This window comes from Nycticebus coucang, chromosome X (genome assembly GCF_027406575.1).
Source record: "Nycticebus coucang isolate mNycCou1 chromosome X, mNycCou1.pri, whole genome shotgun sequence".
Taxonomy (NCBI): Eukaryota; Metazoa; Chordata; class Mammalia; order Primates; family Lorisidae; genus Nycticebus; species Nycticebus coucang.
This window is the reverse complement of record NC_069804.1, coordinates 112,844,696-112,916,784: the sequence shown is the minus strand read 5'-3', so window position 1 is coordinate 112,916,784 and position 72,089 is coordinate 112,844,696. Positions and strand designations below refer to the sequence as shown.

The window sequence follows — 72,089 nt, the reverse complement described above, 5'->3', positions numbered from 1 at the left end:
TAATTACTCTGGCTAAGACTGCCAGTACTATTATGATTAGAAGTGGTAAAAGCAGACATACTTATACTGTTTCTGATCTCAGAGAAAAATCTTTCAGCTTTCCCATTGAGCATAATATTATCTGTGGGCTTGCCACATACGGTCTTTACTATGTCAAGGTACATTCCTTCTGTGGCTAATTTGTTGAAAGTTTTTTTTTAATCATGAAAGTATGTTTTTTTTTTTTGTTTGTTTGTTTCTGCTTTTGTTTTTGTTGTGTTTTTTTTTTTTTTTTGCAGTTTTTGGCCCGGGCCAGGTTTGAACCCACCACCTCCGGTATGTGGGGTCGGTGCCCTACTCCTTTGAGCCACAGGCGCCACCCTATCATAAAAGTATGTTAAATTTTGTCAAATTATTTTTCCGCATCTACTGAAATTATATAGTTTTGCCCTTCATTCTGTTAATGTGATGAGTCACACTTTTTGATTTACATATGTTAAACCATCTGTGCATCTCAAAGCTGAATCCCACTTGATCATGGTATATGGTCCTTTTAATATGCTGTTGAATATGATTTGTTAGTATTTTGCTTAGAATTTTTGCATTTATATTAATCAGAGATATTGCACAGGCAATAATTTTGAGAGATGTTATTAGTGAACAAGTAGGAGACAAAATTGAATGTAATATTTGATTTTATGTACATGAATACATAAATGTGTGCATACATGTATAATATACAAATGCCTTATAAGAAAACTATTGGGATAAAATATTGCAGATTAAAAAAAAGCAGATATTATAGGTTGAATTATAGATGTTTTCAAAAAATATATATGTTTAAGTCTTAGCCACAACTATCTCAGAAATCTATAATTGATTAATTGAGTTAATCAATTATAGAGTTAATCAAGTCCAAGATAAGCGGTGGCCTTATAGAAAGAGACTTAAACAATGATACACACACACACACACACACAGAGAAGAAAGGTAATATTAAGAGACTCAGAGAGAATTCTGTATGAAGTTGGAAGAGCGGAGTGATGTATTTATAATCCAATGGATCCAAAAGATTGCCTTCAGATCACAAAACTAGGAAGAAGCTAGGAAGGAGTCCCCTACAGGTTTGAGAGGAAGCATGGCCCTATGGATATCTTGACTTCAGACTTCTAGCCTCTGCAACTATGAGACAATAAATTTCTGTTTTTTAAGGCATCCAGTTTGTGGTACCATACTATGGCAGGCTTAGTAAAGTAAATCGCTAGGCCTTATCTTTATGTGAAATGATTTAGGGTAATAATATTTCATTTCATTTCTGTGTTATACATATGTATATTTGTACCTATAATAAAGATTGATGGTTTAATAATAATATAAAATAATAAATGGCAGAGAGATATAAATATTCTCAGTCCTACCAATAGGAAAGCAACTCAGCGTAAAAATGGGGAAGAACCCTAAAACACAGGATGGGAGAGACGAGGGGGGAAACTTCCATAGTATAACAGGACACGTTTCTTCAAAATTCTGAAGCACATATAATCATCAATATTTTATATTTATGGTTACTTAGCTTGGAAAAACATGGTATATAAGTTTGTTTTATGTCTATTCACCTTTAATAACATTAAGATTGAAGCTATTATCATATGAGAGACAATGGCATATCATGGTTAGATGTAGGGGCTTCAGAGCTACACAGTGTGTCTTACTCTCACTGCTTACTAACCATGTCCTCACTGTAGCTCAGTTCTTTTATTTTTAAAGTCAAACAACAATGGAACTTCCAGATATGTTGTGATGAAGATTAAATAAGTAAGTACAGGATGGACGCTTATAACACTTTGGGTACAGTGGAAGTCAGAAATAAATATTAGCGTCTTGTCAATATCTTCTTTTTTTATCATTGAGGATACACAGAAATAGGTTGCATTGATTGCTTTTGTTAGATAAGGACCCTATTGTAATTGTGTCCCACTCCCAAAAGATGTACCACACCTTTTGTCCCCCCACCCCCTCCCTCTTTCCTTTTCTCAGCTCTCCCCATCCACCACTCCCCACCATGGACCTTAATTTTCCTCATATCAGAATTGAGTACATAGGATTCTTGTTTCTCCATTCTCGTGATGCTTTACTAAGAATAATGTGTTCCACATCTATCCAGGCTAATATAAAAGACGTAAAGTCTCCATTTTTTTTAATGGCTGAATAGTATTTCATGGTATATATATACCACAGCTTGTTAATCCATTCCTGGGTTGGTGGGCATTTGGGCTGTTTCCACATTTTGGCGATTGTAAAGTGAGCTGCAATAAACAGTCTAGTGCAAGTGTCCCTGTGGTAAAAGGATTTTTTTTTTCTTCTGGGTAGATGCCCAGCAATGGGCTTGCAGGATCAAATGGGAGGTCTAGTTTGAGTTCTTTGAGGGTTCTCTATGCTGCCTTCCAAAAAGGTTGTATCAGTGTGCATTCCCATCAGCAGCGTAAAAGTGTTCCCTTCTCTCCACATCCATGCCAGTGTCTACATTTTTGAGACTTTGTGATGTGGGCTATTCTCAGTGGGGGTAGGTGACATCTCAGAGTGGTTTTGATTTGCATTTCTCTAATAATTAGGGATGATTAGCATTTTTTCATGTGTTTGTTAGCCATTCGTCTGTCTTCTTTAGAGAAGGTTCTATTCATCTCTCTTGCCCAGTGATCTATAATCCACATGCAAAAGACTGAAATTGGACCCGTACCTTTCTCCACTCACAAAAATTGATTCAAGATAGATACAATTAAAATCCTCATAAGAGTATAATGGATATAAAAATTCTTATTATCTAGTAATATAACTCAGTCCATTACTCATGTGTTTGGTGAAGCTGGTGTGAATAAACCTACTGTGCGGCCAGTCATATAAAAGTAGAGCACATACAGTTATGTACAGAACATAATACTTGATAAGAAATGACCATGTTACTGGTTTATGTATTTACTCTACTAGACTTTTTTTTTTTTTTTTGAGACAAAGTCTCACTATGTTACCCTTGGTAGCGTGCTGTGGCATCACAGCTCACAGCAACCTCAAACTCTTGGGCTTAAGCAATTCTCTTGCCTCAGCCTCCCGAGTGCAGGTGCCTGCCACAATACCTGGATATTTTTTGGATGCAGTTGTCATTGTTGTTTAGCAGACCCAGGCTGGTCTCGAACCTGCCAGCCTTGGTGTATGTGGCCGGCGCCTTAATCACTGAGCTACAGGCACTGAGCCTCTACTATACTTTTTATCATTATTCATTGTGCCCTTGACTGTGAAGAAGCTTTTTAATTTGATCAGGTGTCATTTATTTATGTTATCGTTGTAATTGCTTTTGGGGTCTTTTTCATAAATTATTTGCCTAGACAGATATCTACTATGTATAGGAGTTTTTCCAACATTTTCTTCAAGAATTCTTAGAGTTTCATGTCTTTAGTGGAACTAGAGACCATTCTTCTAAGTGAAGTATACCAAGCACGGAAAATCAAACACGACATCTACTCAATACTAAATTGGAACTAGTTGATCAACATGTAAGTGCACATATTGAAGTAAAATTCAACTGAAATTAGGTAGATGGGGAAGAGTGGATCAGTAAAATCACACCTAACAGGTACAATGCACACTTTCTAGATGAAGAGCACACTTACAACTTTGACTTAAAATGCATGGAAGCAAATTATGTAACCAAAATGTGTATATTCTTATAATGTTTTGAAATAAAAAATAAATAAATAATTAAAAGACATGCATGAACTTTAAATGCATATTATTAAATGAAAGAAAATCATATCAAAAGACTACATACTGTATGATTCCAATTATATGACATTTCGGAAAAGGCAAAACTATGAAGACAGTAAAAATATCAGCATTTTCTGATGGTTTAGTAGAAGGGAGAGCTGAATAGGTAGGATATAGGTGATTTTTAGGGCAAACTATCTGTGTAATAACATAATGGTAGGCATAACACATACTTGTTAAAAACCAAAGATGTATAACACAAAAAATGAACCCTTATGCAATGTATGGACTTTGGTTGATAATGAGGTATTAATGGTGGTTCATTGATTGTAATAAATATAACACACTTATCAGAGGTGTTGGTTGGTAGGGGAAGCTTTGTGTTGAGGGGAAGAGATATACGAAAACTCTGTGTACTTTCTGTACCTTTGCTGTGAACCTAAAACTACTCTAAAAATAAAGTCATTAATTATAGAAATTGGAAAATGATTAAACAGATTTTCTATAATAAAAAGACATGGGCTGTAGGGATTGTTTTTATTTTTTAAGGATTAAAAACTATTTTAATTACACACATATGGTCACAATTTTGCCTTGAAAAGATTGTTAAGAAGTATACATAAGGCCACTTATAAATGTATATCATATTACTGTTATAATGTCTTACGTCCAAAATTGTTTTTAAAATAAGAATTTCAGAACGATTGAATAAACTATTTGGATCTATAATTTTATTTAAAAGTAATTACTAAATAATTAAATAGCTCTTTTGACATCTACACACATACACTGCAAAAATTAATCTCAGTGAATTAGTTGAAAAGCAGAATGGAGAGGACAAAGACGACAAATCAGTGACTTTAAGCACAGACTACAGTAATTACCCAACCTGAAAAATGGAGCAAAAATAAACAGAACAAAACCTCAGGGGCTTGTGAGACTATGTAAAAAAAAAATCCAACATTTTCATCCTTGAACCAGAGGAGAAAAAAAGGCATGAATGAAAAATTATCCAATGAAATAATGGCAGAAACCTTCCAAATTTGGCAAATGACATAAACCCATAGATTCAAGAAGAGGAGCACATCAAAAGATATTGGGAAAAAGACAAACTATAATTAAATTTGAGGAAAAAATAAATAAAAAACAAAAAATCTTAAAAGCATAAAGAAACGCATTACCTGTAGAAAAAAATGATCTGAATCAAAATAAATTCCTCATCAAAAACAATGAAGTCTAGAAGGAAGTGTCACATATTTTTAAGTACTAAACTGTGAACCACGTATTTCAAATCCAGCTAAATTATCTTTGAGAAATGAAGAAAATATAAAAAATGTTTTTATGTGAAGGAAAATAAAAAGAATTTGTCACCAGAAGATCTACCCTAAAACAATGGTGAACTGGTATTCTTTTTTTTTTTTAATTTTTAATTTATTTTTATTTTTTTATTTTTGGCTGGGGCCAAATTTGAACCCACCACCTCTGGTATATGGGGCAAGTGCCCTACTCCTTGAGCCACAGGCACTGCCCTGAACTGGTATTCTTAAAGCAAAAAGGAACTGATAATAGAAGTCATCTTGGAACAACAGGAAGGAAGAATAAACAATGAAAGAAAAAAAAATGGGGGGAAATGGATTTTACTTCACCTCTTAATATTCATTATGTTTGAGAGATAAAGCAAAAAGTATAACATTATTTGATGTGCTTTTCAAGGGTATGTAGACAAAATAGTTAAGACAGTACAAGATACATGGTAAAAAGTAAAAGACCTTAAATGTATTACAAGGGAGAGGACACAGTGGCTCACGCCTGTAATCCCAGCACTCCCGGAGGCCAAAGCTGGTAGATCGCTTGAGCTCAGGAGTTCAGAGAACAGCCTGAGCAAGAACAAGACCCTGTCTCTAAAAAATAGTCGGACGTTGTGGTGGGTGTCAGTAGTCCCAGGTACTCGGGAGGCTGAGGCAAGAAGATTGATTTCTTGAGCCCAAGAGTTGGAGATTGCTGTGAGCTATGATGCCACAGCACTGTACCAAGGGCAACAGAGTTCGGCTCTGTCTAAAAAAACAAAAAAGTATTACAAGTCACTATAAAAAATAATGGAACATCCTGGATAGCATCAACTTCCCAGGGAAATTAGAGCATTAGAGCCCTGGAGTCATCAGGATACATTGGCACAGCCTTAAAAGTAATTCTAACATGCACTATTAATCAGGTTTCTCTGATTTTCTCAACCATCTTCTAACTTCCTATCTTGATCTGAATTATGGATTTAATTACATAATTTAAATAATTGTTAAGATCAAAGGAAATACAATTTAGATTACCACTTTGCTTTCATTGGTTTTGTAAACATTAATATCCTACACTCCATCCTCATTAGTATAGTGGTGAGTAAAAAAAAAAAATTATATATATATATATATATATATATATATATATATGTTCTATAATCCGGGTCTTTTCCAGAGAAAACACCTATTCTTCTGATTGAAACCCTATTTACCACCGTGGAAAACATTCAATTCACATAATCTTCATATCTAGGTCTCTTGGCAGGGACAGGATTTCATTTCCTCCATCATCATCATCATCATCATCATCATCATCATCAATACGAAGAATAGTTACTTACAAGTTAGCATCCATTAGGGAGTGTAAAATGATCAGTTTCTAAGCCCTGGTGCGCCATCATTTATAATACATAAAAGATTGTTGAGTATACACAGTGTTTCTCAACCTTCTTTCATTTTCATCCCCTTTATAGAGGCTCTTTAGTCATTTTTTCCCTAATTATGGCCCCATCCACAGAATTAATATTTATATTTGTTTATGTGCTGGGGTCTTTTGGAGAGCTACAAACCATTACACTCTAAGATCTCTTCACCCGTGAGGACCAATTTTCAGTGCTCAATGGATGATGCCTCCATTGAGAATGTTTGGTATACTGTGATAAAGTCAACGGTTTGAATCTCATTCCTATCATTTATTTCTTGCATGGTGCTGTAATCATTTCTTAGCCTCTATTTGGCCTTTGCTTGGTCATCTGTAAGTAAGGAACTTTGATATTTTCCTTACAGAACTTTGTGAGGGGTATAGATGATATGCAGTAGGACTACAGTAAATGTTTGTCCTGGCCTGTCTTTCTCCTCCCTCCCAGAGAAGTTAAGACTTTGACATAACCAAAATAGTATAACTGCCATAAAAACCATCAGAAAATGCTGCCTTGACAAGTAGAAAGTACTCTTAACATAACCGATGAAGCTTTGGAATTATTTCTGTGTTGTAAGATGAATTTGCTGAGAGACATGTGTAAGGGAAGATCGTAGATTCATTTTTTGTGTTCCTAGATCATTCAGTCACATGATTATAGTTTACTGCCACAGGTGGCTAACTACCTTGTATGACATGTGATTTTTACATGTTCACTCTCGGAGGGCTAGGTCATTTTCAAGAGTCTTAGGATACCTCTCTATGTATTTCTGTGCTTATAATACATAGAGAGGTCGTCTCATTTTTTTTGTCCTGATACTGTCTCTCTCTCTCTTTTTTTTTTTGTCCTAATACTCTTTTTTAAAGAAACTAAAATTCTTTGCTCCAAAAATGTGATTTGTTGCAGCAAACTGGGCAGAGTCCTGCCCACTACCTGGGTTCCAGCCTATTTCTTCTAACTAGTAAGTTTTCTCAGTTTGTATTCTGAAGAGTAAAGGTGTTTTTCTTTCCGCAAAAGCGGAGGGGAGGAGGGAAAATTCCGGTGTCAAGGAAAAGCGCCCCCCACCCTGCATCGCGGTTGCCATAGAAAGATGACGTCATGCTGGTGAGCTTAGCGACTTTTTAATAGAGACCAACGGTTGCCTTGCAAGAAGAGCAGTTTCACGTCTTCAGGTGTTTGGACTCAGCTGAGGGTATGGGTGACCTGGTGGGGACTGAACCTTCCTGGGGTGTGTAGAGACGAAGGCGAAGGGATCACAGATTCAAGACGCCTCATTTCCGCTTTGGGACTCGGTGCCCAGGCTATCTTGGGAGAAAGATGGTCCTTGTGGCCTCTCCTGGCCCACAGTGAGTGTGATATCTTGCTCCAGGGGTGTCCTGGAGCTAGATTGCATCTAATGGCAGGTTCATGGGAGGATAAGACAGGTGGTCAAGTGGTGACAGCGAGGTAGAGAGCATGTGTGTATGTGTGCCTGCAGTCCGTCCTATTTAGTTGCTAGCACATATTAAGAACCAAATCAGTGTTATTGTTTCTTTTTTCCCAGCTTTCGTTGGCTACCGTGGTTTCTATGGTAACTTAGTGACTACTGTAGGATATGGTGTAGACTGAGCATCTGTTTATGATTCTTGCCTGAATCACTTATTACTACGATAATTGTCAAGGGTTGATTTTCCAAGTCTTTTACTCTTTCTAGAATTATTAGTTATCTTTTGATTATAAGATAGCACTTTCCTTTCTTGTTTGTTTATTATTCATTCTTGTATTTATGTCAGTATGATTCACGGATTACTAATTTGCTCAAAGGGGTACCATATGTTACTTTCATTATGTATTCTGATGCTTAAATTGTCCCCAAATTGGCCAGTGGAACCCTCTTCAAGTTGCCCTTAGTGTTCATTTCACACGTCCCTAGAATTTCTGTTTATCTGTTTTTATTACAGGTATGTAATAGGTGTATATATTTATGGGATACATGTGATGCTTTGATACAGGCATAAATGTATAATAATCAAATCAGAATAATTGGAGTATTCATCACCCCAAGCACTTATTATTTCTTTGTATTACAAGCGTTCCGATTCAACTCTTTAAATTATTTTAAAACGTACAATAAATTATTGTTTACTATAGTAACCCTGTTGTGCTATCAAATACTTGAACATGGGCTTTGCTCTCTTACTGGAATAAGAGTGAAGAGATACTGAATACTGTCATGGAGATACTTTAGGTAAGTCACTACCCTTCCACAGCCTCATCTGTATGAAAGGATAACAATATCCAATCTTTCCAACCACTAAGAATACTTTGGGTATTAAGTGTGATCCCCTGTGGGAAAGCACCCCACGTTTTAGGTGGGAGGGAGGGACCAGTGCATACTTGACTAATTATATTAATAGAGGCATTTCAGATATCCCAGTACACTGCATGTAGGAATTAAAGTAATAGTACTCAAATGCAAGAATCTTAGGTCAGGATTTTTCTGAGAATGATCTGGAGCCCACTTCATCAAAATCATCAGCCACAGCTGGTTAAACCACAAATTCCTTGACTTACTCTAGGCCTACTGAATCAAAACCAGGAAGATGGGGATAGGAGGTGTCTACATTTTAAATAATTTCTGAAGCTGTTGTACTCATCCAAGTTTGAAAAGCACTGCTAAGGATTTGCAACAAGAATTTCTTAAAATTTTGAATCTTTTGATGTTTAATTCTGTTGTCAGTTTCTCCTGCTATGGAGCTTTTAATATCTGTATCTTCTCTGGTTTGTTAAATGAGTAAAAATTCCCTCAATTAAGTAATATTTATTCAGTGATTCATATGTGGGATACTGAAGAAACTGCATAGAAAACGAGATAATACAGGGTCTCTGGAGCTATCATTCCAGTTTGGGAAAGCTGGCAATAAACAGGTAAACAAATCAAGAGACCAGACAATTCCATATGGGGATTTGTGTTTTAAAGAAAATAAACATGAAAATAGAGTAGAAAATGAGCAGAAGAAAGAATTCCTGGATGGGTACATCAGTGAAGCTCTTTCTCAAGACGTGCCATTTGAGCTGAGTCCTGAATGTCAAGTAGAAGCCAGGGATGGACAGGCTATTGTGTCACTGTCCTTATGCTGTGAGTGAGCACCAGTTAATCCAGGACTACAGAAAAAACTGTAGTGACTACAGTCTGGCAGACAATGTGCAGACAGGTGAGAGATGAGATCCAAAGGGCAAATGGGAGCCACCACATGATTTGGGCCATGTAAGGAGTTTGGACATTATATTGAATGTGGAGGGTTAGGGTATGGGAGTGACATGATTTCACTCTTGTCAGAGGTGACACTGGCTGCTGTGTGGAGAATGGACTGGAGAGGGACAAGATAGCATGTAAGGATAATGATTAGGAGAATATTGCAAAAGTCCAAGGGAGGGATGTTGGGTGGATGAGGGCAGGGCTGCAGCCATGTGCAGAGAGAGGGATGGAGCTGGACAGGGTGTGTTTGGAGGTAGGGCTAGCGGGACCTACAGTGGCTGTGCGTGTGGGATGCGTGAGGATAAAGCAGAGTCAAGGATGACCCCTCGGCTCTTTGTCAGCCATGTGGAGAAATATTTTTCTGAGATAATTTGTTCCCAGGGCTTTTGAGATGGTTTCTGAATGGTTAGATCATTCAACATTGGTTATCGCGAAAGCAATTTTAAAAATACATCAATTGATGAATAGGATTCAGTTGTAAGATTATTAAATTGTACAATGACAGATTCAAAGTATAAAACTATCAAAACTGTAAAAATTTCAACTTTAAGTATTTGATAAAAACACCTGGCATTTATTAGCTGTTACTATGTGCCTAGGACTGTTTTAAGTGTTTTTATGCATTAATTCAAGTAATTCTCAAAACAGCTGGTGAAAAAGGAAAAAATGTTTTCATTTTAAAGAAAAAGAAACAAGGCAGAAAGAGGCTCTTTCACTCTCCTAAGATCACAGACAGTCAAATATCCCAGTGTTGCTGCAGTAGAATTTTTAAAATAATATGATTCCTGAATATTCAGTTATCGTGAATATTAACACAAAGCAATATTTTTAAACTTATTTTTCTTCTATGATAAGACAAATATAATCCTGATTTTATAAATGAAGCATTTGAGTGATTATAAGGTGATGTAAAAGTATTCAAAGTCACACAGTTTTTAAGAACTAAGGACTCTTCCCTAGCCTGTCTTCAGAGACCCCATATATAACCAGTACAATTATGAAGAAGAAAAGACTTTTAGTGCAACATGTCAGCCCATGGTTGATGTTAGGCAAGACCATACCTCTTTGTGTGAAAATTATGCTTCAGTAGGCATTTTGCCATGTGTGAAAAGATACTTATTTAAGAAAAAGATAGTAAGTATAAAAAGAAAAGGCCTTGTGTGGATATTTCACAGTATCTGTATCTGCTATGACATATGAGTATTTTCCAGTTTTTCATTTATTATGAATAATGATGGTATGAACAGTTTTATACATACCTTTTAGATGAACATTTATGTTTGCTTCTTGGGCATGTACCCAAGAATGTCATTTCTGAGACACAGTGTGTATTTCAGCTCAGTTGATACTGCCATGAAGTTTTCCAATGTGGTTGTGCCAGTCTGTATTCCCACCAGCAGTGTGTGAGAGTCCCACTTGCTCCATCCACATACTTGCCCGCACATGGAATTTTTTTTCTTTTGCATTTTGATGTTCTAGTAGCTGTGTAGTGATATGCCATTTGGTTTTAATTTTAATTTTCTGAAATGTTAAATTTTTCCTAATCTAAGGAATACCCTTCTTTTTCTAACCTTTAAACTTATTTCTTTAAGAAACTGGATGTTTTTTCCCTATGTAGTTTGCATTCTGGATTTTGCTGATTATATCCTTAATGTGTTCTTCTGTCCCTCCTATTTCTTTTTAATTGGTAGATTCAGAGGATTGATCAGATTCTCATTTTTGGCATATGTATCTCAGATATGGTGGTGTTTGTTCCTATAGTTTTATATCAGGAGTGTCCTGAGGTCTGCTTATCTCTCCAGTAATATTGAGATTGATTACTGAGTTCAAATGCTGTCAGCCTCATCCATACATTACGAAATTTGCCAACTGCTTTTCATCTTGTGGGCTTTTTTTTTTTTGCAGCCTCTAAAGATCATTGCTTGATTTGTATTTCATAGACAGTTGCAGAGAGTGATGTCCTAATTCTATAATTCCGTCTGCATTTATTAGCTGAAATTGTTTTACAAAGTAAATTTCATTTCATCAATTATTAGGTTAGGCTTCAGTGTGGTACACATCAGAAGGGTAGGAAGAACGTTTAGGCTGGGCACCTGTAGCTCAGTGGCTAGGGAGTCAGCCACACACACCAGAGCTGGTGGGTTCGGATCCAGTCCGGGTCTGCCAAACAAGGACAACTACAACCAAAGAGTAGCTGGGCATTGTGGCGGGTGCCCATAGGCCTAGCTACTTGGGAGGCTGAGGCAAGAGAATCGCTTAAATCCAAGAGTTTGAGGTTGCTGTGAGCTGTGACACCATAGCACTCTATCCAGGGCAACAGCTCGAGACTCTGTCTCTAAAGAAAAAACAAAAACAAAAAAATAATTCTTATTCAAGGTGAGCAATGAGTTGATTTTGATTACTTTTCACGGTGTCATCATGAGCTCACTGATAGTTATATATTTGGTATAGTTTAATCCATTTTAGTCATTGGTTTTTTGATATTCAAGTAGTTTCATCTTGGCTTCTGGGAACCCCTTCAGGTTGGCTTCTAAGTCTTTTTGACATGCTGTCTGGTATGATAGCTTGGTCCATACTTATCTGGTATAGTTCCAATTTCAGACCTGGAATCATTAATTTCTCTAAGGAAGACCGTTTTTCTCAGTGGTAAATACCAAGAGTTACTCATTGCTACTGGGTTTGTCATTGTTTCTTGTCCTTTTCAGTACATAGAGCCACTACTTTGAAGAGAATGTATATCATTGACTTCCATCCTGGGCTGCTCCTCCATCCTCGTACAGGTAATCATTTTTGTCAATTGCTGTTTTAAATTTCCAGATTTTGAACATATATGCAAATGCAACATATTATATATATAGTAACATATTATATATACTTCTCTCTTCATTCACAGGTAAAAAGTGGCACATTCTGCACAAATTCTATCCAATAAAAATTTCAGCAAAATGTTCCATATTTTAGGTGCTTGACAGCCATTTGTAGCCACTAGCCACAAACCATATTTCATAAAATATGGTTAGTATGACTGAATAACTAAATTGTTTTATTTACTTTAATTAAATTTTAATAGCCACTTATGTCTAGTGTACCTACTATTTTGGACATCCACAGCTAATACTTTTTTCTATCCCCAATTTTTCACTTAATAATGTATCCTAGAGTTCGTTCATAACAATAAAAAGAGGGAGTCCTCATTGCTTTTATAGTTACATAGTACTAGAGATGTAAAAGTACCTGAGATTACTGAACAAGCCCACTATTAGTGGACATTTGTCTTATTTCTAGTTTCATGTTACAGATTGTTCTGCCATGATTAGCCTTGTGCTTATGCCTTTTTGTATTTTTGCATTATTCTTTGGGATAAATTACTAAAAGGGAAATTGATGAGTTCAAAAGTAAATACCTATCTAATTTTGCTAGATAGCATCAAATCCTCTCTATAGGGTAGTATTATTTTACATGAACACTAGCAATATATGAGAATGCCTATTTTCTCACAGATTATGTAATTGGTGAGAAGAGATATCTAATTATACTTTTCTTTTTCCCTGAAGGATATATCATGGGTTAGGTTGAGCATTTTTCTTGTCTTTAAGGACCATTTTTTGGTACAATACTTGCTTTTACTTACTCCCCCCTTTTCTCTCCAGTTGTTGGGGTTTGCATTTGTTTTTTCATAAAATTTCTACATATTCATTATGTACTCCTATGTTTTTATTTAAGTTATAAATAGTTCCTCCAATTTTAAATTTTTATTTGCTTATGGGTTTGTTTTCTGCTAAATTTTTATTTATTTATTTTTATTTTTATTTTTTACTGTTAAATCATAGCTGTGTGCATTAGTGCAATCAAGGAGTACAATGTGCTGGTTTCATATACAATCTGAAATATTCTCATCAAACTGTTCAACATAGCCTTCATGGCATTTTCTTAGTTATTGTATGTAGACATTTGTATTCTGCCTTTAGTAAGTTTTGCCTGTACCCATTCTAAGATGCACCATAGGTGTGGCCCCACTCATTACCGTCCCTCCACCCTAACCTTCCCCCTCCCTTCCCCTTCCTTGTCCCTTTCCTCATAGTCTTGTGCTATAGTTGGGTTATAGCCTTCATGTGAAAGCTATAATTTAGCTTCATTCATAGTAGGGCTGAGTACATTGGATACTTTTTCTTCCATTCCTGAGATCCTTTGCTAAGAAGAATATGTTCCAGCTACATCCATGTAAACATGAAAGAGGTAAAGTCTCCATCTTTCTTTAAGGCTGCATAATATTCCATGGTGTACATGTACCACAATTTGCTCGTCCATTAATGGGTCGATGGGCATTTGGGCTTCTTCCATGACTTAGCAATTATGAATAGGTCTGCAATAAACATTCTGGTACAGATGTCTTTGTTATATTGTGATTTTTGGTCTTCTGGGTATAAACCTGCCAAAGGAATTATAGGATCGAATGGCAGGTTTATTTTTACGTCTCTAAGTACTCTACAAACATCCTTCCAGAAGGGACATATTAGTGTGCATTCCCACCAGCAGTGTAGAAGTGTGCCCTTATCTCCACATCCACACCAACGTCTCTGGTTTTGGGATTTTGTTATGTGGGCTACTCTTACTGGGGTTAGGTGATACCTCAAAGTAGTTTTGATTTGCATTTCTCTGATGATTAAGGATGATGAGTTTTTTTCATGTGTTTGTAGATCGTGCATCTGTCTTCTTTAGAGAAGTTTCTCTTCAAGTCCTTTGCCCACCCTGAGATGGGATCATGTGTTCTTTTCTTGCTAATACGTTTGAGTTCTCTGTGGATTCTGGTTATTAGACCTTTATCGGAGGTATAACCTGCAAATATTTTCTCCCATTCTGAGAGCTGTCTGCTTGCTTTACTTACTATGTTCTTGGCTGTGCAGAAGCTTTTTAGTTTGATCAGGTCCCAGTAGTGTATTTTTGATACTGCTTCAATTGCCTGGGGATTCCTCCTCATAAAATATTCACCTAGGCAGATTCCTTCAAGAGTTTTCCTTGCACTTTCTTCAAGTATTTTTATAGTTTTATGTCTTAAGTGTAAATCTTTTATCCAGTGAGAGTCTTAGTTAATGAAGACTAATGAGTCTTAGTTAATGAGTCTTAGATAAGAGTCTTATCTTAGTTAATGGTGAAAGGTGTGGGTCCAGTTTCAATCTTCTACAGGTTGCCAGCCAGTTCGCCCAGCACCATTTCTTAAATAGGGACTCTTTTCCCCACTGAATGTATTTAATCGGCTTGTCAAAGATCAAATAACGGTAAGTAGCTAGATTCATCTCTTGGTTCTCTTTTCTGTTCCAGACATCTAATTCTCTGTTTTTGTCCCAATACCATGCTGTTTTGATCACTATCAATTTACAGTACAGTCTCAGGTCTGGTAGCATGATTCCTCCTGCTGTGTTTTTATTGCTGAGTAATGTTTTGGCTATTCGAGGTTTTTTGTGATTCCATATAAAACAAAGTATTATTTTTTCAAGATCTTTAAAATATGACAATGGTGCTTTAATAGGGATTTCATTAAAATTATATATTGCTTTGGGTAGTATAGACATTTTAACAGTGTTGATTCTTCCCACCCATGAGCATGGTATGTTTCTCCATTTGTTAACATCTTCAACTATTTCTTTTCTTAAAGTTTCATAGTTCTCTTTGTAGAGATCTTTCACGTCCTTTGTTAGGTATACTCCCAAATATTTCATCTTCTTTGGCACTACTGTGAAAGGAATAGAGTCCTTGACTGTTTTTTTTGGCTTGGTTATTGTTGGTATATATAAAGGCTACAGATTTATGGGTGTTGATTTTGTAGCCCGAGACATTGCTGTATTCCTTGATCACTTCTAAAGGTTTTATAGAAGAATCCCTATGATTCTTGTGAACAAAGACACTGGCTGCCTTTATTCCAGACTGTCTTTATAAGAACGTTTTGACATAGAAAGGAGCCCTGGAGGAGAGTGTGTCTCTCCAGAGCAAAGGGCAGGCTTGTTTATTGTCCAGTAAAATAAAAATAATATCTCCCTCTGGGGCAAAGGTTAGGCAGGTTTATTGACTACATGTTATAAAATACTCGGACTCCCTACACTCAGTATTTCTCAGCTGTGATGCAAATTCACTATGTGTGCAGTACCCACTTGGCCCCTCTGTATCACCTCCGTGGGATCTTGGAGAGCAAGGGGAATTGATGCCAATATGCTGATGCTTATGCTGCTTGCTGTGCTGTGAGTAATAAAGTCTTTTGTTTCTGAAAAAAAAAATAATATAGAAGAATCCCTAGTGTTTTCCAGGTATACAATCATATCATCTGCGAAGAGTGAAAGTTTGATCTCTTCTGAGCCTATGTGGATACCCTTGATCGCCTTTCTTCCCTAATTGCAATGGCTAAAACTTCCATTACAATTTTAAAGAGCAATGGAGACAATGGGCAACCTTGTCTGGTTCCTGATGTGAGTGGAAATGATTTGAATTTAACTCCATTCAATACAATATTGGCTGTGGGTTTGCTATAGATGGCCTCTATTAGTTTAAGAAATGTCCCTTCTATACCAATTTTCTTAAGTGTTCTGATCATGAAGGGATGCTGGATATTATCAAAAGCTTTTTCTGCATCAATTGAAAGAATCATATGGTCCTTATTTTTTAGTTTGTTTATGTGCTGAATTACATTATAGATTTACGTATATTGAACCACCCTTGAGACCCTGGGATAAATCCCAGTTGGTCGTGGTGTATAATTTTTTTGATGTGTTGCTGGATTCTATTTGTTAGGTTCTTATTGAGTATTTTAGCATCAATATTCATTAGTGATATTGGTCTATAATTTTCTTTTCTTGTTGGGTCTTTCCCTGGTTTGGGGATCAAGGTGATGTTTGTTTGTAGAATGTGTTGGGTAATAGTCCTTCTTTTTCTATATTTTGGAATAGGTTTAGTAATATAGGTACTAGTTCTTCTTTAAAGGTTTGGTAGAATTCTGACATAAAGCCATCTGGTCCTGGGCTTTTCTTTTTTTTGAATTTTTTAATATTTTATTTTTTATTTTTTTTATTAAATCATAGTTGTGTACATTGATATGATCATGGGGCATCATTCACTAGCTTCACAGACTGTTTGACACACTTTCATCACACTGGTTAACATAGCCTTCCTGGCATTGTCTCAGTTACTGTGCCAAGACACTTACATTCCACATTTAGCAAGTTTCACATATACACTTATAAGTTGCACTGCTGGTGTAATCCCACCAATCTCCTTCCCTCTATCCACCTCTCCCCTCACTCCTCTCCCTTTCCCCCTTCCCCCTATTCTTAGGTTGTAACTGGGTTATAGCTCTCATGTGAAAGCCCTAAGTTAGTTTCACAGTAGGGCTGGGTACATTGGGTACTTTTTCTTCCATTCTTGAGATACTTTACTAAGAAGAATATGTTCCAGCTCCATCCATGTAAACATGAAAGAGGTAAAGTCTCCATCTTTTTTTAAGGCTGCATAATATTCCGTGGTGTACATATACCACAATTTATTAATCCATTCGTGGATTGATGGGTACTTGGGCTTTTCCCATGACTTAGCAATTATGAATAGGGCTTCAATAAATGTTCTGGTACAAATATCTTTGTTATGATGTGATTTTTGGTCTTCTGAGTATATGCCCAGTAGAGGGATTACAGGATTGAATGGCAGATCTATTTTTAGATCTCTAAGTGTTCTCCATATCTCTTTCCAGAAGGAATGTATTAATTTGCATTCCCACCAGCAGTGCAAAAGTGTTCCCTTTTCTCCACATCCGCGCCAACATCTCCGGTCTTGGGATTTTGTGATATAGGCTAGTCTCACTGGAGTTAGATGGTATCTCAAAGTAGTTTTGATTTGCATTTCTCTGATGATTAAAGATGATGAGTGTTTTTTCATATGTCTGAAGGCCGTGCGCCTGTCTTCTTCAGAGAAGTTTCTCTTCAAATCCCTTGCCCAGCCTGCGATGGGATCCCTTGTTCTATTCTTTCTAATGCGTTTGAGTTCTCTGTGGATTCTGGTTATTAAACCTTTGTGGTCCTGGGCTTTTCTTTTTAGGGAGATTTTGTGTAGTTGATGCTATTTCAGAACTTGATATAGGCCTGTTCAACAATTCCACTTCATTCTGGCTACGTCTTCGTAGGTGGCGTACTTCCAGGTATTGGTCGATTTCTTTCAGATTTTCATATTTCTGAGAGTAGAGTTTCTTGTAGTATGCATTAAGGATTTTTTGAATTTCTGAGGGGTCTGTTGTTATTTCATCATTACCATTTCTGATTGATGAGATTAGAGATTTTACTCTTTTTTTTCCTGGTTAGGTTGGCCAAAGGTTTATCTATTTTATTTATCTTTTCAGAAAACCAACTTTTGGATTTATTGATCTGTTGTATAATTCTTTTATTTTCAATTTCATTTAATTCTGCTCTGATTTTGGTTATTTCTTTTTTTCTGCTGGGTTTGAGGTTGGAATGTTCTTCTTTCTCCAGTTGCTTGAGATGTCCCATTAAGTTATTAACTTCCTCTCTTTCTGTTTTCTTGAGGAAGACTTGCAGTGCTATAAATTTCCCTCTTAGGACTGCCTTTGCATTATCCCAGAGTTTCTGGTAATTCGTGTTTTGATTGTTGTTTTATTCCAAAAATTTGGTGATTTCCTTCTTAATCTCATCTATAAGCCATCTATCTTTCACCATAAGGTTGTTTAGTGTCCATGGTTTTGTATGGATATGCAGGTTCTTATTATTATTGAGTTCAACTTTCATTCCATGATGGTCTGAGAAGATGCAAGGAATAATGTCTATTTTTTTTTTTAATTTGATGAGGTTAGATTTGTGGCCTAGGATGTGGTTGATTTTGGAGTATGTTCTGTGTACTGATGAGAAGAATGTGTGTTCAGTTTTGTTGGGATGAAATGTTCTATAGATGTCTGTTAAGTCCAGATGTTGAATGGTTAAGTTTAAATCTAAAATTTCTTTGCTTAGCTTCTTTTTGGAGGATCTATCCAGCACTGCTAAAGGGGTGTGAAAATCTCCAACCACTATGGAACTGCAGGAAATCAAGTTGCTCATGTCTGTTAGAGTTTCTCTTATCAATTGAGGTGCGTTCTGGTTGGGTGCATAAATATTAATAATTGAAATCTCATCATAATGAGTATTACCTTTACCAAATATGAAGTGTCCATCCTTATCCTTCCTTATATTGGTTGGCTTAAAGCCTATTGCGTCTGCGAATAGGATTGCAACACCTGCTTTTTTCTGCTTTCCATTTGCCTGGAGTATAGATGACCATCCCTTCACCTTGAGTCTATATTTGTCTTTTAATGTAAGATGTGATTCTTGTGTGCAGCAGTTATCTGGTTGAATTTTTGTGTACAGTCAGCCAACCTGTGTCTCCTTAGAGGACAATTTAAACCATTCACATTAATTGAGAATATTGATAAGCCTTTCTAGAGTCTGGTAGACATTTTTAATCCTTTTGCGACTGTGGAAGTTGGAATTTGTTCAAAATTTTCTGGGTGGGTTTATTTTTGTGGTGGAGGATTACGATGGTCTTTATGGGGGATAGGTCTGAGAATATCCTGGAGAGCTGGTTTAATTATGGCAAATTTCTTCAACATGTGAATTTCATTGAAGTATTTAATTTCTCCGTCATAAATGAAACTCATTTTATCTGGCTAAAGGATCCTGGGTTGAAAGTTATTTTGTTTTAGGAGATTAAAAGTCGATGAACATCCTCTTCTGGCTTGAAAGATTTCAGCAGAGAGATCTGCAGTTATTCTAATATTCTTGCCCTTGTAGGTGATGTTTTTCTTTCATCTGGCTGCTTTCAGTATTTTCTCCTTCATATTAACTTTAGTGAAATTGATTATGATGTGTCTGGGAGATGTCTTATTTGGGTTGAGTCATGCTGGAGTTCTGAAACTGTCTGCAATCTGAATTTCAGAATATCTTGGCATGTCTGGATAATTATCCTTCATAATCTCATGGAGAAGAGAGTCTGTGCCTTGTGAAGCCACTTCATCACTTTCAGGGATCCCAATAAGAGGAATATTGATTTTCTTTGTATTATCCCAGACCTCTCTGAGAGAGTGATCTGTTTTTTGCCCTCCATTTCTCTTCCTGTTTGAGAGTTTGGGAGCATTCGACAGCTTTTTCTTTAATGTCAGAAATCCTTTCTTCTGCTTGCTCCATTCTATTACTGAGGGATTCTACTGTGTTTCTCAGATATTTGAGGGCTGCAACTTCTTGTCTCAATGTGTCAAAATCTTTTCTCATTTGGTCTTTGAATTCGTTGAATTCTTGAGCTATCTTTTGGGTTACTGCTTGGAATTCTAACTTGATCTTATTTGCTATCCAGATTCTGAATTTGATTTCCGACATGTCAGCTATTTGTTTGTGCACGGGATCTTGTGCTGTGTCTGCCCCATTGATCCTTGAGGGAATTGATCTACTCTGATTATTCATATTTCCAGAGTTTTCCTGTTGATTTCACCTCATGATTGTTTTTCACCATTGCCTCTGGCCATCCTCAGAGTTGGGGAGGTGTCTCTCCAATATTAGACCCCAGTGGGATCACTCTATTGTTGCTGTATCTTTGTAGGGAGTGACCCTGTGTAGTTCCTCTGGGGGTGCCCCAGCCAGGGAGTTCTGGTTGTGGAAGCAGCTCCGGAGTGTGACATACCTGAATCCAGCAAGATGGCGGGAGGTGGTGCGCATGGTTCTGGGAGTTCCTGGTGCCCAGTGACTTTGGCACAGAGAGTCCAAGACTCCAGCAGTCTCTGGCCAGGGGAAGGGCTCTGCGCAGAGGCAGGAAGTCTCCAGTGGGCACGCAACTACCAGAGTCCCTGGCCAGACGAGCGGGCCAGTGTGGAGGCAGGGAGGATACTGGAGGGGGGATGTAGGGTTGTGCGGCTCCCGCAGTTCCTGGTCAGAGCATGCAGAGGCCTGGCGGAAATGGGTCACGGGTTGGGGGTCACGGCACAGCTCTTTGGAGGTCCGGGAGGCACCAAGCCCAGGAGTTTGAGTTTGCTATGAGCTGTGACACCACGGCACTCTACCCAGGGCAACAGTCTGAGGCTCCAGTGTGCCAAAACCGGTCTCACTCTGCCCCTGAGGGTTAAGGCTTTAAGGCAGCTCAGTCCCCACCTTTAGGCTGCTCAGTCACTAGATTACTAGCTCCCGCCTGATCCTTGCTCTGGGACCCTGAGGGCAGAGCTTGCTGGGGCAGTTCTCTCACAATGGCTCCCTGCGGCCCACAGCCGAACACTATTAGCTCCGTCCGGCTCAGCAGCTCAGTCATTGGCCCTAGACAATGCCCAAAGTTCTCCACACTCCTGCTCAAACTCTCCCTAAGGCAGTTCAAAAGAGTGCCAAGTCCAAAAACACCGAAACAGGTATGGCCTTTCTGGTTTGCAGTCTCACTGCTGCTTGTACTTATGGCTGCCGGCAGGATTAGGTCAATCGAACACACACAACCACTTGCCAGTTTTCCACTGTTTTTGTCCTCCTCTTGGGGTCCGGAAGTCCCTTGCTGAATCCCTGTATCCTCAAATGGATGATTATAGGTAGATCCCACCAGCCAGAGATGCCTGGAGTCTTATCTCCCCAGACTTACAGTGCCCAGTTGCAGGGAAGCTGTTACTTGACCACCATCTTCTCTGCTAACTTTTTAAAAGTAAAATCACTCGTTTAAATAAAATGTTATTTAATTTTTTTTAGTAAAAGATTACTCTTTTCCTTTGCTGCTTCTGGATTTTAAATCATAGGTAAGTTTTCTCCACTACCAGGGTATAGAGGAATTTTTCTGTGAGTGTGCTTGTGTGAACAAGAGAGTTTTTGGATTTTATTGGAATATTGTACATAGAAGCAACACTGGGAAGAGATGATCATCTAGCAAGACATTAAAAAACCATCCCACTAAATCAAAAGAATTAGATGTTCAGTTGAGAGTCCGAGCTTTGAGCTTGTTTTAGAGAACTCATTCTCCACTAGTTTATGTCTCCTTGGTGCTGTTAAGACCCTTTTAACTGAGAGATGGGGTCTTGTGTGAAGTAGAAACTCCATGCTTTCTCAGCTAGAACCCTCAGGCAACTAAATGGGAGGGACTACCCTCCTAGGGATAAGGCATATACAAAACCAGTTCAGAAATCTACCTCTGACCTATCCAAGAACTAGAGTCAAAGAAAACCTCTAGTTTATACCAATGAAAAGAACCAAGACTGAAACTACATAGGTGTTACCACATTATTCTTTCTTTATCTGGCTTTGAGAATATGGTCAGCAAGCAGTAGCCAACCAGTGCTATCCAAGAAGACAAAGATGTGGGTTACAAATTGCCTCAGTTTACCAAGATAGCAACCTCTCCCCACTCAACCACATTATTTCCTATTTAAATGCTGAGTTTCTGGGTGTCAGCGTGACAGTTAGGCTTATCTTGCTGGGGATGGAGTACTTTTAGATTATAGCATTGGGTAGGCTCCAATACCTGTGAACACTTCCTGTTATATAGGTCTAGATATCAAAAGATAGATTCACGTATAGCATTGGACTGACAGTCCTTAGAAAAGTGAGCCAATACACATTTAATAAATTACTTATATTATGTATGTGAGGGTAAGCAGGAAATGAAAATATGTTTTCATTTAGTCTTTTTATAAATATATGTATTTTTCAAAGAGAACTGGTGTTACACTATATTGTTTCAACATCTTCAGAAGTTTGGTTTCTACTTATGAAAATTGTGTGTTTTCAATGGGAAAAATAACTATAGGAAATGGAACAAGATACTACCTGATGATTGAAATCAGCATTGCAGGTGTGGAAATATCAAGAAGCAAGTTTTGGAAAGGACGAGGTAATGAGGGAGAGTAAGAGAGGTGAATAGATTCCATTGTATAGACCACAGCTTTCTGGAATTTTCTGCACACTGGTAATAATCTTTCTATATTCATGGCCACCCTATGACCTGCAAGTGCTGGGTCTGGAAATTCAGGCCTAAGTGAGCTTAATGGAGAGCTGCATGAGTTAGTGTATGAATAATTGGCAAAAAGAAGTTTTAGGGCGGCACCTGTGGCTCAAAGGAGTAGTGTGCCGGCCCCATATGCCAGAGGTAGTGGGTGCAAACCCAGCCCCGGCCCAAAACTGCAAAGAAAAAAAAAAAAAAAGAAGAAGTTTGAGATAAAAACACAGATACACATAATGAACTATGTTTCCTTTACTCATCAAACAGTATACCATGTGCATGTTTCCAAAGCAATGACGATATGAGCATCATATTTTTAATCACCTCACATTATTTAAAACACTATAGAAATGTAAATTTATAAAATGAAAGCACTCTATCACAACATGCAAGCTTTGAATTATTATCAATTATTTTATCTTGTTATTTTTACTTAACAGTATAACATGTTTCTAAGCCAATAAATATTTCTACACTATAATTTTAACTGAGTTTACAGATTTTTCTGCTTTAAAAACTTTATTTTAATAGCTTTTTTCAGATTACCAGTTAATGCTTTTTATTGTTTAACAAATATCAAACAATACAGAAACCTATGTTTAGCAGCTGAAATTATCCTGTCTGTCTTGCCCTCACCTTTTGCCCATCTTAATACAGAGATCATCTTTGTTAATTTGCTGGTTAACCACATTCACCACATTTTTATTTCTATATAACACACTAACATGTTTGATGGCACTCACATATCAATTTACACAAGTTGATGTGTATTATTTTAATGAAATGAGATAATGTTCTTCATTTTTTTATTGTTTGGGATTCATCAAGGGTACAAAGAATTAGGTTACATTGATTGCATTTGCTAGGTGATGTCCCTCTTATAATTGTGTCCTGCCCCCAAGAGGTGTGCCAGACACTGTGACCTCCTTGCCCCTCCCTCCTCCCTCTCCCTGCTCCCTCATTCCCCTACCCCTTACCTTGTATTGGATCATCTACTGCCTTCATATTAGAATAGAGTACACTGGATTCTTGTTTCTCCATTCTCGTGATGCTTTACTAAGAAGAATGTGTTCCAACTCAATCCAGGTTAATGCAAAAGATGTAAAGTCTCCATCTTTTTAATGGCTGAATAGTATTCCATGGTATACATATGCCACAGCTTGTTAATCCATTCCTGGGTTGGTGGGCATTTAGGTTGTTTCCACATTTTGGCAATTGTAAATTGAGCTGCGATAAACAGTCTAGTGCAAATGCCCTTATGATGAAAGGATTTTTTTTTTTCTTCTGGGTAGATGTCTAGTAATTACAGGATCAAATGGGAGGTCTAGTTTGAGTTCTTTGAGGGTTCTCCATACTTCCTTCCAAAATGTTTGTATTAGTTTACAGTCCCACCAGTAGTGCAAAAGTATTCCCTTCTCTCCACATTCATGCCAGCATCTGCAGCTAGCACTGGATATAGGTGATATCTCTGGGTGGTTGTGATTTGCATTTCTCTATCAGGGATGATGAGCATTTTTTCGTTGTGTTTTAAAACTTCACAATTTCATTCACCATGATTAATTTTCATTTCATTTATTTGATTTAGTATATTTCCAAGTATTTATTGGAGATTTATATTGCTTTTTATGTGCATTCTCTGCATATCATTAACCTTTCCCTTTTGCTTAAGACTATCTTGTACATCTAAAATATAAGCCATATACAGCTATGATTTTAAAAATTAAATTAAAAAATAAAGTAATAAAATAAAAATATATACCATATGCTTGAATATAGATGGTAAATAATTTTAACATTTCATATACATTTTTATTTTTAACTTTTGTCATAAATGTGGCATTTATAATGACTGTAAATATATATATATTTTTTTGTAGAGACAGTTTTACTTTATCGCCCTTGCTAGAGTACCGTGATGTCACACAGCTCACAGCAACCTCCAACTCCTGGGCTGAGGTGATTCTCTTGCCTCAGCCTCTTGAGTAGCTGGGACTACAGGCGCCGGCCATAACACCTGGCTATTTTTTTGTTGCAGTTTGGTCGGAGCCAGGTTTGAACCCACCACCCTCAGTATATCGGGCCGGCGCCTAACCCACTGAGCACAGGTGCCACCAATGACTGTAAGTATTTTAAAGTACTTAAGCATGTTGTTGGAGACAACAACTGTATAATAATTCCTTAAATGATAACAAATGTCAGCTTAAAGGACACGGGTGTGTGGAAATCTTAGTCATTTCCATAATCCTTGGTTTTGCATTCTGAAGCAGTACTTTATAAGGTGATTTCTCTAGGTCAAGTTATGTAACTTTCACTTTCTATTCCCTTATCCGAGTCATGGGTATACTAATTCGTCCTGGATACAATTCTTAGGATTAAAATGATGTGAAATATAAAATGTCCTCATATAGTAGTCATATTCTATGCTGTGATATTAACCTACTATTCAGGTTTCCTTTCCAAAGAGTCATAACTTGTGCTGATTCCTGGGTCCAGTTCAACATCTCAGGAATTAGCCAGTCCATGTGGCAACCACATCCAAGACTCTTGGCCCAGAGGACAGGATTTCATATACCCACCATCATCTTCAACAAAAGGAGTGTGATCACAAATGGAGGCATAACACAGACCAAGATCCTTACAGGGAGAATCTCCCACCATCAGTCCTTGAGCTTTGGAAAGCCATCATCTAAGCAGTAGGTTGTTGTTTGTCTTGTGTAGAAAGAAGGCAAGGGGTTAGGTGTGTGACTCTGAAAACTTTATGAACCTTCTGTGATACCAAGTTTGGTCATCTGTAAATGAGACTGAGGGTGTCTGCATCACAGATATGTTGTAAGAAGAAAATAGGAAAACTTAAGAGAATGTATGACATCTATGTTACTGTTTGGCCACCCTACGTCCTCTCTCCCATAAAATGGAAGATTTAAAATGGCATCCAGAAATGTAGCAACAAGAAGTGAACTTTGGTCTTATCTCATCATTTCATTTTTTTTCACATGCTTTTCTCTCTCTTATATTCTTTCTAGTTTGACACAGGCGAAGTAATTTCTTGAGCTTTAGAAAAATATTGTACAGAAAACAATGAATAGTATCATAACAGGTTGGTACTGCAGGAAGAGGTGACTGTGGGTCTGCTTGAGGGACACTGGGGAGAGGATCAGGGGGTCTCCCTGGATATTTCTGCCTGAACTATCCAGGGTGAATTCCTTCCCCTGCCTTGACCTACACCATCACTCACTCATTTATCATTATTCACAGCTCCAGTGGTTCCAGGGCTGGAGAGGTCCTGCTAATCGTTGAACAAGGTCCAGGTCCTTGTGGAAGTTCTGGCAACCTCTGTAGAGCCATCCTGTTTGTTCAGAAAATGGGGAAAATGTGTACCCTGTCCCAGGATATCTCTTCTTCACCTATTGACTCAGTGATAATAGGTGACCTGAACAGTGGTGCGTGCCTACATTTCCGTCTCTTTCTAATGGCATCTAAAGTCCCTTTACTACTTTGCCATTGTAGTAGTAGAATAGTCTTCAATACTTTCTCCACATACAGTAAGAACTACAGAGATAATGTTACACATTTTTGCTTTAACCATCCATCAGAGTTTAGTAATCCCAAGAAAAAGCTAATGTGTTTACTTACATTTTTGCTCTTTCTGTTTTTCTTGTTTCTTTACTGACATTCCTAGAGCATTTCTTTTATCAATTCCTTTCTTAGAATTTCTTTTAGCTTTTTTTTAGTTATATCTACTGGTGATAATTTCCTTACTGTTCTTTCATTTGACAATGTCTTTTCATTCCTGCAGGATAACTTAGGTGGATATAGAATTCAAGATTGAGTTAATTTCTTTTAACACTTAAAAAATGTTGTACCTCTTCTTTCCATACTCCAGGTTTCTGACGAGAAATTTGTTATTATTCAAATTGTTTTTCTCCTATAAGTAATGCATTATTTCTCTCTCCCTAATTTCAAGATTTTTTTTTGTCTTTGGTTTTCTGAAGTTTGATTGTGATGTGTGTTTTCATAGATTTCTTTGGAAAATACTGTAGTTTGCTCAGCTTCTTGAAACTCTAGATTTATGTCTTCTGCCAAATTTTAAGTTTTTCACCCATTATTTCTTTTACCCATGCATCTTTTCTCCTCTCCTTCCAACTGAAAAAATAACATGAATATTACATCTCATGTTATAGTCCCATAGGTCCCTGAGGCTTTATTCTATTTTTCAGTCTATTTGTTTTCTGTTGTTCAAAGTGGGTAATTTCTGTTGTTGTGCCTTCATGTTCACTGATTCTTTTCTCTTTTCTCTTTATCCTGCCATTGCATCCATCCATTGAGGTTTTACTTCAGTTATTATATGTTTCAGTTCTAATATTTCCATTTGATTATTCTATGTAACTTATATTTCTTTGATGAAACTTTCCATTTTTTCATTTGCTTCAAGCATGTGTGTATTTACTCAATGAAGCATTTTTATGATGACGACTTTTAAAAAATCCATGTCAGATAATTTCAACATCAATGTCATCTTGGTGTTGGTATCTATTGATTGTATTTTCTTTCTCAATTTGAGATTTCCTGGTTCTTGGCTAGGAGGGCGATTTTTAAATTATATCCTAGACATTTGGGGGATCATGCTATGAGACTCTGGATCTGTAGGATAATATTTAGAAATAAACTTATCCTACATCAAGCACACAAAGTAAATTCAGTGTGAGTTTAAAATGACATGCTTTTCTTCCAGAGGCTTAAGACGCTTGGACTCCCCTGGGTTACTCACAGAGTTAGGCTCTTTGGAAAATTCCTTAGGTCTTTTCTCTGAAGCAGTACACCCCGTGAAGCCTGAGATCCAAGGGCATGCCGCCCTTCCTCAGAGATACGGGCCAGAGGGTTGACATATGTTAACAACAAACTGTCAGAGGTCTATAGGTGGTCTGCCCTGAAGGAAGGTCACAATCTTACTTCATACTGAGTAAACTGAGTGAATGCTTGAAGATTAACTCTGTTCCCCTATAGCTATTTTTGTCTTTGTGCCCTGCTCGGAAAACTAGTCACGGTTTAGAGGAAGAGATTTACTACACAAGTGGTTACATTGATATGATAAATTTCCTTTCAAGTTCAAATTCAGTTTATAGATAATGGATTAGGTGTGTACGTGACTGGAAGAGTATAAAACTAAAACGTGGAATAAAGAACTTTGCTATATGCCATCAAACGGTGTATAGTCTGTTTCTTGACTTAATAATTACAGGAGCGAGTTTACACCTACAGCAAAGCTGCTGCTCGTTCGCGTCTCGGTTCACGCAACAGGATCTTATAATAATTTTGCATTTCAGCAAGCTTGTTCTGATACCAGGAAAAAGAGGTTTGCCTGTCATAACTGAGAGGTAGGGATGAAACACTCAGGTTCAACACTCAGCCTTCTCTAACACAAGGACTGGAGAAGGGAGGGAGAAGCAGGGCCTCATTAGTACTTGCTAAAGGTGCAACTTCAGCCTCTTCACTAAGTCTCCACCTACGCTGGCTAGGAGGAAAAGGAAACAGTCATTCTCCCAGTCCTTTTTTTTAAAACAGTGGGGGAATTTATTACCTCATTTAACAAGAGAAAGACAATTCTAGGGTTGATAATTCAGCTGTTCCAACAGTGTGATAAAGGACCCAGGTTCTTTCTTTAGCTTGCTGCCTTGTTCAGTTCTCATGATCTCAAGATGACTATCATAAATCCAATATTCACACAGAGTCACCAGTGTCCAGAGGCAGAAAACGAGTCTGTATATGGCTCTCCCTCTCTCTCTCTCTTTCTCTCTCTCTGCACCCCCATCCCATTTTTATTGGGGGCAAAATTTACCGTGCTAACCATATTGAAATGTATAATTAAGTGCCATTGAGTACTTCCTATTGTTGTGCAGGCATCACCACTATCCATCTCTAGAAATTTTTCATCATCCCAAACTGAAACTCTGTGCCCAGTATACAGTAACTTCCCATTATTCCTTCCTCCAAGCCCTTGATAACCATTATTCTACTTTCTGTCTCTATGAATTTGACTATTATATGCTCTTCATATAAATGTCTTTTAGTGTATAGCTCATTCACTTAGCAGAACATTAGTCTTTGAAGTTCATCCAGGTTGTAGAATGAATGCATCAGAATTTAATTCATTTTTAAGGCTATATAATATCTATTCTATGTATATACCATAGTTTGTTTATCATTTATCCATCAATGGACACTTTTGGTCTTCCCTTTTCTGACTATTTTGAATAATGTTTCTGTGAGCATTGTTGTACAAATATCTGTTTGAGTCCCTGCTTTCAATTCTTTAATGTATGTACCCAGAAAGTGAATTGCTAGATCATATGGAAATTCCATGTTTAATTTTTTTTTTTATTGTTGGGGATTCATCGAGGGTACAAGAAACAAGGATATACTGACTGCATTTGTTAGGTAAAGTCCCTCTTACAATTGTGTCTTTCCCACAAAAGGTGTGTCACACACTGAGACCCCACCCCCTCCCTTCTTCCCTCTCTCTGTTCTCTTTCACCCATCCCCTCCCTCCTTCTCTCTCTCTCTGCTCTCCCCTTCCTCCACCCCCAACTGTGTCATTAGTTGTCCTCATATCAAAATTGAATACATAGGATTCATGCTTCTCCATTCTTGCGATGCTTTACTAAGAATGTGTTCCACTTCATCCAGGTTAATACAAAGGATGTAAAGTCTCCATCTTTTTCAATGGTTGAATAGCATTCCATGGTATACGTGTATTGCAGCTTGTTAATCCATTCCTGGGTTGGTGGGTTGGTGGGCATTTAGGCTGTTTCCACATTTTGGCAATTGTAAATTGAGCTGCATTAAACAGTCTAGTGTCCATGTTTAACTTTTTGAGAAACTGCCATCCTGCTTTCCATAGTAGCTATTACATTTTACTTCCCACTAGCAAAACACAAGGATAACAATTTCTCCACATCCTCATCAACACTTGGTATTTTCTGGGGTTTTATTTTTGTTGTGTAATAGCCACATAATGGGTATGAAGTCATATTTCATTGTGGTTTGGATTCATATTTTCCTAATGATTAGTGATGTTGAGAATCTTTTTTGTGTATTTATTGGACATTTGTATGTCTTTGGAAAAATGGCTATTCAAGTCATTTGCCCATTTTTTAAATCAGGTTGTTTGGGTTTTATTGTTGAGTTGTAGGAGTTCTTTATATATTTTAATATTAATAACTAATCAGATAAATGATTTGAAAACATTTTCTCCCATTCTGTGGATCACTTTTTCACTCTGTCAGTAGTGTATTTTGATGCACAAAAGTCATTACTACTGATGGAGTCCAATTTACCTATTGTTTCTTCTGTTTCCTGTGTTTCTGGTGTCATGTCTACGAAATCATTGTCAAATCTGGTATCATGAAACTTTCCCCTTTGTTATCTTCTAAGAATTTTATACTTTTAGTTATTATATTTAGGTATTTGATCCATTTTGTGTTATATGGTGTAAGATAAGTGTCCAGCTTTGGTCTTTTGCAAGTAGATAAGAGTTTTACTAGTACCATTTGTTGAAAGTACTGCCTTTTACTCATTGAATGGTATTGCCACTATTATTTAAAACCATTTGACCATGTAAGCAAGAGTTTATTTCTGGGCTTTTCATTTCATTCCATTGGTCCGTATGTCTGTCTTTATGCCAATAGCATATTGTCTTATCATAGCTTTGAAATAAGTTTGATTTCAGAAAATGTGAGACCTCCAACTATGCCCTTCTTTTTCAATATTATTTTGGCTATTCAGGGTACCTTAACATTCCATGTCAATTTTACAATGAAATTTTATTTCTCTAACAAAATGACATTGAGATTTTGTTAGGAATTACATTGAATCTGTAGATCACTTTGGGTAAGACTGACTGACATTTTAACAATTTTAAATCTTCCAATCATGAGCACAGGATGTCTTTCCACTTATGTCTTCTAATTTTTTTCAACAGAGTTTTTTAGTTTTCAGTGTGTATGTCTTTCACTTCCTTGGTTAAGTTTATTCCTAACTATTTCATTGTTTTTGATGCTATTGTAAATGGAATTGTTTTTCTGTATTTATTTTCAGTTTATTCATTTTTAGTGTATAGAGATATTTTTAGTATAACTGCTTTGCAGGTTGATTTTTGTGTTCCTCAATTTTTGTGAACTATTTATTAGTTCTAATAGTTTTCTGTGGAATTTTTAGGGTTTTCTATATGTCAGACTACGTCATGTGCAAACAGAGTCAATCTGACTTCTTCCTTTCCAATTTGGATGTCTATTATTTCTTCTATTTGCCTAATTGTTCTGGCTGGAACTTCCAATACTATGTTGCACAGAAGTGGGTAAAAGTGGGCAACCTGTCTTTTTCCTCATCTTCATTGAAAAGCTTTTAGTATTTCATTATTGAGTATGTTAGCTGTGGCTTTTCCATATATAACATTTATTATGCTGAAATGGTGTTCTTCTATTTCTAGTTTGTTGAACATTTTTGGTTTTTGAATATTGAAACACACTTGCATTTCAGGAATAAATCCTACTTGGTTATGGTGTATAATTACTTTTAAATATGCTGCTGAATTTGGCTTGCTAGTATTTTGTGGAGGATACTGCATCAATATGCATGAGATATTGGCCTGTAGATTTATTTTTTTGTTGCTTTTTTCTGGCTTTGATATCGGAGTCATACTGACCTTATAAAAAGAGTTAGGGTGTTTTCTCTCATCTTCAATATTTTGGAGATGATCATTATTATTATTTGCAGTTTTTGGCTGGGACTGAGTTTTAACCCACCACCTCCGGTATATGGGGCCGGTGCCCTACTCCTTTGAGCCGCAGGCACTGCCAATATTTTGGAGATTTTTAAAAATAGACTTTATTTTTAGAGCAATTTTGTGTTCACAGAAAAATTGTACAGAAAGCCCAGGGAGTTCTCATATGTTACCTGTCTCCCGACACACATACACATTTTAACACACATGTTAAAATTCTGTACCAAAATGGTATATTTGTTACAATCAATAAACCTACATTGATACATTGTTATCACAAAAAAGTATAGTTTACATTAAGGCTAATTCTTTGTGTTGTACTGTCTGTGGGTTTTAGTCAATGTACACTGACATGTATCCACCACTATGATACATAGTATCATACGGAATGATTTCACTGCCCTAAAAATTCTCTGTTTTATGCCTATTTATCCTTCCCTCCCTTTCATCACTGGCAGCTACTGTTCTTTTTATTATCTCCATAATTTTACCTTTCCCAAAACATCACATAGATGGAATCATACAATTTGTGTCTTTTTCATACTAGTTTCTTTCACTTAGTAATATGCCTTTGAAATTCATGCATCTCTTTTCATGTTTTGATAGTTCATTTCTTTTTTTCTTTTTTTTAGAGACAGAGTCTCACTTTATGGCCCTCAGTAGAGTGCCGTGGCCTCACACAGCTCACAGCAACCTCCAGCTCCTGGGCTTAAGCCATTCTCTTGCCTCAGCCTCCCGAGTAGCTGGGACTACAGGCGCCCGCCACAACGCCCGGCTATTTTTTGGTTTCAGTTTGGCCGGGGCCGGGTTTGAACCTGCCACCCTCGGTATATGGGGCCGGCGTCCTACCGACTGAGCCACAGGCGCCGCCCTGATCGTTCATTTCTTACTTTTTTATTTTTATTGCGGTTTTTTGGCCGAAGCCAGGTTTGAACCTGCCTCCTCCAGCATATGAGGCCGGTACCCTATTCCTTGAGCCACAGGCACTGCCCCCCAATAGTTCATTTCTTTTTAGCATTTACTTTTCCATTGTCTGGATATTGCACAATTTATTTATTCATTCGCTTGTTAAAAGATATGTAGGTTGTTTCCAAGTTTTAACAGTTACAGATAAATCTACTATTTTATTTACTATATTTGTGTGCAATTTTCTGTGTGGACATGTTTTCAACTAATTTGGTGGTAAATAGTAAGTAGCATAATTGCTGGGCCATATGGCAAGAATATGTTCAATTTCATAAGAAAATGATCAATTGTCCTCAAAAGTGGCTGTGCCATTTGAAATTCGCACCAAAAATGAAGTAGGGCTCCTGTTGTGCCACATCCTTGGCAGCATTTAATATCACCATTTTGAATTTGGGGCATTCTAACACTTGTTTAGTGGCATCACCTTGTTTTCATTTAAAATTCTTTAATAACATATATGATATAAGCACCTTTTCTATGATTATTTGCATCTACATAACTTTTGAGGTGAGGTATTTGTTAAAATATTTTGCCCATTTCTTTTTTTCTTTCTTTTTTTTTTTTTTTTTTTTGTAGTTTTTTGGCTGGGGCTGGGTTTGACCCCCACCATCTCCAGTATATGGGGGCCGGTGCCCTACTCCTTGAGCCACAGGCACTGCCCAATATTTTGCCGATTTCTAATTAGGTTATTCATTTTCTTGTTATTAAATTACAGGAGTTTGGGGCGGCGCCTGTGGCTCAGTGAGTAGGGCACCGGCCCCATATGCCGAGGGTGGCGGGTTCAAACCCAGCCCCGGCCAAACTGCAACAACAACAACAACAACAAAATAGCCAGGTGCTGTGGCGGGCGCCTGTAGTCCCAGCTACTCGGGAGGCTGAGGCAAGAGAATCACTTAAGCCCAGGAGCTGGAGGTTGCTGTGAGCTGTGTGATGCCACGGCACTCTACCAAGGGCCATAAAGTGAGACTCTGTCTCTACAAAAAAAATAAAAATAAAAATAAATAAATTACAGGAGTTTTTGTATATTGTGGATGACATTCCTTTATTGGATATGCCTTTTGGAAACACTTTCTTCCAGTATTTGTCTTGTCCTTTTTTTTCTCTTAACAGTATTTTTCACAGAGCAGAGGTTTTTAATTTTATAAGTCTATAGTAATCAAAACAGTATGGTATTGGCAAAAATAGACAAATAAATCAATGGAATAGAAGAAAGGGCCGAGAAATAAACCCACTCAAATCACTGAAAACTGATCTGTGACAAAACAGTAGTGGAGATGGAGAAAAAATGGTCTTCAATAAATCATGCTAGAGCAACTGGATATTCACATGAAAAAAAATGAATCTAGGAACAAACTTTATACCCTTTGCAAGAATAACTCAAAATTAATCAGAGACCTAAATCTAAAACAGAAAACTGTAAAACTTCTAAAGGATAACATGGTAGAAAATCTATATTACTTTGAGTTTCGTGATGACTTATACAACACCCTTAGCATGATCCATGAAAGAAATGATCCATAAACTGGACTTGTTAAAATTAGAAACTTCTAGGTGTGGACCTAGTAGCTGGCTTCTGTAATCCCAGCACTTTAGGAGCACTTATACAACACCTATAGCATGGTCCATGAAAGACATGATCCATAAACTGGACTTATTAAAATTATAAACTTCTAGGTGTAGACCTAGTAGCTGGCTTCTGTAATCCCAGCACTTTTGGAGGCCAAGGCAGAAAGGTCACTTGAGGCCAGAAGTTTGAGACCAGCCTTGGCAATATTTTTGTAGAGATCCTACTTCTATAAAAAAATAAAAAAATTAGCCAGATGTGCTGGTGGATAGCTTCAGTTGGAGCCAGGCATAGTTGCTCACACCTATAATCCTTGCACTCTGGGAGGCCCAAGTTAAATGGATTGCTTGAGCTGACAAGTTCAAGACCAGCCTGAACAGGAGCAAGACTATGTCTCTAAAAATAGGCAGGCATTGTGGTGGGCGCCTGTAGTCCCAGCTACTTGGGAGGCTGAGGCAAGAGGATTGCTTGAGCCCAATAGTTTGAGGTTGCCGTGAGCTGTGATGCTACAGCACTCTGCAGAGGGTGACAAAGTGAGACTCTGTCTCAAAGAAAAAGAAAAGAAAACTGTTCTTAAATCTTCAGCAGAATTCACAATTGAACCCATCTGGTCAATGGCTTTTCATTTTTGGAACGTTTCTGAATACTGATACAATCTCCTTAATGGGATTTAAATTTAATTGTATCTTCTACTTATTCATGATTCCATCTTGGTAGGCTATGTGCTCGTTTCATCTAGGTTACCAAATTTGTTGGTGTATAATTGTTTATTATACTCTCTTTTAATCCTTTTTATTTATGTAAAACCAGTAGGAATGTTCTCACTTTTATTCTAAATTTTAATAATTTCAGTCTTTTATCTTAGTAATATAGCTATGGGTTTGTTGATACATTCAAATAACTATCTTTGCTTTTTATTTGTTTTATCTATTTTTACTGTTTCCTATTTTATCTCCTTTCTGCTACCGTTGTTTCTAATTTATTCTTCCTTTTCTAGTCCTTACATTGTTAAGTTAGGTTGTTGCTTTGAACTCTTTCTTCTTTTTGGTGTAAGCATTTATAGGTAAAAATTTCAGTCTTAGCATTGCTTCGCTACATCTCCTAAGTTTTGGTGTGTTGCAGTTTCATTTATATTTGTCTAGAGATATTTTCTAAATTCCCTTGTGATTTCACCTTGGCCCCATTGGTTGTTTGAATGAATGTTTTTTAAATTTCCATGTATTTCTGAATTTTCTAGTTTTTCATTTCTTTTCTGTAGTTTCATACCATTGTGAACAGAAAAGTTAATTTGTATGATATCAATCTTTGTAAATATATTGCGATTAGTTTTATGACTTACATATGGCCAATACTAGAGAACATTCAATGTGCCTTTGATAACAATGTTTATTTTGCTATCGTAGGTTGGAGTGTTCTGCATATGCCTCTTAGGTTCAATTGGTTCACAGTGTTATTCTCTTTCCAGTTACTTTATGTTATCAGTGTTAAAAATTATATCTTAATAGATTGTGTACCCATTAAAATATATTTATAATTTTATGCACTTGTCTTTTAAAAACTGTACAAAATAAGAAGTAGAGTTACAAACTGAAACATATTGTCTTCACACTTGCCCAGGTATTTACCTGTACCAGAGATTACATCTTCATATGACAATGAGTTAATGATTCATTTCAATTTATCTTAAAGGACTCCATGTAGCATTATTACAGAACAGATCTAGTGCTGTTGAACTTCCTCTAGTTTTGTTTATCTGGGAATGCCTTAATTTCACCCTCATTTTTGAAGGACAGTTAGACCATATGTAGTCTGCTCGATTGACAGATATTTTCAGCACTTTAAATATATCATCCTACTGCCTCCTGGATTCTGAGGATACCTTTTTTTATTATTTTAGATTAATATGAGTGTACACATGATTAGTTACATTATTTGAATTTCTTAGGTAACTTTTAAGTTGTGGTTGAGCCCTTCATCCAGGGGGTGTGCTGTATACCCTTACATTGTGAAGGTGAGAGCTTAACAATTACTGTCCTTTTCCCCTTTCCTCTATCCTCCTCCTCCTTCCTCCCCATTTGAATTCAGTGGTGTTTTCCTCTTATGTGGATGTATAGTTGTTTATCTACCGGTTTCATATTAGTATTGAGTACATTGGATACTTACTTTTCACTCTTGTGATACTTTAAGAAGAATGTATTTCAACTCAATCCAGGTCAATACATAAGATAGAAAGTCTCCATACTTTTTATGATTGAATAGTATTCCATGGCACACCTATACCAGTTTATTAATCCGTTCATGTGTTAATGGCCACTTGGCAATTGTGAGTTGAGCTGCAATAAACATTTTAGTGATTTTAGTGCAAATGTCCTGATGATAAAATGATTTTTTTCTTCTGGGTAGATACCTAGTAATGGGATTGTGGGATCAAATGGAAGGTCTATGTTTAGCTCTTTGAGGAGAGAACTTCTTTCCAGGGAGATAGTATTAGTTTGCAATCCCACCAGCAGTGCAAAAGTGTTCTCTTCTCGTCACATCCACACCAGCATCTACAGATTTGGGACTTTGCGATGTGGGCTAATCTCTCTGGGGTTAGGTGATATCACAAGGTAGTTTTCATTTGCATTTCTCTAATGATTAGAGATCATGAGCATTTTTTCATGTGTTTTTGGCCATTTGTCTTTTATCTTAAGAGAAATTTATGTTCAAGTCTCTTGCCTACTTATAAATGAGGTTGTTTTCTCTTTTCTTATTCATTAATTAGAGTTCTCTGTAGATTCCAGTTACCAGCCTTTTGTCAGATTCTTAGCATGCAAAAATCTTCTCTCATGCTGAAGGCTGTCTCTTTGCTTTAGTTGTGGTACCCTTAGTTATGCAGAAACTTTTTAGTTTGATCACATCCAATTTATTTATTTTTGGTGTGCCCGCAATTGCTGGGGGGTCTTTTCCATGAAATCTTTTTCAAGTGTTTTCCCCACACTTGAAAAATTCTTTTCTATAGCCGGGCGTTGTGGCGGGTGCCTGTAGTCCCAGCTATTCGGGAGGCTGAGGCAGGAGAATCGCTTGGGCCCAGGAGTTGGAGGTTGCTGTGAGCTGTGTGAGGCCACGGCACTCTACCGAGGACCATAAAGTGAGACTCTGTCTCTACAAAAAAAAAAAAAAGAAAAGAAAAAAAAAGAAAAATTCTTTTCTAGAATTTTTATTCTTTCATATCTTAAATATAAATCTTTTATTATTCAGAGAGTCAATTTTTGTCAGTGGTGAGATTTGTGTGTCCAGTTTCAGTCTTTTGCATGTGGTTAACCAATTCTCCCAGAACCATTTATTAAATAAGGATTCTTTTCCCCAGTGCATGTCTTTGTTTGGTTTATCAAAGAGCAGATGGTGATATATGGCTGGGTTCATCTCTAAATTCTCTATTCTATTGCACAGATCTACATCTCCATTTTTGTGCCAGTATCAGGGTGTTTTGATCACTGAAGACTTGTAACATAATCTGAAGTCTGATAAAGTGATGCCTTCAGATTTGTTTTCATTTCTTTGTTTAGTTCTGCTTGGGAGATCTGTCCGGTTCTGCTGAGGGATATTGAAATACCCACATCTCATAGTGTTGCAGGATATCTTAATATTCAGTTTTTGGTTAGAGTTCATTTTAAGTATCTGGGCACATAAACGTTGAAATGTCTTCTTGTATTGTTCTCTTGACCTGTAAATAGTGTACATGTCTGCCTTTCTTTGTTTTTGTTAGTTTAAATCCAATTGTATGTGCAAATAAGATTGGAACCCATGCTTTCTTTTGATTTCCATTTGCCTGAAATACTGTTTTCCATTCCTTCACCCTGAGTCTTGTTTTGTACTTAGATGTTAACGTGTTTTCTAAAGACAGAATATAGTTGACTTGTGATTTTTTAATCCAGTCAGCCAACCCAGGCCTCTTTAGTGTAGAATTTCAAACCATTCACATTTATTGGAAAATTGATAAATATGGTGAGTTCTGTTCATCTTGTTTTGTGGAGGTCCATTGTTTAGTTTTATCCCTTGTGCCATTGTGGAAGCTAGGCTTTTTCCTTTAGTTTCTGGGTGTCTTTACTTTGCTCCTTGCCTATTGTGATGACCCGCAGGAAGAATGGGTCTGAGTATTTCCTGCAGAGCTGGTCTTGTCACAAATTTCCTCAATGTTTGCATGTCAGTAAAATATTTGATATTCTCCATTGAATATGAAACTTAGAGTCCTAGGCTGAAAGTTGTTTTGTTTAAGAAGGTTAAAGGCAGATGACCAACCACTTCTGGCTTGACAATTTTCAGCTGAAAAGCTTGCTGTGCTGTCACCTTGGTATTTTTCCACTTGTAGGTAAGGGGTTGCTTACATCTGGCTGCTCGCAGAATTTTTTCATTTTGACTTTGATGGTTTCCAAGTTTTTGTTGACAAATTGGTTGATAATTTTATTGAGAATCCCTTATACGTGTTGAATCACTTCTTTCTACTTTCAAGGTTCTGTCTTTTCCCCTTGAGGGTTTGATTAGAATATGTCACAATTTGGGTCTACTTGTGTTTACCCTACTTGGAACATGTCGAACTTCTTTTATTTGTACATTCACGTTGTCCATCAAGCTTGGGAAATTTTTGGTTATTAATTCTTCATATAATCTCTCTGCCCTCTTTTCTTTCTCTTTCCTTGTTGCTTATATTGTTTGGCTCAGTGTTCTCACATAAGGCCCTTAGGCTCTGTTCATTTTTCTTCACTCTTTTTCTTTTCTGCTCCTCAGATTCAATGATTACAAATGGTTTATCTTCAAGTTTGTTAATCCATTTTTCCTGCTCAAATCTTCTGGTAAACCCCAATAGTGAATTTTTCTTTTATTTATTTTAATGTCAGATTAACATAAGTGTATATAATTAGATTACATCGTTTATGTTTGTTAGGTAAAGTTCAAGTTATAGTTGTCCAACAACAACCCCTCAATGATCTTTTCAATCCAGCTATACTGTTTACCAGCTCCAAAATTTTCATTTTGCTCTGTCTCTTTATAAATATTCTCATTTTATTTAAGTATTTTTATGCTGGCTGGGTATGGCAGCATATGTCTGTAATCCTAGCACTCTGAGAGGCTAAGATGGATGGATTGCCTGAGATCAGAAGTTAAAGACTAGCCTGAGCAAGAAAAGACCTTGTCCCTACTAAAAATCAAACTAGACCCATACCTTTCACCATTAACTAAGATAAATTCTCACTGGATAAAAGATTTAAACTTAACACATGAAACTTAGCCAGGCGTTGTGGCAGGCACCTGTAGTCCCAGCTACTCGGGAGGCTGAGGCAGGAGAATCCCTTTTTTTTTTTTTTTTTTTGTAGAGACAGAGTCTTACTGTACTGCCCTCGGGTAGAGTGCCGTGGTGTCACACGGCTCACAGCAACCTCTAACTCTTGGGCTTACGCGATTCTCTTGCCTTAGCCTCCCGAACAGCTGGGACTACAGGCGCCTGCCACAACGCCCGGCTATTTTCTTTGTTGCAGTTTGGCCGGGGCTGGGTTTGAACCCGCCACCCTTGGCATATGAGGCCAGCGCCCTACTCACTGAGCCACAGGCGCTGCCCGGCAGGAGAATCACTTAAGCCCAGGAGTTGGAGGTTGCTGTGAGCTGTGTGATGCCACGGCACTCTACCCAGGGCCATAAAGTGAGACTCTGTCTCTACAAAAAAAAAAAAGACATGAAACTATAAAATACTTGAAGAAAGTGCAGGGAAAACTCTTGAAGGAATCGGGCTGGGTGAATATTTTATGAGGACTCCACAGGCCATTGAAGCAGTATCAAAAATACACTACTGGAACCTGATCAAACTAAGAAGCTTCTGCACAGCCAAGAACATAGTAAGTAAAGCAAGCAGACAGCCTTCAGAATGGGAGAAAATATTTGCAAGTTATACCTCCGATAAAGGTCTAATAACCAGAATCCAGAGAACTCAAACGTATTAGCAAGAAAACATGTGATCCCATCTCAGGGTGGGCAAGGAACCTGAAGAGAAACTTCTCTAAAGAAGACAGACACATAATCTACAAACACATGAAAAAAAGCTCATCATCCTTAATCATCAGAGAAATGCAAATCAAAACTACTTTGAGATATCACCTAACCCCAGTAGGAGTAGCCCACATAACAAAATCCGAAAACCAGAGACGTTGGCATGGATGTGGAGATAAGGGCACACTTCTACACTGCTGGTGGGAATGCACACTAATATGTTCCTTCTGGAAGGATGTTTGGAGAATATTTAGAGACCTAAAAATAGACCTGCCATTTGATCCTATAATTCCTTTAGTGGGTTTATACCCAGAAGACCAAAAATCACAATATAACAAAGACATCTGTACCAGAATGTTTATTGCAGACCAATTTGTAATTGCTAAGTCATGGAAGAAGCCCAAGTGCCCATCGACCCACGAATGGACTAGCAAATTGTGGTACATGTACACCATGGAATATTATGCAGCCTTAAAGAAAGATGGAGACTTTACCTCTTTCATGTTTACATGGATGGAGCTGGAACATATTCTTCTTAGCAAAGGATCTCAGGAATGGAAGAAAAAGTGTCCAATGTACTCAGCCCTACTATGAATGAAGCTAAATTATAGCTTTCACATGAAGGCTATAACCCAATTATAGCACAAGACTATGAAGAAAGGGACAAGGAATGGGGGGGAGGTTAGGGTGGAGGGAGGGTAACGGGTGGGGCCACACCTATGGTGCATCTTAGAATGGGTACAGGCGAAAGTTACTAAAGGCAGAATACAAATGTCTGCATACAATAACTAAGAAAAATGCCATGAAGACTGCATTGAACAGTTTGATGAGAATAATTCAGATTGTATATAAAACCAGCACATTGTACCCCTTGATTGCACTAATGTACACAGCTATGATTTAACAATAAAAAAAAAAATTAGCTGTGCATTGTGGCAGGTGCCTATACTCCCAGCTACTCGGGAGGCTGAGGCAAGAGGGTAGCTTGAGCTGAGAAGTTTGAGGTTGCCGTGAGCTATGATGCTACAGTACTCTACCCAGGTGACTGAGTGACAGTCTGTATTTTATATATATATAAAATATATATTATATATATATAAAATATATATTATATATATATAAAATATAAAAAAAATATTCTTTAGTTCTTTGTCAAGGGCTGTCCTTTATCTCTTCAAGTATATATAAGACTGTTGTCTTAAAAGTTTTGTTTCGTTGACGGTGCCTGTGGCTCAAGGAGTAGGGTGCCAGCCCTATATACCGGGGGTGGTGGGTTCGAGTCCAGCCTTGGCCAAAACTGCAAAAAAAAAAAAAAAAAGTCCAATGTCAGGGATTCCTCAGGAACAGTTTTTGTCAGTTTGTTTTGTGCCTTTGAATGGGTCATATTTTTTATTTCTTTATATGTCTTGAAATTTAAAAAGGGGGTGGGGAAAGGAAGAGCAGAGAGAGGGAAGGAGGGAGGGGGTGGGTCCTTGGTGTGTGCCACATCTTTTGGGGACAAGACAGAATTGCAAGAGGGACTTTGCCTAACAAATGCAATCAGTGTAACCTGGTTTATTGTACCCTCAATGAATCCCCAACAATAAAAAAAAAAGAAAAAATTATTTTTAAAAGAATAATGATCAAATCATGGAATTGGGATATTCATCACTCAAACATTTGTCTGTTCTTTGTGTTGGAAACATAACAATTCTTCTCTTCTAGCTATTTTGAAATGTATAATAAGTTATTGTTAACTATAATCTCTCTATTGTACTATCAAATACTAGAACTTATTTCTTCTAACTGTATTTTTGTGCCCATTAACAAACTTCTTTTCATCATCTCCTCCCATCTACCATTCCCAGCTTCTGTTAACCACCCTTCTACTCTCTACCTCCATCAGAGCCACTTTTTTCACTCCCATATATGAGTAAGAACATGTGATTTTTTGTTATTATGTGCCTGGCTTATTTGATGTAACATAATGACTTCTGGTCATTATGTGGTTTCATCCATATAAATGATGTTATTTATTCTTTTTGTGGCTAAATAATATTCCATTTTTATATATACCATGTTTTCTTTATATATTCATCCACTGATGGACGCTTAGGTTGTTCCATGTCTTTGCTACTGTGTACAGTATTGCAATAAACATGGGACTGCAGATATCTTCTTAATATGCTGATTTCTTTCTTTTGGATATACCCAATGATATGATGGCTGGGTCATATGGTAGTTCCATTTTTATTTTTTTGTGGAACCTACATACTGTTTTCCATCATGGTTGTACTACTTAACATTACCACTAACAGTATATGAGTATACTTTCTGCATCCTTGACAGTGTTTGTTATTTTCTGTCTTTTTTTTTGAGACAGAATCTCACATTGTCGCCCTTAGTACAGTGTCATGGCGTTGTAGCTCACAGCAATCTCAAACTCTTGGGCTCAGGCAATTCTCTTGCCTCAGCCTCCCAGATAGCTGGGACTACAGGCACCCACCACAATGCTCGGCTATTTTTAGAGATGATGTCTTACTCTGGCTCAGGCTGGTCTTGAAACTGTGAGCTCAGGCAATCTACCCACCTTGGCCTCTCAGAGTGCTAGTATTGCAGGTATGAGTCACTGCACCTGGCCAATTTTCTCTCTTTTTAATAATAGGGATTTAACTAGCCTGAGATGATATCTCATTTTGATTTTGATTTGCATTTTTTAATGATTAGTGGTGATGTTCAGCATTTCCCCATATACCTGTAGGACATTTGTGTATTTTCTTCTGAGAAGTGTCTATTCAGGTCTTTTGCATTTTTAAATTGAGATTACTTGGATTCTTGTTATTCAGTTCAGTTCATTATATATTTAATTTATTAATTTCCTTTTGGAATAACTGAAGGAATCCTGAACAAAAATAACAAAGCTGTAGGCATCACACTACCTTACTTCAAATTATTCTACAATGTTATAATAACCAAGATAGCATAAAAATGGACACATGGACCAGTGGAACAAAATACAGAACCCAGAAATAAATCTTTACCTTTACAGTTAACTCACTTTGAAAAGACACCAAGAACATAATTTCGGTAAAGGACAATCTCTTCAATGAATGCTACTTGAAAAATTGGATATCTATATGTAGAAAAATGAAAATAGACCCCACCCCCATCTCTAATCGTATAAAAAAATCAAATCAAAATGGATTAAATACTTATATGTAAGGCCTGAAACTATGAACCTACTAGAAGAAAAAAATGGGAAACACTACGGATCATTGGTCTGGACAAAGATTTTGGGGGGTTAGACCTCAGAAGCATAGCAACAAAATCAAAAATACACAAGTAGGATTACAGGGAGCTAAAAAAGCTTCTACACTGCAAAGTAAGCAATTAACAAATTGAAGAGACAACCTAAAGAGTGGAAGAAAATATTTTCAAACTACTCTTGTCATTTTTTTGTTGAAGATTGGATATTTTGGGGAGGAGACAAGATGGCTGACTGAAGCCAGCTTTCCACAGAGGCTCCCGTCCAGTAGGAGAGTTAAAGGATAAAAATTCAGCAAGTAACCTGGTGGATTTGAGCTCCACTAAGAGAGAAGGTTGAAGAACTCACGTCAACCCCGCTGAGGCGAGCTGCAACCACAACGATACAAACAAAAGGTACAAAATCCATCACCAAGTGGACGGGAGTCCCCTCCCCCATGAGAATGGCTCAGAGTGACTCACAAACAATCAGGCAGAGTTCAAAGGTCCTCCCACTACACTCCACAGGAGAGACCCTCTAAAAACTGGACCTACGTCCCCTACTAGGGTGCCACGGCGTCCTCCTGCCAGGCATAAAACTGTATAAACTGTGTATAGTCTCTATCTGGAATTCTAAGCTCCTAGTGCTCCCCTTCACTCATACTGAGGTCTGGAGGCCAGTCCCGGTTGGCGGAGAGGGGACCACACTGGAGTGGCACTTCCCTGAGGCACAGTGCGACAGCTGTCTTTTGGTGACAATACGGCCAGGCATAAAATTGTGCAAAGCTGTGTGTGTTCTCTGCCCGCAACCCAAGGCTCCCAGTGCTCCCTGTGCTCCCCTCTGCTCTCGCTCCAAGGTCTGGAGCCTGTCCCCCAGGAGTCCAGACTCTTGGGCGATTCCTAGAGGGGCATAAACAGTGCCGGGCTGCAGCTGGTCGGTGCAGACTCTGGGGTACGAGAGTGGAGAGAGTGCGGTTGGCCGGAAGGGAGCTGCACCAGAGCAGCGGTTGCCTGAGCCATAAAACAGCAGCCCTCTTTTGCTAGCAATACAGCTCACTACCGAATATTCTGAAGCCACACCCCCATCTCCCTGGGCAACCAGAGACTCTGAATATAGGATTTGCCTGAGGCAAATCCAACTTGCAAACCGGGGAAACTCCCAGGGCAGGGCTGACCCAGAGGTCTGCTTTACTAAACCTAAGATGCACCTGGCCCTCAGGGGATCATCAGACTATAGACAATACAAAAGCAAAGACAAGCTGATTTGGAACTCAATTCAGCTTCTCTTCTGCAGGGGAACTGCAAAGTTGTTCTCTTCTGTTCTGTCAGTAACATTAATCAGGGACGAGACTGGACCTGAGTGAAACTCCCCCAACCTTCATCAAGCACCGGAGGTTGTCAGGCCTCACCTCCTCCTGCTAGAGAGAGGTAGAGCGCAGCGGCCTGGCAGACTTCCTTGTGATTCAGGCAGGTGCAAACTCCTGGAGTACCGAATCATTACAGGCAACTGGGTCAGCCAACTACAGGGCTATCAGTGACTGGGTGTGACAGTGGTGCAAGGTGGGGAAGGAGGCAGCAACCTTCCCAGACTGATCTATTGGCTGGGTGGCTCCTCCTGATTCCACACAGCACTGAAGCAAGCCACACCAGAGTAGTCACCAGACCCCTGTGATCCAGCTCACAGAGACCGCTTAAACTCTCTCACCCAAGACAGGTGCAGACTGAGACAATTGATTTGGACCTTTTGAACTGGACCAATTGCCTGAGGACAAACCAGGTGGTGATAAACCTTTGGCCAACCTAATCAGGAAAAAAAGAGTAAAATCTCTAATCTCATCAATCAGAAACAACAAAGACGAAATAACAACAGACTCCTCAGAAATCAAAAAAATCCTTAATGAATATTACAAGAAACTTTATTCTCAGAAATATGAAAATCTAAAGGAAATTGACTGATACTTGGAAGCACATCACCTTCTAAGACTTAGCCATAATCAAGTGGAAATGTTGAACAGGCCCATATGAAGTTTGGAAATAGCATCAACCATACAAAACCTCCCTAAAAAGAAAAGCCCGGGACCAGATGGTTTCACATCAGAATTCTATCAAACTTTTAGGGGGAGAGACAAGATGGCGGACTGAAGCCAGTTTTACACAGAGGCTCCCGTCCAGAAGGAGAGTTAAGGGACAAAAATTTATTAAGTATCCTGGTGGATTTGAGCTGCACCAAGAGAGAAGGTTGAAGAACGCACACCAACACTGCTGAGGCAAGCTGTGATCACAAGGATGCAAAAAAAAGGTACAAAATCCATCACCAAGCCGATGGGAGACCGGCTCAAGAGCCCCACAATTAAACAAACAGGCAGAAATTAAAGGCCCTCCTGCTACACTCCACGGGAGAGACCTTCTAAAAACTGGACCTACCTCTCCTACTAGGGTGCCATGGCATTCTCCTGCTAGGCATAAAACTGTATAAAACTTTAAATATCCTTTGCCGGCAACCCTGAACCCCCAACACTTTCCTTCCACTCCCACTGAGGTCTGGAGGCCTGTTCCCCAGGAGTTCGGATTCTTGGGTGATTTCTCAAGGGGAGTGGACAGTCCCTGAGCTGCAACTGGTCAGCGCTGACTCTGAGGCACGTGAGTGAGGAGAGGGCACCCGGCTAAGGGGGAGTCACGCCTCAGCGACACTTCCCCGTGGTGCGTTGCAGCAGCCCTCCCCGGGCAACAATACGGCCAGGCATAAAACTGAAACTCTAGCTTCCCCGCTGAGCTCCCAGCACTCCCCCCCACTCTCACTTGGGGTCTGGGGGCCTGTCCCCCAAGAGTTCGGATCCTTGGGAGATCTCTCGAGGGGTGTGGACAGAGCATAAACTGCAGCTGGTCAGTGCTGACTCTGGGGTGCGAGACAGAGGAGAAAAGGGTCGACTGGGTGCCCACACCAGAGCGACAGTTCCTGGAGGCAAATCAACAGCCGTTTTTTCTTTAACAGCAAAACAGCTCACTTCTGGATATTCTGAAGCCACACCCCTTATCTCCCTGGGCAACCAGAGGAGGCCACCAGTGAGCAAAGGATTTGCCTGATGCTGCTCACAAACCTGGGAAGCTTCCAGGGCAGGGCCAACTCAGAGAGGTAATCAGACACAAACCTCCAGCAGCAAAGTCGTTTGAACTCAGAACAGCCCATCTTCTACAGGCGATTTTAGCAGAAACACAGACAGAATCCCTCAAAGTTGTCTGTTCTGTTCTGTTCTGTTAGCAACATCATTCATGGATGGGGCTAAGCCTGAGTGAACACCTCCCCCCCACCAACTGCATCAAGCAATGAAAGACGTCAGGCCCCACCTCCTCCTGCTAGATAGCAGCAGACTGCAGGGGCCTGGCAGATTTCCCTGCAATTCAGGCAGGTGCAAATCCCTGGAGTATCTGTTCACTACAGGCAACTGGGTTAGCCATCTGCAGAGATAACAGTGACTGGGTCCGATGGAGGGGCAAAGTGGGGAAGGAGACATCAACCTTCCCAGACTGATCTATTTGCTAGGTGGCTCCTCCTGACTCCACGCAGCACTGCAGTAAGCCATATCAGAGTAGTCACCAGACCCCTGTGATCCAGTTCCCAGAGACCTCTTGAACTCTCCCACCCGAGACAGGTGCTGATTGAGATAATAGATTTGGACCTTTTGAACTGAACTAATAGACTGAGGACTTTTCAGGCAGTGTCCTGGGTATGCGGTTGTAGGAAGGTTTGATTTTCCTTTCCCAATTGGTGCCAGAGGTGGGCAGGCGGGGTGACTTAATTGCTAGTTTTTCCACACAGCTGAGACTTCAAGCCAGAGTAAATGTTACAATAGGATCAAACAGAAACCAGCTGAAAACAAGACAGAACCAATTCGCCCCAACACACGACAGGGCCCCAGTTTCTCAGGTCACAACACTGTACTACGGGCCCTCAATAAAGCCCCAGGGGAAAAATCAAAGGGAGTAAAATAACCATGGGGCGGAATCAGTGGAAAAACTCTGGTAACATGAATAACCAGAATAGATCAACCCCCAAACCCAGGAAAAGATACAGCAGATGTGATTGAAGATCCCATTCATAAACAACTGGATGAGATGTCAGAAATCAAATTCAGAATTTGGATTGCAGACAAGATTAATAAAATGGAATTAGGAATTCGAGAAGAAATTCAAAAGTTGTCTCAAGAATTTAACTAATTTAAAGACAGAACAACCAAAGGCTTAGCCACACTGAAGCAAGAATTTACAGCCCTCAAAGATATGAAAAATACAGTAGAATCCCTCACCAACAGAATGGAGCAAGCAGAAGAGAGGATTACTGACATTGAAGATAAAGTCTTCGAATGCTCCCAATCTCTCAAAGAGGAAGAGAAATGGAGAGCAAAAACAGATTATTCACTCAGAGAACTCTGGGATAATTCGAAGAAAGCAATATACGAATAATTGGGATTTCTGAGAATGATGAAGTGGCCTCGATGGGCACAGAGGCCTCTCTGCATGAAATTATGAAAGAAAATTTTCCAGACATGCCTAGAGAATCTGAAATTCAGATAGCAGACAGCTTCAGAACCCCAGCATGATTCAACCCCAATAAGTCATCCCCCAGGCATATCATAATTAGCTTCACTAAAAGTTAATATGAAAGAGAAGATTCTCAAAGCAGCCTGGCGAAAGAAAACCATTACGTACAAAGGAAAGTATATTAGAATAACTGCAGATCTGTCTGCTGAAACTTTTCAAGCCAGAAGAGGGTGGTCATTGATTTTAACCTCCTAAAGCAAAATAACTTTCAACCCAGGATCTTGTATCCAGCTAAACTGAGTTTCATTTATGATGGAGAAATAAAATACTTCAATGACATTCATATGTTGAAAAAATTTGCCATAAGTAAACCACCTCTTCAGGATATTCTCAGACCTATCCTCCACAATGACCAACCCAATCCTATACCAAAAAAGTAAACTCACTCAGAAACTTTGGATTAAACTCCAACTTCCACACTGGTGAAAGGATTAAAAGTGTCCACTGGACCTTTGAAAAACTCGATACCCAAAATTCCACCAGACTTATCAATACTCTCCATTAATGTGAATGGCTTAAACTGCCCTCCAATGAGGCATAGGTTAGCTGACTGGATAAAAAACACAAGCCAGATATTTGTTGCATACGAAAGTCACATCTTAACTTAAAAGACAAATACAGACTCAAGGTGAAAGGATGGTCATCCATATTTCAGGCAAATGGTAATCAGAAAAAAGCAGGTGTTGCAATTTTATTTGCAGATACAGTAGGCTTTAAACCATCAAAAGTAAGGAAGGACAAGAATGGTCACTTGATATTTTTAAGGGTAATACTCAATATGATGAGATCTCAATTATTAATATCTATGCACCCAACCAGAATGCACCTCAATTTATAAGAGAAACTCTAACAGACATGAGTAACTTGATTTCCTCCAGCTCTGTAATCGTCAGAGATTTCAACACTCCTTTGGCATTGTTGGGTCGATCCTCCAGCAAGAAGCTGAGCAAAGAAATCTTAGATTTAAACCTAACCATCCAACATTTGGATTTAGCAGACATCTACATAACATTTCATCCCAACAAAACTGAATACACATACTTCTCATCAGCCCATGGAACTTACTCCAAAATTGACCACATTTTAGGTCACAAGTCTAACCTCAGTAAATTTAAAGGAATAGAAATTATTCCATGCATCTTCTCGGACCATCACGGAATAAAACTTGAACTGAGTAACAACAGGAATCTGCACACTCGTACAAAAACATGGAAGTTAAATAACCTTATGCTGAATGATAGCTGGGTCAGAGATGAGATTAAGAAAGAAATCGCCAATTTTTTGGAACAAAACAACAATGAAGACACAAACTATCAGAACCTCTGGAACACCGCAAAGGCAGTTCTAAGAGGGAAATTTATAGCACTGCAAGCCTTCCTCAAGAAAACGGAAAGAGAGGAAGTTAACAACTTAATGGGACATCACAAGCAACTGGAAAAGGAAGAACATTCCAACCCCAAACCCAGTAGAAGAAAAGAAATAATCAAAATTAGAGCAGAATTAAATGAAATTGAAAACAAAAGAATAATACAACAGATCAATAAATCAAAAAGCTGTTTTTTTGAAAAGGTCAATAAAATAGATCAACCTCTGGCCAACCTAATCAGAAAAAAAGAGTAAAATCTCCAATATCATCAATCAGAAACAAAAAAGACGAAATAACAACAGACTCATCAGAAATTCAAAAAATCCTTAATGAATATTACAAGAAATTTTTTCTCAGAAATATGAAAATCTGAAGGAAATTGACCAATACTTGGAAGCACGTCACCTTCTACGACTTAGCCAGAATCAAGTGGAAATACTGAACAGGCCCATATCAAGTTCAGAAATAGCATCAACTATACAAAACCTCCCTTAAAAGAAAAGCCCGGGACCAGATGGTTTCATGTCAGAATTCTACCAAACCTTTAAACAGGAATTAGTACCTATATTACTCAACTTGTTCCAAAAAGTAGAAAAAGAAGAAAGACTACCCAACACGTTCTATGAAGCAAACATCACCCTGATCCCCAAACCAGGAAAAGACCCAACAAGAAAATTATAGACCGATATCACTAATGAATATAGATGCAAAAATATTCAACAAGATCCTAACAAACAGAATCCAGCAACACATCAAACAAATTATACACCATGACCAAGTTGGTTTTATCCCAGGGACTCAAGGCTGGTTCAATATCCGTAAATCTATAAATGTAATTCAGCACATAAACAAATTAAAAAACAAAGACCATATGATTCTCTGAATCGATGCAGAAAAAGCTTTTGATAATATCCAGCATCCCTTCATGATCAGAACACTCAAGAAAATTGGTATACAAGGGATATTTCTTAAACTGATAGCAGCCATCTACAGCAAACCCACAGCCAATATCATATTGAATGGAGTTAAATTGGAATCATTTCCACTCAGATCAGGAACCAGACAAGGCTGCCCATTGTCTCCATTGCTTTTTAACATTGTAATGGAAGTTTTAGGCACCACAATTAGGGAAGAAAAGGCGATCAAGGGTATCCATATAGGGTCAGAAGAGATCAAATTTTCGCTCTTTGCAGATGATATGATTGTGTATCTGGAAAACACTAGGGACTCTATTACAAAACTCCTAGAAGTGATCAAGGAACATAGCAGCGTCTCAGGTTACAAAATCAACATCCATAAATCGGTAGCCTTTAAATACACCAACAATAGTCAAGTTGAAAAAGCAGTTAAGGACTCTATCCCATTCACAGTAGTGCCAAAGAAGATGAAATATTTGGGAATTTACCTAAAACAAGACGTGAAAGATCTCTATAAAGAGAACTATGAAACTCTAAGAAAAGAAATAGCTGAAAATGTCAACAAATGGAAAAACATACCATGCTCATGGCTAAGAATCAACCTTATTAAAATGTCCATACTACCCAAAGCAATATATAATTTCAACACACTCCCTATTAAAGCTCTGCTGTCATACTTTAAAGATCTTGAAAAAACAATACTTCGTTTTATGTAGAATCAGAAAAAACCTCGAGTAGCCAAGACATTACTCAGAAATAAAAATAAAACAGGAGGAATCACACTACCAGACCTCAGACTTTACTACAAATCGATAGTGATCAAAACAGCATAGTATTGGCACAAAAACAGAGAAGTAGGTATCTGGAACAGAATAGAGAACCAAGAGATGAATCCAGCTACTTACCGCTATTTGATCTTTGACAAGCCAATTAAAAACATTCAGTGGGGAAAAGATTCCCTATTTAACAAATGGTGCTGGACGAACTGGCTGGCAACCTGCAGAAGACTGGGATTGGACCCACATTTTTCACCATTAACTAAGATAGACTCTCATTGGATTAAAGATTTAAACTTAAGACATGAAAATATAAAAATACTAGAGGACAGTGCAGGGAAAACCCTTGAAGAAATGGGTCTGGGTGAGTATTTTATGGGGAGGACCCCAGGGCAATTGAAGCAGCTTCAAAAATACACTACTGGGACTTGATCAAACTAAAAAGCTTCTGCACAGCCAAGAACACAGTAAGCAAAGCAAGCAAACAGCCATCAGAATGGGAGAAGATATTTGCAGGTTATATCTGTGACAAAGGTTTAATAACCAGAATCCACAGAGAACTCAAACGCATTAGCAAGAATAGAACAAGGGATCCCATCGCAGGCTGGGCTAGGGATTTGACGAGAAACTTGTCTGAAGAAGACAGGCACGTGGCCTTCAGACATATGAAAAAATGCTCATCATCTTTAATATTCAGAGAAATGCAAATCAAAACTACTTTGAGATATCATCTAACTCCTGTGAGACTAGCCTATATCACAAAATCTCAAGACCAGAGATGTTGGCGTGGATGTGGAGAAAAGGGACCACTTCTACACTGCTGGTGGGAATGCAAATTAATACATTCCTTTTGGAAAGAGATATGGAGAACACTCAGAGATCTAAAAATAGATCTGCCATTCAATCCTGTAATTCCTCTGCTGGGCATATACCCAGAAGACCAAAAACCACAACATAACAAAGATATTTGTACCAGAATGTTTATTGCAGCCCAATTCATAATTGCTAAGTCATGGAAGAAGCCCAAGTGCCCATCGATCCACGAATGGATTAATAAATTGTGGTATATGTACACCATGGAATATTATTCAGCCTTAAAGAAAGATGGAGACTTTACCTCTTTCATGTTTACATGGATGGAGCTGGAACATATTCTTCTTAGTAAAGTATCTCAAGAATGGAAGAAAAAATACCCAATGTACTCAGCCCTACTATGAAACTAATTTGGGGCTTTGACATGAAGCCTATAACCCAGTTACAACCTAACAATAGGGGGAAGTGGGAAAGGGACGGGAGGGAGGGGGGTGGTGGGTAGAGGGAGGGGGATTGGTGGGATTATACCTGTGGTGCATCTTACAGCGGTATTTGCGAAAGTTGGTAAATGTAGAATGTAAATGTCTTGGCACAGTAACTGAGATAATGCCAGGAAGGCTATGATAACCATTGTGATGAAAATGTGTCAAAATGGTCTATGAAACGAGTGTATGATGCCCCGTGATCATATCAATGTACACAGCTATGATTTAATAAAAAAATAAAAAAAAGAATTCTATCAAACTTTTAAAGAGGAATTCGTACCTATATTACTCAACCTGTTCCAAAAGGTAGAAAAAGGTGGAAGACTTCCCAACATGTTCTATGAAGCAAACATCGCCCTGATCCCCAAAACAGGAAAAGACCCAACAAGAAAAGAAAATTATAGACCGATATCACTAATGAATATAGATGCAAAAATATTCAACAAGATCCTAACAAACAGAATCCAGCAACACATCAAACAAATTATACATCATGACCAAGTTGGTTTTATCCCAGGGTCTCAAGGCTGGTTCAATATACGTAAATCTATAAATGTAATCCAGCACATAAACAAATTAAAAAACAAAGACCATATGATTCTCTCAATCGATGCAGAAAAAGCTTTTGATAATATCCAGCATCCCTTCATGATCAGAACACTTAAGAAAATCGGTATAGAAGGGACATTTCTTAAACTGATAGAGACCATCTACAGCAAACCCACAGCCAATATCATACTGAATGGAGTTAAATTGGAATCATTTCCACTCAGATCAGGAACCAGACAAGGCTGCCCATTGTCTCCATTGATTTCTAACATTGTAATGGAAGTTTTAGCCACTGCAATTAGGGAAGAAAAGGCGATCAAGGGTATCCATATAGGGTCAGAAGAGATCAAACTTTTGCTCTTCACAGATGATATGATAGTATATCTGGAAAACACTAGGTACTCTACTACAAAACTCTTAAAAGTGATCAAGGAATACAGCAGCGTCTCAGGTTACACAATCAACATTCATAAATCGGTAGCCTTTATATATACCAACAATAGTCAAGTTGAAAAAACAGTTAAAGACTCTATCCCATTCACAGTAGTGTCAAAGAAGATGAAATATTTGGGAATTTATCTAACAAAGGACGTGAAAGATCTCTATAAAGAGAACTATGAAACTCTAAGAAAAGAAATAGCTGAAAATATTAACAAATGGAAACATACCATGCTCATGGCTGAGAATAATCAACATTGTTAAAATGTCCATACTACCCAAAGCAATAAATAATTTCAATGCAATTCCTATTAAAGCTCCACTGTATACTTTAAAGATCTTGAAAAAACAATACTTTGTTTTATATGGAATCAGAAAAAAACCTCAAATAGCCAAGACATTACTCAGAAATAAAAAGAAAGCACGAGGAATTACGCTACCAGACCTCAGACTATACTACAAATCGATAGTGATCAAAACAGCATGGTATTGGCACAAAAACAGAGAAGTAGATGTCTGCAACAGAATAGAGAACCAAGAGATGAATCCAGCTACTTACCGTTATTTAATCTTTGACAAGCCAATTAAAAACATTCAGTGGGGAAAAATTCCCTATTTAACAAATGGTGCTGGGTGAACTGGCTGGCAACGTGTAGAAGACTGAAACTGGACCCACACCTTTCACCATTAACTAAGATAGACTCTCACTGGATTAAAGATTTAAACTTAAGACATGATATTATAAAAATACTAGAGGACAGTGCAGGGAAAACCCTTGAAAAAATCGGTCTGCACAAATATTTTATGAGGAGGATCCCCCAGGCAATTGAAGCAGCTTCAAAATTACACTACTAGGACTTGATCAAACTAAAAAGCTTCTGCACAGCCAAGAACACAGTAAGTAAAGCAAACAAACAGCCCTCAGAATGGGAGAAGATATTTGCAGGTTTTGTCTCTGACAAAGGTTTAATAACTAGAATCCACAGAGAACTCAAACGCATTAGCAAGAATAGAACAAGGGATCCCATCGCAGGCTGGGCAAGGGATTTGAAGAGAAACTTCTCTGAAGAAGACAGGCACGTGGCCTTCAGACATATGAAAAAATGCTCATCTTTAATCATCAGAGAAATGCAAATCAAAACTACTTCGAGATACCATCTAACTCCCGTGAGACTAGCCTATATCACAAAATCCCAAGACCAGAGATGTTGGCGCGGATGTGGAGAAAAGGGAACACTTTTGCACTGCTGGTGGGAATGCAAATTAATACATTCCTTTTGGAAAGAGATATGGAGAACACTTAGAGATCTAAAAATAGATCTGCCATTCAATCCTGTAATCCCTCTACTGGGCATATACCCAGAAGACCAAAAATCACATCATAACAAATATGTTTGTACCAGAATGTTTATTGCAGCCCAATTCATAATAGCTAAGTCATGGAAAAAGCCCAAGTGCCCATCGATCCACGAATGGATTAATAAATTGTGGTATATGTACACCCTGGAATATTATGCAGCCTTAAAGAAGGATGGAGACTTTACCTCTTTCATGTTTACATGGATGGAGCTGGAACATATTCTTCTTAGTAAAGTATCTCAAGAATGGAAGAATAAGTACCCAATGTACTCAGCCCTACTATGAAACTAATTTAGGATTTTCACATGAAAGCTATAACCCAGTTACAACCTGAGAATAGGGGGAAGGGTGAAAGGGAGGGGAAGGAGGGGGGAGGTGGGTAGAGGGAAGGGGATAAGTGGGATTACACCAGCAGTGCATCTTATAAGGGTATATGTGAAACTTGGTAAACTGTGAAGCTAGTGAATGATGCCCCATGATTATATCAATGTACACAGCTATGATTTAATAAAAAAAAAAAGAAGCAGATTGGATATTTGAAATAAGAACAATGTCTTTTAATCTTTACAGACTTACTTTGTGCCATAGTATAATAGTTCTTCACTGATTAGATGAGCTTATCGTCAGCATAAGAATCAGCCCAAAATGAAAGCATGAGATTTTCTCAGGTCTTTTCTGTGCGTGTATCTTTCTTGGGGCTGCATGCAACTTTTTCTTTTTTTTTTTTCTTTTATTTATTTATTTATTTTTATTGTTGGGGATTCATTGAGGGTACAATAAGCCAGGTTACACTGATTGCAATTGTTAGGTAAAGTCCCTCTTGCAATCATGTCTTGCCCCCATTAAGTGTGATACACACCAAGGCCCCACCCACCTCCCTCCTTCCCTCTTTCTGTTTCCCCCCCCATAACCATACTTGTCATTAATTGTCCTCATATCAAAATTGAGTACATAGGATTCATGCTTCTCTATTCTTGTGATGCTTTACTAAGAATAATGTCTTCCACATCCATCCAGGTTAATACAAAGGATGTAAAGTCTCCATTTTTTTTAATGGATGAATAGTATTCCATGGTATACATATACCACAGCTTGTTAATCCATTCCTGGGTTGGTGGGCATTTAGGCTGTTTCCACATTTTGGCGATTGTAAATTGAGCTGCAATAAACAGTCTAGTACAAGTGTCCTTATGATAAAAGGATTTCTTTCCTTCTGGGTAGATGCCCAGTAATGGGATTGCAGGATCAAATGGGAGGTCTAGCTTGAGTGCTTTGAGGTTTCTCCATACTTCCTTCCAGAAAGGTTGTACTAGTTTGCAGTCCCACCAGCAGTGTAACAGTGTTCCCTTCACTCCACATCCACGCCAGCATCTGCAGTTTTGAGATTTTGTGATGTGGGCCATTCTCACTGGGGTTAGATGATATCTCAGGGTTGTTTTGATTTGCATTTCTCTAATATATAGAGATGATGAACATTTTTTCATGTGTTTGTTAGCCATTCGTCTGTCGTCTTTAGAGAAAGTTCTATTCATGTCTCTTGCCCATTGATATACGGGATTGTTGGCTTTTTTCATGTGGATTAATTTGAGTTCTCTATAGATCCTAGTTATCAAGCTTTTGTCTGATTGAAAATATACAAATGTCCTTTCCCATTGTGTAGGTTGTCTCTTTGCTTTGGTTATTGTCTCCTTAGCTGTACAGAAGCTTTTCAGTTTAATGAAGTCCCATTTGTTTATTTTGGTTGTTGTTGCAATTGCCTTGGCAGTCTTCTTCATGAAGTCTTTCCCCAGGCCAATATCTTCCAGTGTACAACTCCCTTCACCATAGTCTCAAAGAAAATGAAATACCTAGGAATATACCTAATGAAGGAGGTGAAGGACCTCTATAAAGAAAACTATGAAATCCTCAGAAAGGAAATAGCAGAGCATATTAACAAATGGAAGAACATACCATGCTCATGGATGGGAAGAATCAACATTGTTAAAATGTCTATACTTCCCAAAGCAATCTACCTATTCAATGCCATTCCTATCAAAATACCAACATCGTACTTTCAAGATTTGGAAAAAATGATTCTGCGTTTTGTATGGAACCGGAAAAAACCCCGTATAGCTAAGGCAGTTCTCTGTAACAAAAATAAAGCTGGGGGCATCAGCATACCAGATTTTAGTCTGTACTACAAAGCCATAGTGCTCAAGACAGCATGGTACCGGCACAAAAACAGAGACATAGACACTTGGAATCGAATTGAAAACCAAGAAATGAAACTAACATTTTACAACCACCTAATCTTTGATAAACCAAACAAGAACATACCTTGGGAGAAAGACTCCCTATTCAATAAATGGTGTTGGGAGAACTGGATGTCTACATGTAAAAGACTGAAACTGGACCCACACCTTTCCCCACTCACAAAAATTGATTCAAGATGGATAAAGGACTTAAACTTAAGGCATGAAACAATAAAAATCCTCCAAGAAAGCATAGGAAAAACACTGGAAGATATTGGCCTGGGGAAAGACTTCATGCATGCAACTTTTTCAATTTCCCTTTACAATTGACTGCATTTAAATATCTTTATTCTATAAAGAGTCTTATCCCAGATTCTCTTTGGGGTTGGAGTTAACTTATTGTATGTTTCCACTTGTAATCTCTTGTTCCAGCCTTCTGTGGGTCTGTAGTTTCCCTGCAGTTTTCATGAACAATTTCCAGCGCCTTTCCCACATGAGCTCCAAGTTAGGCAAAATAAAGACCAGTTCTTTAATCCTCTAGAAAGGTTAGAATGTTTCAGATAAGATCTACTCTGCTTTCTCCCATTTGAGGGAGGGAACTAGGAATTTGGCTGTCACCTCTTCTAAACCAAGACTTCTGCTACACCAGGAAGTTGGTGCGGAAAGGATAAGTAAAAATTCCATAACATTTTCCTGATTTTTGAATGTGATTTTTTTTCTCTACATTCAGTGTTCACTTGGTTGCTGTGGACATGTGACAATTTTCCAGCTCTCCTATAAAGTTATTTTGTCAACCTCTAGTTGTTTTATATGTTTTTATGGGTGAACAATGGCCTAGAGTTTCCTAGTCTAAAATGTTTAACATTTTTACTGATATTACTCCTCTCATTATTTTATATTTTATGTACTTCCTTATCTTCCTCTTTTGCCTTCCACTTTTATGTTGGAATAGTATCCTATTTTTGAATCCCAGAAAACAGAAGGTATAAAATAGTGGAGGATAAAGAAGGGTGTGTTCTCTGACAGACTTAAATTAGGAGACCTGGATTCCAGATCCATCTTTGCCTGTAGAACCATGAGTAGTTATTTTTCTGTGGTGGCCTCAGCCCCCCACCATATGTTCAAAATCTTAGAGTTTTCAAGTGCTGTTTAGCTCAAAACAATTTCCTGATGTATCCTAAATATGAAATATCTTTCTATTTGCCTAGACCCAATTTACTGTCTTTCATTTACACTGTTAGTCATCTAGACTTGTATGTCTGTAACCTAATCTGATGAAAATTAGTTTTCATGTGCCCAGACTGGTACCCAAATCCCATGGTTGGTTTAGAGATGCATCCTATTTCAAAATTGATATGATTTTATATTATGAGGGCTGGGCATGTGTATACCTTTCTTTGTAGTTGTACAAGGAATATGCTTTACAGGTGTTTTATTTGGCATGTGTCAGCTATTCCTGGGTTCCTGAGCTGAATGATACTGTGACTCAACTTTTCCCCGCATCCTTCTGTGTAAGGATTTCCACCACCACCACCACCACCACCACCACCACCGCTGTTCACTTTACCATATCTTGGAAGCTGTGGTGCTGAGCCCTGAGTGATTTCATATAGCTCCTCCCACTTTCCCACGTCTGTGGCAGTGACTGCCTGCCTAAAAAGGTGGAAAAGAGAGGAGCCTGCTGTCAATTCAAGGGGATTCATTTGGGACAGTACAGAGACAAGCCTGTTGTGAAACTATTTTCATCTCATGACTTTCACTAGACTCCTGGGACATAGAAACATGGTCTGACTTCTGAATGTAAAGTTTATATGAGAGACATACATGCACCGGTCATCTGTAATTTTCCCCTGGGCATCTGTAGTTTTCCAAAAATTGCCCAGTTGGGACAGTTATGTGGATATATGCATAAATTAGTTCTGTTATCACCCTATTACCTAATTCCCTTAGTTTAGGAATGTTCTGTATTTTGATGCTGACCCACTTTCCCCTGGGAAAGACTGGGGATTTTTATTATTATTATTTTTTACTTCCCAAACCAAGCAATTTCATTCTAGATAAAAATGGAAATTTTAAGAAGAAAAAAAGTCATTAGAAACCCTTAAAAATCTAGTACTCATAGGTAAGCACTGGTAACCACTAAATATATACATGTATATTGTTTTCAGAAAATTTTCTATGCAAATATGACCATATATTTAAGAATAGCAATAAGTAGATGATACAAAGCATTCTACTTAAAGCTTTGTAATTGATTTTTTTTTGAAAAGTAAATTTATTTCAGTTAATGTGAGGGGACAAACAAACAACCAGGTCAAAATGTTTGATTTTGTTAGGTAGAGTCCCTCTTGTGGTTATGTCCCCCACATAAAAAGTGTGCCAAACACTCCAATCCCATGCCCGTTCAGTGAGAGCACCCCAACCCCCTCCTCCTCCCTCGGTACTGCTCCCTCCAACTTGAATTGGCATGTGTTAATACAGCCTCTTTGGAAAAAAATATAGAGAGTCCTCAAACATCTCAAATTAGATCTCCCATTTGAACCTGCAATCCTACTACTAGGCATCTGCCTAGAAGAAAAAAAAATCATTTTATCATAAGGACATTTTCACTAGACTGTTTATTGCAGCTCAATTTAAGATTGTCAAAATGTGGAAACAACCTAAATGCTCATCAACTGAGGGATGGATTAACAAATGCACACCATGGAATACTATTTAGCCATAAAAAGATGGTGACTTCACATCTTTTGTAATATCAAGGATGGAGCTGAAACATATTCTTCTTAGTAAAACATCACAAGAATGGAAAATCAATTATCCAATGTACTTGATGCTAATATGTAATTGAATTTAAACATAAGATCACTGAGGCACAGAGAAGCCATGGCTAGAAAGTGGCAAGACGAAGATTTAAACACAGGCTATGTGACTATGAGTCCTTACTTCTAACCAGGATGTGCTACTACCTCACATATGATAAGATTTTCAATCTTATTATTATTCAAGGCACAACAAAATGAATACAAATTGAAGTGCTGTATTCGTGAGGGTTCTCCAGAGAAACAAAACCAATAGGGTGTTTATGTGTATGGAGAGAGATATTAAGGAACTGGCTCATGTGATAATGAAAAGTCCAAAATATATAGAGTAGGTAAGCAGTCAGCATCCCAGGAAAGAGCTGAGGTTGAAATATCAAGTACCAAGGCAGTCTAGCAGTAGAATTTCCTCTTCCTTGGGGGACCTTAAGAAGTTTTTTTCTCATATGCCCTTCAACTGATTGGGTGGGGTTCACCTAAACTATGGAGCATAATATTCTTTCCAAAGTCTACTGACATATATAGTAATCTACCCATGTGTAAAACTATATGTGTATACATATATATCTTTAAATGTTTAGGGATATATATATATACACATATATATTTAAAAATATATATATATAAACAGTTTTACACACATATATATACACATATGTGTGTGTATATATATATATATATATATCCCTAAACATATATATACATATATATGTGTATATATATACATACATCCCTAAACATTTAAAAATAAATTTTAAATAAATAGAAAATAAGTTAATAGTAATCACATATGAAAAATAGCTTTGTGGTAACATCTAGATTGGTGTTTGACCAAATATCTGGGTACCATGGCCCAGCCAAGTTGATACATACAATTAACCATCACGAGTTCACTCCTTGTTGATGTGGTACCCATAAACATCTTCTTAAACCATATTTAATCTTTAAATAAAGACAATAACAAGGTCATAATTCTGCCTAACATAATAAAACTATCCTGAATATAAATGAAAACACTTTCCCCAGAATATGAGCAATGAAGAAGAAGAATGACATGGACAATGACAGAGGTGCCTGAGAAAAGAGGCATAGTTCTTGTATAATGTTCATTCTTCTCCTTTATATCCTGCAATAGAAATACAATGATATAAAATTAACAATAATTAAATGCAATGGTATAAATTCAATTTAACTTGTGCTATATGACAGGAGATAAGTGAGGGAAGACTAACGTATTTGTTTTTCAAACATACTACACACATACACAAACAGTTATAACAAAATTAAGAAAAATACTCACCACAATCATAGTTTTCATTTCTGTGGCTGGTTATATAGTCATATTAATAGCTGGTATTTATAACTACTTTCTTTTGCTACTCATTCAATATTCCCTTTGCTCTCAATAGGTACTTCAGCTTTTTTTTTGTTCTTTACTTGGTAGGATGACATAAACCTTCATTTCTGAAAGATCTGGGTTATTTGTAGTTCTGCTGAATTGGGTTGTTATGGTTGTCTATTGACTTTAATCACAGAACATGGTAATACTAAGAGATGCCCTAATGGATTTCCTATATTCCAGACATGTTGGTTCTTATTTCCATTATACAGGAACACTCCAATGTCCCTTTGGTAATCAGAATCAATAATTAAAGTCAGTAAGTAATAATAACCTTCCTAGTCTGGTGATACAGAGGCATAAGTTTTCCAAAGTGGCCAGGTCTTAACTTCTAGTTCAGTGGAATCATTATTATGTTTTCTGGTATAACCATCCTTCCCTCTGGAACTAAGACCTCTAAGCTAGCAGAGCATAAGAGCACAAGGATAGGAAGAAAAACTTTGCTAGCTGGTCACTAGGGGTAATAGTGATACCACTCTCATTTTCCCTCTTCAGTTCCTGGAAATGTGAATTCTGGATATGGTAAAACAACAACAACAGTACCATATATTGGATGTTGAGTCAGAGCATACACATCTTCCTGGATAACCTTTTATTAGCCTTTCAATGTATTGCCACCTATCTAGGCCATTTTACCATTCTATCAAGCTGGCTGCTTCAAAATGATGGAGAACATGGTAAGACTAGTGAATTCCATAAGCATGGGCCCACTGATGCACTTGATTTTCAGTGACCTGAGTTCTTCGATTGGAAGCAATGCTGTGTAGACTACCATGGGAATTGATAAGGCATTCTGTAAGTCCACAGATAGTAGATTTGTCAGAGGCATTATGTGAAAGGAAGGAAAATCCATATCCACTGTAAATGTCTATTCCACTAAGAACTAAATGTCTCATAATTTGTATGAATGTGTAGGTGACTATATATTGGTTTCATAATAGTATTGAGTACATTGGATACATTTTCTTCCAATCTTGAGATACTTTACTAGGAATAATATGTTCCAGCTCCATCCAGGTAAATATAAAAGATGTAAAGTCTCTACCTTTTTTATGGCTGCATAGTATTCCATGGTATACACATACCACAATTTGCTAATCCATTCATGAGTTGGTGGGCATTTGAGCTGCTTCCATGACTTGGCAATTATGAATTGGGCTGCAGTAAACATTCTGGTGCAAATGTCTTTTTTTGTAAAATGATTTTTGATCATCTGGGTATATACCTAGTAGAGAAATCGCAGAAGTGAATGGTAGGTCTACTTTTAGTCCAGAAGGAAAGAGGGAAGAGGAGGGAGGCACGTAGGGGGATAAGGGAGGCTGGGAGGAGGGAGGGCATTTGATGGGACCTCACTTAATGTGCACAATGCAATGGTACATTTCAAAACAATTAAGAGTATAAATGTCTTATCACAACAAATAAGTAAGTGAGGTGATGGTTACGTTAACCAGTTTGATGTAAGCATTCCACATTGTATATCAAATCATCACATTGTACCCCATAAGTGCATTAATGTACACAGTTATTATTTAATAAAGAAAAAGAAGATTAGGGACTCTTAATCTGGAATCCTCAGAATGAACTTCAGAGGTTCTGTGAGAACAATAAAATTGCACACTAATTTTGTGTATTTGTGAGAATATACATTTTTCTGTACAGTACATGTTTTACATTAGATAAAAAAGAAAATGAGCCAGACAGGTTAAAAACATCATTGCCTTATTTTACAAATAAAAACATTACTCGAAGTAAAAAAAAAAAAAGAAAAAGAAAGAAAGAAAAGAAAAGGAAAAAAAAAAAGTCTCCCTTTCCATGATGGGTGTAGTCTAATGTAATTAACCTGTCACCAACTAGCTGGCTGATCATCCTGAGGAATGATGCCATATCAAGGACTTATGTTGGTTTCTGATACTGGCGGATTAGGCACTCAGCAGTGGCTGTAGCAGGCCAACCCTGCTGAGTGAAGTCTATGCTTCTGTGCCATTGCATATTCTCTATACCTACCATTATGACCACTTATTGATGAGCTCTTTGGGCAATGACAGGGGTGACTGAGGAAAGTGGCTGGATTATATCCACAGACCAGGTCAAACTATCAATGCAATTATTAAAATGCTATTCTATTGAGGTTATCCTTTGGTGAGTATTCACAGAGGACACAAATATCTTCATATTTTTGTGAGAGGTCAGTCCATTTATCTCTTCCCCTAGTTTCCTTGCCACCAATTTTCCAATCATGTTCCTTCCAAGTCCCTGATCATCCAACCAAACCATTGGCCAAAGCCCATGAATTAGTGTAAAATTGCCACATTTGGCCATTTCTTCTTCTGAGCAAAATGAACAACCAAGTACACTGGTAAAAGTTCTGCCCCAAAAAATTCTGAGAGGATTTCCCTTCACCGTTGTTCTTCAAAGATGCTTCAGAAAGGAGCTGTATTTCTACAGCTGTTCAAGCTGTCCACTTCCAGATGATGGCTGAATATAATGCAGACTATTTATAAACCAAGCCTGAGTCTTCTCTTCCTTTGTCAACTAGTCATAGGGAACTTCCATTGGACTGTAGTTGTGGGATGGGAGAAAGAAGGCAGTGTAGCAGGAGAGAAACCATGGGGATTTGGGCCACTTTTTCATGTAAATTGCTTCTGCTTTTAGGACCCGGTTAAGCTCAAAAGCAGTCTGGAGACAGAATGTCCTCTTCTCAGAAGACCTCTGTCTTTCACCTTAAGACCTTCAGTGATTGAATGAGGCCCATCCACATTATGGAAGGTAATCTGCTTACTCAGACTCTACTGATTCAAATAGCAATCTCATACCATCATAGCAATATTTTGACTTTTGTTTCACCAATTATCTGGGTGACATGACCTAGTCAGGTTCACACATAAAATTAACCATCACAGGTACCATGGCAGTTTTGACAGTTAAATATGCACAGATTAAAAATATTGATAATGATCATTGTGGTTTGGAAGTTGGTAATAGTGTGCCCTGTTAAACTATAGAATGGTGTTCCCCAATATATTTTCTTTCTTCTTTTGCCTCAAGAATATTCCATGTTCTAAAGCTGAGTGTCTGTCCTATAAGTAAAATGAGGATTCTTATGTTTCCATAACATTTTATTTTTTTATTTTTGTATAATTGCAAGAATAATGTGTTTATTATAGGTAAAATATTTGATATACAAAATTAAGTAAAATTTCATTACCTCAAAATATATGACCCCAAAATAAACCCTGCTAATGTTTTCATCTGTACTATATTCTTCTACAAGTTTTTCTACACAGGTATTTTATATTTACATATATGTGTAAGCAATTATGTATTACCTACAAAAGATGAGATGGGGTCTGACAATTACACTTTGTTTTGTAAACTGCTTGTCACTCTGCATTGGATTGAATTGAGTCCCCTCAAAAAAATTATACCCAAGTCCTAAACCCACATGCTTGTGAATGTGTACTTATTTGGAAATTGGATCTTTACAAATATAATTAAGTCAAAGGTCTTAGGATGAGAACATTCTGGATTTAAGGTGGGTTCTAAATCTAGTAGCTCATGTCCTTATAAGAAAAGGGAGAGGGAAATTTGACATACACAGGGAAGAAGGCCATGTGCGGAGGGAGGTAGAAATTGGAGTTAGGCTGCCACAAACCTAGAAAAGCAAAATGCACAAGACGTTGAAAGAAGAAAGGAATAATTTTCTACTTAGGCTTTCAGAAGTAGTATGGACCTGTAGACACCTCAATTTCAGACTCCTGGTTATCTAGAATTGTAAAAGAATAAATTCCTATTGTTTTAAACTACGAAGATCATGCTAATTTGTTATGGCAGTCCTAGGAAAATAGTATATTCACTAACAAAATACTCCAAAGTCATAGATTGTGAATAAACATAAATCTATATTCTATTTTTTATGGCTGCAAGAATATTAACACCAATAAAAATATATAAAAATAAATTAAAATGGCTAGAATGTACTATGGGCTGCAAGTTTTCTATGCACTGACTAAGTTAATTCTTACAGAAGTATTTGAGGTAGATACTGTAGCTAATTCCCATCTTTTCATTATTATTATTATTTGCATTTTATTTCAGATTAATATGAGGGTACATATGATTAAGTTACATTGTTTGCATTTGTAAAGTAAAGACTGAGTTGCTGTTAAGTCCTTCATCCATCTTATAGATGAAAAATTAAGGGACATTCAACAATTGGTACTGGAATTTCTGGGCATCTACAAAAAGAAGAGAAAGAAGAAGAATCATCCAGACATAGACCTTACACCTTTCACAAAAATTAACTTTAAATGTATCACAGACCTAAATATGATACACAAACTGAAGACTCTTAGAAGATAACACAGGAGAAAATTTAGATGACCTTGCGTATGATAATGCATTTTTTTACATACAACATTAAAAACACAATTCAGGAAAGAAAAAAAGTGATAAGTTGGGCTTCATTAATATTAAAAACTACTTCTCTGTGAAAGACATTGTTAAGAACATGAACAGACAAGCCAAAGACTGGGAGAAAATATTTGAAAAACATATCTCTGATAAGACCTTATAGCCAATATATACAAAGACCTCTTAAAATTCAGTAATAAGAAAATAACAACCCAATTAAGAAGTGGACAACAGGTCTGAACAGAAACCTCTGCCAAGGGGATACACAATTGGTAAATAGACATGTGAAAAGATGGCCGACATCATATGTCATCAAGGATTTACAATTTAAAACAAGATACTACTACATGCCTATTTTCATAAACTGCCAAAAAATCCAAAATACTGACAACATTAAATGCTGAAGAAAATGTGTAGCAAAGGACCTCTCATTCATTACTGGTGGGAATGTAAAATGGTATGATTTTGGAGGAAATTCTGGCAGTTTCTTACAAAACTAAACATACTTATATATGATCCATCCATCAATTGCACTTCCTTGGTATTTACCCAAATGTATTAAAAATGAATGTCCACACAAAAACCTGCACATGAATGTTTATAATAGCTTTATTTATAATTATCAAAATGTGGAAGCAATGAAAATGTCTTTCATTAGATGAATGAATAAACTGTGGTACATATATACCATGGAATCTTATTCAGCACCTAAAAAGAATGAGCTATCAAGACACAAAAAGACATGTATGGAACTTAAAAACATATTGTTAAGTGACTGAAAAGTCCTTATACTGTATAATTCCAACTATATGCCATTCTTTTGAAGCTCAAAACCATGGCAACAGGTAAAAAGAACAGCAGGGAATAGGGAAGCAGAGAGAGAGGTAAGGAATGAGTAAATAGATCACAGGGGATTTTTAGGACAGTGAAACTATTCTGTATATGTGTGTAATAGTGTTATGGTAGATACACATCTTTATACATTTGTCAAATACCATAGAGTGTACAATACAAAAAGTGAAGTTTAATGTAAACAATGTACTTTAGCTAATAAAGTATCAATATTGGCTAATCAGTTGTAACAAATGTACCTCACTATTGAAGATGTTAATAAGAGAAACTGGCGGACGGTGCAGTGGTATATGGAAAATATTTCACTTTCTGCCTATTTTTATGTAAAGCTAAAACTGCTCTAAAAATAAAATCTATGCCCAACAACGAAAAATAAATAAATAAAAATAAAGTCTATTATTTATTTTTGTTGTTGTTGTTGGGGATTCATTGAGGGTACAAAGATCCAGGTTACACTAATTGCATTTGTCGAGCAAAACCCCTCTTATAAATGTGTTCATCCCCCAAGAGGTGTGCCAAACACTGTGACCCCCACCCTCCTTCCTCCTTCCCTCTCTCTGCTCCCCCATTTTCCTACTCCCCACCATGTACTAGCATCAATTATTCTCATATCAAAATTGAGTACATGGGATTCTTGATTCTCCATTCTTGTGGTGCTTTACTAACAAGAATGTGTTCCACTTCCATCCAGGTTAATACAAAAGATGTAAAGTCTCCATCTTTTTTAGGGGCTGAATAGTATTCCATGGTGTACATATACGACAGTTAATCCATTCCTGGGTTGGTGGGCATTTAGTTTGTTTCCACATTTTGGCGATTGTAAATTGAGCTGCAGTAAACAGTCTAGTGCAAGTTCCTTATGATAAAAGGATTATTTTTCTTCTGGGTATATGCCCAATAATGGGATTGTAGGATCAAATGGAGGTCTAGTTTGAGTTCTTTGAGGATTTCCCATACTTCCTTCCAAGAATGTTGTATTTGTTTGCAGTCCAACCAGCAGTGTAAAAGAGTTCCCTTCTCTCCACATCCATGCCAGCATCTGAAGCTTTGAGACTTTGTGATGTGGGCCATTCTCAGTGGGGGTAGGTGATATCTCAGAGTGGTTTTGATTTTCATTTATTTAATAATTAGGGACGATGAGCATTTTTTCATATGTTTGTCATTTGTCTGCCTTCTTTAGACAGGGTTCTTTTATTCCTCTTTCTTGCCCACTGATATAAGGGATTGTTGGTTCTTTGTATGTTGTTTAGTTTGAGTTCTCTGCAGATCCTATTAATTCTTTAAAAACTTGATGAATAAAAAAATAAGTACTTTCCTTGGATTTCAGTTGATAAGTGTTATAATTTGGATGTATCCAGTATCTCATGCTCAAGAGACTGGAAAAATGGTAAAAGCATACATATTTTAGGATGTTATTAAAAGTATTATAATATCACATTAAAATATTTGACCCAAATAGCCATTTCTAGTGACAAAAGGTGGTTTGTGACCTTAATGAGAGCATGTTTATTGCAATCCAGGGGACAGAAGCCATATTTTAGTTGAATAAAACGTCAGTGGGAAGTTAATAATGTTAACATAAGCTATAGAAAGCTCTTTTAGGTAATTTGAATTTGAAGGGGAGAGAAGGAGGGAGGGAGAGAGAGGGATTAAGAGAGAAGGAAAGAGGGAAAGGGAGATATGGAGAAGGAGGAAGAAGAGGAGGGAGAGATATCTTGATCCTGTGACTGAATGGGTGATGAAGGATGCAAGGAAGAAATTTTGAAAATATTCAATAACTTAAAACTTGAGCAAATGTAAAAGTTAATGAGAAGGAGCCAGCTCATCACAGATGTAATCCTTGAAGTTGTCCATCCGTTAATTTTGCTTTTTACCTTCTTTTTTACACTTCTGAGTTAATGGTACATCTACAAGGAAATATATATATTCAGTTATTGGTGAATGTAAAAAGGGAAAATTGTGTGTCAAAGGAATGCTATCAACTCTTGGATTTTTTTCTCACAGAGAGGCATCTGGTGACAGAAATAGTGGTGTGCTATAGCTGGATAATGCATAATCTGAGTACTCCTGTATCAATGACTACTGGAGAGGTTCACAATTTTCCTTTAAATATATTAACATACAGGGCAGTCCAGGTTCAGTGATTAAGCAAACATCACTTCTTGCTTCCCTGGTGTGATCTATCCCTAAGTTCACCAGGTGAATTCATAGACAAACCTTATCTTTCCAGCATGGGAAACTAGATTGGAATCAGATCAAAGTAATGATGTTGAACACCTCTTAGGAGCTTCCGAAACACCCAGGGATGTAGAAAATATACGGTATCTAAAACTCAAGGTATATCATAGAGATATTTGCTTCTTTCCTCTGGATGACTGTGTTCTCATTAGGAGAAACAATTAGAAATGATTTTTCATAATACCCGCTTAGGCCTAAGGCTCAACCAGCCGCTACTTCTCTGTCTCTACACTTAAAGGGGCACTTAAGACCCACTGCTTGCCATATATTCTAGACAGTTATTCTCATTTACCCCTTGGAACAGCTCTGTAAGGATTGTATGATGAGTTGTATTTCATAGATGATTAGGCTCAAGTTCACAGAGACTAAGTTACCTCCCCAGATAAGTGGCATGAGTGGAATGAGGTTCCACTCCTCACCCTCCCTAGTGGGCTCTGAGTGGCCTCCTTTTTAGAAGATGGGCTTCCAGGGCTTGAAAAATGGACAGATCACACTCCCCTGCTATGTGGCCCCACGGGGACTCACTCAACAACCCCTCTGGCTGATAAAGATGACAGAAGAGATGAAATTTCTTTTGTGCCAAGAGACCTTTGTGCCAAGAGACCTAGGAGTAGGGCCTCATAAATTGGATGATCTAAAAAGTGGTAAAGAGGCTCAGACAAAAGGCCGGGTGTTGCCCTTGGGACAGGTAAGCTGGGGGAAAGAAAAGTAATACGTACCCAGTGATGTTAGGCCATTGCTCTTTATACTTTGTATTCTTTAATCCTAACAACTCTTTAAGTTCCCCATCATTATGACCACCATTCAGATAAGGATTCTGACTTTATGAGAGTTTAAATGAATCAGACAAACAACATCCTTGTCTCTTGATCAGTTCCTAAATCTGTAATTATTGTAAAGATTATCCAATTTTGTCTTCACTCTTCCTGGGATCTGAATGGCCTTATTTCCCTGAGGACTGCAAGTAAATGTTCCCAGGGTGTCATTCCACTATTTTAAAAAATAAAGTTCTTCATAATTAAGTCATAATATTGAAATATTTAAAAAATATTTCAAAAAAAACCCCACTAAGGATTGTGTGAAAACCAGAGAGAAAACATTTACAAACTCTCTTATATAAGTTAGGAAGTAATTTCAATAGATAATTTATATTAAATATACACGAACAATAAACATATTAAAATATGTCAAAAACATAAGCTAATAAAATGCAAAGATAAATCTTGAGAATTAATATGTGGAAAAGAATAGCTGCAACAGAATATGTTTACTGTGGTTCCTTTTTAGAAATAGGCAACGCATATGTATAGGTGTACATGTTTGTGTGCACATCACTTGCCGGGACATGGCTGAGGAGTATGTACCATTCTATTAACAGTTAGACTTCTTGTGGTCAGGGTGAGAGAGTGTGGCTAGTGAGAGATGGATGACAATTTCAATTTATTATCATTTGAACTTTTGCATTGAGAAAACAATAATTTATAAAAATTTGAACACAGAAAATATTTGTAAAAAGCAGCCTTGTGGTCTTGTGTTTGTATATCTCCTCAGATCTTACCACCTCAATATTTACGCTCACAGATGCAGCATTATCTTCAGTTTGGACAAGACTGAGCTTCAAAGCTCAGGTTTAGATATCTCAGGAAATGGTGAATAAAAACAGATTGCTCATAGAAGGTGAAAAAAATCAGAAAATTCCAATACCATTAAGCTAAGATCCCAATCTCCACCCTTCTCCCTTGCAGAGTTCTCTGGTGAGTCACAAAGCTGCTATCCTGGCATTGGACACCAGGTGGCATCATCTTTTTAAAATGAAAACAAACATACTTTCCAGAGTAGCAAATATCATGAAATGGGTTATTTACTAAGATAGCAATTCTGTTTGGAAATTTCACATGTATATTAGAGCAAATCCTTCTGTTTACCTCTACATCGCATTAATTGACATAGTTTTTACCTCAGTGAAGGTTGAAGGGTCCACACTGTTGACAGATCCTTTCCTGAGAGAATGGTGTTCACCCTCCATTATCCCACCCTTGTACAGGCTTCACAGACTTCCCCCTTCTCAGTCTTCAGGGCACTATGGACACAGCTTCCTAGACCCGAGAATGGAGCCCACATCCTCTCTGTCACCTCTCACCTGCCTAGCATTGCCCGATGCCTGCCGGTGTCTGCCAAAGTACACTAGACCTGCCTGGTGTTTCATCATATGGATGCCTTTGTTTATGTTCTTGCGGTGTTCTTTTACACCTATCAGGTTTTCTTTTTTCAAACAGAATTAGAATCATTCTGTACATAGGTTCAAAAGCTGTGTTTTAAGGAAGGGTGCTGCACATTTTACTCTACATACAAATGTTGGTATGTTGGTGCCCCTCGTGGCATAAGCCTTAGCTGCAACTTGAACATCTTTGATCAGTAAGGTGGGAGGGAGGGGCTGTGGCCCAAGCTCACCATACGGAGCTTTCTAGAATTCTGGGTGGAAAAAGACATAATCCCAGTGGATAGGGATGTTGATGGCCACTGAAAAGAAAGTGAAAGTGCAGCTTCTTACTTTTTGTTTTAAAGCACAGAGTCTCTGTCACCCAGGCTGGAATGCAGGTGCATGATCATAGCTCACTGTAACCTTGAACTACTGCTCTGAAGGGATCCTTCTACCTCAGCCTGCCAAGTAGCTGAAACTACAAGCACCATGCCCAGTTAATTTTTAGACATTTTTTTTTATAGAGATGAGGTCCCCCTCCCCTCCCCTTCCCTTCTGTTCATGGGGTCTTGCTCTGTCACCCAGGCTACAGTGCAGTGCAGCCTCTTCGTATGCTAAAGAGAAAGCTGTAGGTGAGAAAAAAAAAATTCTTATTTTTATCCTTTGCAACATCTGCGTAGCTAGCAAGAGACCTACATAAACAACAAAAGATCTTTGCCATTAATGATCTTTGCAACCTGTTGTTGCCCTGTTTATGACCATCTTTCTATACAAATGCATTTCTGTGATAACATCAATGTTATGTTACTTCATATTAAAGGGCATCTCATTGTAGATATACTCCAAAATATATTTCCCTAGGATTCTAGTAATCAAAATTTAGTTCCTTTATATTACTTTTTATTCTCAATAACAGTATTCTTAACACTCTTTCTTGTATATATATTATATGCAGATACCTTTGTAAGCATTTTTATATTAACTTTCTGAAAGTATTCTTTCAAAACTTTCCTACCTTATAAACTTCCATATCAACATATTACAATATTTTGATATTGATATGAATTGATTTTGATATGAATATTTTACTACTGATTTATTATCCTAACAATGCAGTATGAAAGTGCCTGTTTTCCCAAAATTAGAAATAATAGAAATCATTGTCAACCTGTTAGATAACAAATTGTCTCTTGTCATTGTTTTAATTTAACTTGCTTTTGCTGCCTGTCCAGAATTCCATCCCATTGATAAGACATAATCAATAGTCACAAGCTGTGTTGTTTACAGTGCACCAACATTCCCTCTTATCAACATTGTGTGGATGTCGTCTTTTCTGCTAAAGTCTAAGGCACAGTTCAGAGCACATTTCACATGGACATTTGTTCTACTGAGCTCAATGTACCTTCTTTAGCCCTGGCAAAGTATTCC

At 37.7% G+C, this 72,089-nt stretch overlaps 1 long non-coding RNA gene across 1 annotated transcript; it reads left to right on the top strand.

Annotated features, from left to right (window-relative positions):
* Nucleotides 1–24,742: 24,742 nt before the first annotated feature.
* On the top strand, nucleotides 24,743–66,568 carry LOC128577379 (uncharacterized). Its single transcript, XR_008377566.1, has 3 exons — nucleotides 24,743–24,781; nucleotides 63,614–63,727; nucleotides 65,057–66,568. It is a non-coding gene; the product is annotated as an uncharacterized LOC128577379 (long non-coding RNA).
* The last annotated feature ends 5,521 nt before the right edge of the window (nucleotides 66,569–72,089 follow it).